Source organism: Sarcophilus harrisii, chromosome 3, assembly GCF_902635505.1.
Source record: "Sarcophilus harrisii chromosome 3, mSarHar1.11, whole genome shotgun sequence".
Classification (NCBI taxonomy): Eukaryota; Metazoa; Chordata; class Mammalia; order Dasyuromorphia; family Dasyuridae; genus Sarcophilus; species Sarcophilus harrisii.
In genome coordinates, this window is record NC_045428.1 from 362,746,662 (window position 1) to 362,818,750 (window position 72,089).

General features: G+C 35.1%; 1 long non-coding RNA gene across 2 annotated transcripts; it reads right to left on the reverse strand.

Annotated features, from left to right (window-relative positions):
- Positions 1-23,558: 23,558 nt before the first annotated feature.
- LOC116422428 lies at positions 23,559-56,787 on the reverse strand. 2 transcript variants are annotated; one of them, XR_004233057.1, is made up of 6 exons: positions 56,305-56,787; positions 54,773-54,888; positions 54,248-54,307; positions 48,974-49,062; positions 48,209-48,830; positions 23,559-27,154 (listed from the first exon to the last, which is right to left on the reverse strand). It is a non-coding gene; the product is annotated as an uncharacterized LOC116422428 (long non-coding RNA). The 2 variants fall into 2 exon arrangements; XR_004233056.1 differs by having other exon boundaries at positions 54,248-54,888.
- Between the last annotated feature and the right edge of the window lie 15,302 nt (positions 56,788-72,089).

The window sequence follows — 72,089 nt, forward strand, 5'->3', positions numbered from 1 at the left end:
TCACCTTAAAGTTAATTATTACTATTTCTTAGGTTTGCTAAGACATGAAGAGAATCAGATAGGCTAAGCAGAGGGGAGATTGGGGAAGGTGGGAGAGTTGCATTTGACACTATTTAATACATTCTCCTCTTGCATCCTCTCTGGGTTTTAGTGAGCCTGGTCATTTTTGGTTCCCTGATATTTCTCAGCTCCTTTGCTATGTCATCATCCATGGCATGCAGCAAGGTCCTGATCTGGTTCCTTTTCTCTTTTCTTTCTACATTCTATCTCTGGATAAACTTATTGGTTCACGGGAGTTTGGTTTTTTAATTGACTTTTTTTTAATGAACAAGAATTTATTTTCTCTCCCTCCTAGTTCTCTCTACTTTCAAAATAAACAAAAAGAATGACAGAAGTTGAAACAATATGCTTTAGTTAAGCAAAAAAAATTCCCATATTGGTTATGTCCAAAAATGAATGTCTCATTCTGAATATTTAATTCCTCATCTCTCTGTCAAAAGGTTAGCTTTTTTTTTTGTCATCAGTATGCTAAAATCACGAGTGTTTATTACATGGATAAGAATTACATTTTTCAAAGTTGTTTCTCTCTGACAATATTGTTGTTATAGTATGAATAGTTCTCCCGGTTCTGTTTACTTCACTTTGTATCAGCTTAAACAAGTTTTCCCAGATTTATTTAAAGTAATTATATGCAATGGGGATAAGTTAGAGAGTTTTTCTATAAGATCTGGGATAAGGCAAGGATGCAAGTTGTTTCCACTCTTTGATATAGTGTTAGAAAAGCTAGCGCTAGAATTAATAAAAGAAAAAAAAAAAGAAAAGGAATTAACTTAGGCAAAGAGGAAACAAAATTATTATTTGGGCAAATAATATGAATGTTTACTTAGAAAATCCTAAGGATTCAAATAAAATTGAATGAAAGTATAACTTCAGAAAACTATCAGGCTATAAAATAAATCCACGGAAATCAACACTATTTCTGCATATTACAAATAAAAATCAACAGGAAGGAAAAAGAGAAAAAACATATAAACGTATCTATAGGCTATATAAAATACTTGAGAGTCTACAAGAAATATTTAAGAATTATATGAATAAACTAAGACACTTAACAAATAGAAAGATGGACTTAAACAATTAGAAAGATACTATTTGCTTAGGAGTAGGTTGAATCAATATCATAGATTGACAATGCTACCTAAAATAATTTACTTGTTTAGTGCCATAGCAATCAAACTAACAAATGATTAATCAATAGAGCAAGAAAAAATGATAACAAAATTAATCTGGAGGAACAAAAGGTCACGAATATCAAAAGAAATAATAATAATAAGGTAGGAAGGAAGTGGGTCTAGCATTCCCAAGCTTTTTTTTTTTTTTTGTAGTAAGTTTATTTACTTTTAATATTTATTTCTTTTTTTTACATATATACATACATATGTATATATACATATTAAGACATATATAAAATTTTATTTCTTTATGAATCATGTTGGGAGAGAAAAATCAGAGCAAAAGGAAAAACCATGGGACTGATTAAAAATAAAACCAGAAAAAGAAGTGACAAAGCATATGTTAATTTACATTCAGTCTCCTTAGATCTTTTTCTATATGCAGATGGCATTTTCTGTCCAAAGTTTATTGGGATTGCTTTGGATAACCTAACCACTGAAAAACACCAAACCTTTCATAGTTGACCATCGCACATTCTTGCTGTTATTGTGTACAATGTATTTCTGGTTATGCTTGTTTTGCTCAGCATCAGTTTATATAAATCTTTCCAGGCCTTTATAGTCAGCTTTTTCATCATTTTTTAAATAGCGAATATTCCATTACCTTCATGTACCACAGATTGTTCAGCCATTCCCCAAATGATGGACACCCATTCCTTTTCCAATTCTTTGCTATCACAAAATTAGGTGATACAAACATTTTTGTACATGTGAGTCCTTTCCCCTCCTTTATGATTTCCCTCCTTATGATTTCCAGTAATGGCACTGCTGGGTGAAAGGGTATGCAAAGTTTTATACACCTTTGAGCATAGTTACAGATTGCTCTCCAGAATGATTAGATTGTTTCATAACTCCACCAACAATGCATTAGTGTCTCATTTTCCCCACATCCCTGCCAACATTTATCGTTGTATTTTTTCCTATCATTTTAGTCAATTGGAGAAGTGTGAGGTGGTGTTCAGAGTTGTGCATTCCCAGGCTTCACACTATATCACAGTGCAGCAATCATCGAAATTATTTAATATTGGTTAAAAAAAATCAGTGGATCAGTGGATAGATTAAGGACACAATGGTCAAAAGCAAATTAACTTACTAGTTGAGTATTTAATAAACCCAAAGACCTGACTTTCTTGGATAAGAACTCATTATTCAACAAAAAGTGTTGGAAAAAACTGAAAAGTTGTCTGTCAGAAATTAGATTTAGACCAATACCTCAAATCATATCTCAAGATTCGAAGGGATAGATGAATTAAATGCAAAAGGTTATAGCAAAAACAAATTGAAGGATCAAGAGGGAAAATTACCTTTTACATTCATAGATAGGAGAAAAAAGTCATGCTGAAATGAGGAATAGATAGAATCATATAAGATAAAATTTGCTTATATAAAATTAAAAAGTTTTTGCACAAACAAAACCAATGGAGCTAAGATTAGAAGAAAGTTAACTGAAAGAAAAAAAAAGCTTTCTTTAACTTTCTCTGATCATGGACTTGTTTCTAAGATATGTAACGAACTGATTTCTTTTATAAAAATAAACACCATTCCCCAATTGATAATGTTCAAAGGATATGAATAGGCAGTTCTCAAAGGACAAAATCTAAGTTATCTATAGCCATTTTGGGAAAATCACATTGAACCATTAGTAATTAGAGAAGTGGAAATTAAAGCAACTTTGAGGCTCTATTCCATATCCAATAGATTTGTTAAACAAACCAAAAAAGAAAAATGACAAACATTAAAGAGACTGTGGGATAGCAAGTGTATTTATATATTTTTAATAGACCTGTAAACTAGTCCAGCTATTTGGAACATGATTTAGATCTATGCCTAAAATAGTTACTAAGTAAACTGTTCAAAATGTTCGATTTAGAAATCATGTTCCTAAGTCTATACCCTAAAAATATGAAAGAAAGAGATAAAAAGTATTCATATGTACAAAAATACTTGTAGCAACTTACTTGTGGTAGCAAAGACCTAAAACTAAGGAATCCCCTTCAATTGGGGAAGGGCTGAGTGGATTTTGTTACATAAATGCAACATAATGCTATTGTATCATTAAAAAAATTACATGAGTTTCATTAGCATACCTGTCTGTCATATTTTATCATTTTAGGTCTTAATACTCTGCCTTGGTATCACTTCTGAGTTCTAATCTTGTATCCCACCCTTCTTCTGAATTTTGTTTTTCTGTCATAGTTATATTTCCAATTTTGTCCTCAATTCTTTACTCCCTTTCTCATGCCACATTTACAGTCAACTGCCAAACCTTGTCATTTCTACCTCCTCAATATCTCTTATATTCATTACTTTCTTTTTAACTTATAGAACCACTGCTCCCATTTCAGGGATTCATTACTTCTTAACTAGACAACTGCAGTAGCTTCTTAATCACTCTCCCTACTTCATCTCTCCTCAGTAAAATCCATCTTTCATACAACTGCTAAAGTGATTTTTCTAAGGCACAGATCTAACCATGTCACTCCCTTAATTAAATAAACTTCAGTGCTTCTCTATTACTTTAAGAATCAAATATAATCAGCTCTTCTATTTGGCATAATCTCAACTTGCCTTTCCAAACTTATTCCACATTATTCTCTTTATGCAGCCTCTAGTCCAGCAAAACTTTTCTCAGCATTCCTCATATACTATTCCATTTATTACCTTCATGCCTTTGCATTGGCTGTCCTATCCTTAAAATGCACCTCCTCCAAGAATTCCTAGTTTTCTTCAAAGCAAGTCTTCTGGCTATTCTATGAACAAGGCACTATAGCTCTCAGTTCTAAGAGTTCTCTCTGCCCATTTCCCATGTCTGTGATGCTCTCGCTCCTTCACTTGGACTACTGACATCCCTAAATTCTTTTACATCTCAGCTAAAATAACACACCCTATAGGAAGCCTTCCCCAAACTTTCTTAATTCCAGTTCTTTCCCTCTGTTATTTATTATTTATCCAGTATATAGTTTGCTTTGCGTGTGTTTGGATGTAACTTTTTCCATTAGATTATAATCACCATGAGATCAATGACAGTCTTTTGATCTTTTTGATATCTCCAGTACTTAACACAGTGTCTGGAACATAGCAGGTATGTAATAAATGTTTATTGAATTGAATGCTCTATCTCCTAATCTCCCAAGCTGCTAATTTCTCTCTCCTTGTATGTGGTTTTATATGCCTATTTATATGTTCTTTATCAGCTATATCATAAATTGCTTCAGGGTATAAATATAACAGGATCATTTCACTTTTGTCTTTGTATTTCCAGCATCTATCCCAGTGCACTATGGGCACAAAGAAGGTACTTTAAAAAGTTATGTTGAATCACTGACTAGTTGATCAAAATATTTGATATTAATTTTCTTGATCCTGAGCCAGAGACCTCAGTGACTTGCTAGTATTGTTCTAACATTATGGTGAAATACCATAATAATATTGGTTCCAACAATATGGCGAAATACCACCATAATTCTTAAAATACCAAGAAAGCCAGGTTCTAGACCTGGCTCTGTGCACTTAGTTGAATGGCTTATTCTCTCTGTTTCACTAAACTCATTTGTTCAAATGAGAGAATTGAATTCCATTTCCAAGTTCACTTCCAGTTTAAGATCCATCATATTCTTTTCTCATCCCCACAGCTTATTATTATCTTCCTCTTCAACTTGTATTTATTTTCTATATCTATATGCAATCTATCCCCAATAAAATGAAAGTCCATTTAAGACAAGCATTGTTTCATTCTTATTTTGCATGTCCAGGAATTACCTGGCACAAAGTGAGTACTTTATAAATGCTCTTTCATTGATCAATTGATCCTATGTCAAATGTATCCTTTTCAAGAACATCTGGCTATGTTGAAGTATTTCTGAGTATCATGGCATATATTAAAACAAATGGATTAGGGTGAAATCTTACCAAAATGGGCCTGGTTTATATCACTTACCTTTCTGAAAGTTTAGTGGTTATACTTTTATAGTATTTTTTAATATAATATTTTGTTACTTCTGATGTTATTAATAACAACGAGGGAAAATCTTTGAGTTCAATTTGCAAAAGCTCTTTAACCTGACAACTCTGATATTTCCTAACTAGTTCCCAAATTTCAGGGCGTGAACTGGCTCCTGTCAAACAAAACTTCCCATATGAGAAAAAGGAAGCTTATCAAGAATCCTTCAGCATCTCAGACATTAAGCATATACTGGCAACTCAGCATTTTGATGAGAGAGGTATAAATGAATCACAAGGAAATGGATTACATTACCTTCAGGGAACTTGCAGGTTTCAACATGATTATGGGCAAGGAATTGGTAAGTGGTGGCCTCAGTTCCTCAAAACTCACCTCATCTGAGCATGTCATCCAAGAATTTCTGCGGGGCCCATCACCTCCCCAGTTTGGCATCCATAGTCTTATTTCTAAGACTGAGTAAAACCCTCTTTGGCTTATCATCACAGAGTTTTTAAGTTTGGGGAAAGTAAGTATGGATTTGGAAATGGACCTACAGGCACCTCTCCTGGCTTTAGCATATTAACCTATCATTCTTTCTCATTTCAGAAGTCAAATACCTGATGGACCAAATATTCATCTTATGGGAAGACCTCAGATGAGTTTATGTACATAAATAAGAGAAAAGAGATCATGATTTAGCCTACACTGGAATCAAAAAGAAGTTCTCTATTCAAAAAAAGGAAGAAAGAAAGAAAGAAAACTCTATAGAGTTCTATTTCATTACTTTGAGAAATAGGATCAGACCTTTAAACTTTGATATTCACTCAAATGATTTCTGATCTAATACATTATGGGAAGGCAGTTTGTCATAGTGAAAAGACTACTAGCTCAAATCTCACCTCTCTTATTTACTAGAAATTAGTTCCCTTCTCTGGGCCTCAGTTTCTTGAATTGTACAATGAGAGACTCTATGATGTCTAAGGTCTTTTCTAATACTATGATCCTATTTCTCAAATTCTTCCCATCTTATAAACAAACACCAGATTTGTAACTGTTTGGATGATAATTGCTAATATAATTGGTAATGTAAGAGGGATCATTTTTGATAGTAATAATGAAATTAATAGTAACAATAAAATAGCTCTTATGAAGTGCTTTATGACCAAAAAATACAGTAATTCGCATGCACCACTAAACTTTCACACACAACACACACACACACACACACACCAAACTGGGGAGGCAGGTGATATGGGAATTATTGTTGCCATTGTGCAGATGTCAAAACTAAGGCACAGAGAGGTGATATGACCTGTTTAAGATTACATGGTTAAAGCAACTGACATAATCCAGCTCTTGAGGTTGGATTTCCATTGATCCAAATAGGCCACTTCCTGCACAGCTGCCCATAGTGTGTTTTGTTAGAGCTCCATAAGAGCTTACTCGTCATTTTGCTGTTGACATAGAAGGAGAGAGGGAGAAGTGAAGAGAGAGAAGACACCCAGAGTCACAGAGATGGAAAAGAGATAGTGAGGAGAGAGATAGACAGAAAGAAAGGGACAGAAAGAGAAGGAGAAGGAAGAGATGCAAGATGGAGTAGAGAGAGACAGAGAGACAGAGACAGAGACAGAGAGAGAGACAGAGACAGAGAGGGAGAGTTAGAGATCATCTGCTACTGAAAACATAAATAAATGGAAGGTTTGGATTCTCAAGTCAATATTATCCATTATTGAGATGATTCATTCTTTAACTTTAGTCCAGTTCCTCTGACTTTTTGCTTCTCAATTTCCTTTTTGACAAATCAGAGTTAGTTTGAATCTTTTGCAAAGTGCTTTATGTCATTTGGATGAAAAGTATTATGTGAGTACAAGTCAAATTGAAGGATTTTGAGCTGGAGGAATCTGAGAGAGCATGGTGTTTACCATTGACTATTTATTATTATTATTATTATTTTATTTTTCCTCATTCTTTTTCAGATGAGGAAACTGAGCTCAAGAGACACAAAATGACTTTTTCAGGGTCATATAGGTACTGCATGCCAGCAATGGGATTAAATTCAGTTCCTCTAACTACAAATTTAGAGCTCTTTCAACTATACTGTATTGCTTTTTATTACTACTGCATTTCTATTGTGTATCCATACTTTTCAGCAAACATCTCTCAAAGGTGAATTATTGCAGGGATTTTTGTATGGCATCCAATTCCCAATCTACACTTTTATGATTGACCACAATCATTAGTTATCAATTGAAAATTTTACTTCTTTTCTTTTCCTTTCATTTCTCCTCCTTCCTATACCTCCTCCCTCCTCCCTTTCATTCTCTTTCTCTCCATACTTCCTTTTGTTATGTCCCCCGCCCCCCGACTTTGTCTCTGTCTCCCTTTCTCCCTCTTTCTCTCTGTCTGTCTTTGTCTTTATCTCTCTGTCTCTCTCTCTAGGTGTCTTTATCTTTATCTCTCTCTCTCTGCCTTTCTCTCTCTCTCTCTCTCTCTCTCTCTCTCTCTCTCTCTCTCTCTGTATGTGTATGTCCCTCTCTCCCCTTCTTATACTTATTTCAGTGTCATTTATCTTTTAAGTAATTTACAATCATCTAATTCAGCTTCAACAAAATCATGCACTATATGTACTATTTTCTGGTTCCCATTTTAGAGATGAGGACCCTGAAGGACAGCAAAAATCAAAAATTTGATCAAATGCTTGGAGGGAATTGTTATTAGAACCAGGATTTAAATGGGCAAGTTCTTAACAGTCATGGTGAGAGCTCATACTACAAGACCACACCTCAGTCTGCAAGTTTTCTTTCTTTCTTTTTAAATAGCTCATCTGGAAGACATTAACGACCTAAATCCAAATATTAGAACTGCAGGTTGTCCTGAGGGAATAGGGGAGGCAAACAGTTTATCCCTGTTCTTTTCCAAACTCATTTTTTCAGGGCCTCAACATATCTAACGGAGGTGAGAGGAAGAAAGCAAAAAACTTGCAAAGGGACTGATAACTTCAGCCATGGGACTAGGGGCCTTCCTTTTCTTCCCTGCCTCTATAGGACTTAAATGTGATTCAGAACAAGTAGCAGCATGATAGGAGGCAGGGAAAACAGTTCTTTTTTATGCCAGAGAGCTCAAGCTTCAGTACCTGCCCAGGGTCAGAGAAGAGACATGCAGCAGCAGGAACACGGGCCATATAAAGAATGGCCAGCACCCTGAAAATCCTGGGATGGATTAGATGCCTCCATTTTGCCATCTCCTCCCTACATCCCATATCAGGAATGTGTAATCTAATGGTAAGAGCACTGAACTTGAATTTAGAAGACCAGACGTGGATTCAAAGTCTGTATTTGGTGCTGATTGTCAGTGTGACCAAATCACTACCATCTCTGGGCTTCAGTTTCCTCATTTATAATGGAAGTCTCATAATATTTGGCTTATACCTTCCAAGGTGAGCAAAATGCCCCTAAAACTGAAAACTCTCTGTAAATATACTATTATCTTCTCCAACTCTTTTTGTATTCAACGTTCTTTCATTGGCTTCTTTATGTTTACTCAGTTTTCATTTGATTCTGGATCATTTCTTCCCTTTTTCCTCTTCCTCTTCCCCTTCTCCCTTTTCCTCCCTCTGTTCTTTTTCCTCCTCTTTTTTCTCCTTGTCCTCCTCCTGCTGCTGCTTCTTCCATGTCTCACATAATCCTCAAACCAATTTTCCAAGGGGAAGAAAAGCAATCTCCTCCTTCCAATCTCTTCTCCATTCTCCATCTTTTCCCAAGAGCAAAATGTGTTAAAGTTTTTTCTGAAATATAATGTTCATGTTTGCGTTTTTTCTATTACATTTGACATGAATGCATATTGCATACTACTCTATTTCTACACCACGGCGAATTGGTTCAAATACATAAAATAGTTATATTCACTACTACTCATTTTAACATCTAGGAAACCTAGCCAAGCCCCAGGTCTCTTGGTACAACTAAGCTGATATATAGACCAAATATATTACACTAGGTCAGCTCTGTTTATAATCTCTCTTCAGTTCATCCATTCACTGATTCAATCAGCAAACATTTACTAATTATTTCATGTAAATACAACACTGTAACAGGGAGTTATGAGGCTACAAAGGGGGTAAGAAGTATTCACAAATTTTAAACACTAATTGGGAAAGAAAAGATGGAGGCACCTGGTAATATAGTCCAAACTAGATAACAAATCCTGAGAAATGATAAGTTAAGGAGTGATCAAACTAAAGTGGGTTAGTCCTAAAAACTCCCTGTAATAGGCACAGATTGGTGAGAAGGCTGTTTGTGGTTCATGGTGGATAGAGACAACTCATGTATCTGGTTACTTAAACTTATGTGATCATGTCCTGTGTCTCTTTATGTCTATGCATGTGTCTAAGAATGTGTGCTCTATGAGAACAAGGAAATAGCTTCCTTGAATTAGCCTCTCAAGTCAAGCATCTGGGCCACTCTCACACATACAGTGGATATCATAAAAGTCTGATAGCATAAGCTATATTGTTTAACATGGTACATAACACAGGAGGAAATAAAATAGTTCACAGTACAAAACCACTGATTAAAAACATGTTTTTGCCTTTAATTGGAGGGAAGTAGGGAGATGGAGACTACAGTTATGTTCATAATATTCCTATGACCACTTGAAGGTTGGCTAGTCTTAAATAATCTTTTTAGATCCTTCCAGTTACAGGCAGTGCTCTTTCTTCTCTGCCATCAGATCAGCTGGTTCTTTTTATTAGGATACCATAGTGGCACAAATATTTGGAATAGATATCTAAAAACCTATCATCAGCCCAAGACACCAATATTTATTTATAATAATAAAACAGTTGATTCATTTTACCAACATAATAAAGAAATATCAAAACAAAAAAGTAAACAAAATTACATACAACATATTTATTGGGTTTTTCCCCTATTTCTCTGGTCATGTTTTTACTTTAACCCACTTAGATTCAGCAGATTTTAAGCCAAGGCCCATTCATCATTTTTTGGTGAATGTTACTTTTCTACTTAGCACTAAGAACTCCCAGTTGAAGAATGCCCCTTATCTGCCTCTTCCTTAGTTTAAAAATGAAAAGCCTCATGGAACAACCCACTTTCTATTCCTGTTCTTCCTTCAAAAGCAGGCACACCTATCCTTTGAAGCTTCTCCACATTTCTGAAATTAGTCTCCTGCTTTTCTTCTAAGCTAGAACGCAACTTTCCTAAGCTGCCCTCTAAATACTAAATGCCTATAGAGATGTCACTTAGCCTCAGATGATTTCAATTAAATTCTTTAAGTTGCTGCTGGGAGAATGGGTGAATCTTAGAAAGTTGGCTTTTGAAGGAACCAAAAGGGTTTTTTAAAAAGAAAAGAAATTATTGGTTAAAATTTCTATAGGTTTTTTGAGGGATTGTGAAAATTTTTTTTAAAGCATAACCCTATGAGATAGAAAATACATGTGTTTTAATACCTATTCATACCCAGGGAAAGTAAGGTCTATTGAGAGAGATTTTTTCTTTAGGAACACAAGATTTAGAGCTAGAAGAAACTTTGGAAATATTTAATCCAACAGTCTCATTTTATAACCAAGAAAACCAAGAACCAGAGAAATAATGACTTGTCTAAGGTCACTCAAAACTAGTAAGTTACAAGTCAAGATATGAACACTCCTTATGAATCCAAATTCATTGGCATTTTTGCAATGCTAACTGTCTATTAAAAGCAAGCACTGTCTTACAATGAAATAAAACCAATTTATTTATAATGTCTATATGGTGTCAAAATATAACTCAATTTAGTGGAGGGGGACTGGATAAATTATCACCATCCTAAATGAATTATCATGTTGAGAATGAAATAAGCCAAAAGTCCTGCTATATTTCATCCTAGTCCAAAAGCATCTGAAGTCACTTGCTTGGTTCTGGGCAAGATATTTCAGAATGCATATTGATTTAAGAGTCAAAACTGGTGTTTTAATACTAATGCATAAAAACCTAAGGGAGGGAATAGGAAACTATGAGCCACCTGCAATTGTAATATCCTCCACATACTGCTCCCCATACCTCTACAGGTCCCTACTTGTTTTTCTCCCCTCTGTGAAAGAATTCCTAATGACTATGAGGACTGACAAAGATTTCTGGAGTATATCCAGAGAAAGGTGACCAGGATGGTGAGAGGCCTGAAAACCATGTCCTATTAGGATCTACTACAGGAACTAGGAATATTTATCTATTTGGGAAAAAAAGAGGACTTGGGTAAAGATGAAAGATGTCTTCAGCTATTTGAAAGACTATCATATATGGTGTTATACATAAGAAGGATTTACCTTGTTTTACCTGATATCAGGTAGATATCTGAGAGAAGACTTGGGAGCAATAGGGAAGGTGGTCAAGGGACAGATACAGACTTGGTACAACCCCAAAGGCCTATTATTAAAACTGTTCAAAACTGAAATGGTATTTCTTAAAAGCAGTGAATTTCCCATCACCACAGGTTACCCTGCAATCAGTCAGAGTTTGATTGATCTAGTTTGCCATAGATAGATTTTATAGAAAAGATTATTTTTCATGGATGGGATTGACTACATGACTTCTGATAATCTGGTGATTTGGAGAGATTTTATGGCATAAGTTAAAGGGTAAATGAATCTGAAACTAGGACTTGGGTTTGGATTCTAGTCAGCTCTGATACTTATTACTTGCATGAAACATCAGAAGAAGACTTTACTGTAGTGTGTATGGATATGTGTGTGTCCAGATGTTAATGACCTAATCCAAGTAAAGAGGAAAGAACACACAGTACATACTATAGCCTTCACAGGAAAAAGGTCTGCACGTAATTTCCACCAAAGGAAGGGTCAAATACCAAAATGTGTATGATTTTTCCAGGAATATGCTGTTCACTTAGAAGTACTGTCTTAAACAGACATAAAAGCACCCTGATCAACTCTGACTTTGTCCTAATCTCAGGTGAAAGAGAAAGTCGACTAACAAGAAAGCCATTTAAATCCCTTGAGTACAATTTGGGTTTATGTATTTTTTAGCTGAAAATCATAGAAATTGATTGTCGTTTGCTTCACTCACAGCCTTCTAGTGCCAGCAATAATAAACTCCATGACTGAGGCAGTATGTTGTACTTCTAGTCTCCAAATCATGGGACTCCTTACCAGATAACATGCCTGGCTCCCATAATCTTTCAAAATGATTTACAGACTATCTGATTAACAGATGCATCTGATGAAAAATTTACCCCAACCTGTCTAATCTATCCCTAAAGATAGCAACCCTTGGATGCTAAGTGATGTATAGTTAATCAAGATGGGGGCTGGGGGGATTAGCTGCATTCTTTGGGTCCTTGTAAGGCTGTGATTAGTTCTACCCAGCAATAAAGCAGATTCTTAAGTATTAAAACTGTGTTTCTGTGTCTTTAGTCAGAAAAGAAGATTCCCTCAAGAAAGGAATCATTTTCACATATATAAGGATGTTTTTATGCCAAAGACTTCAGAAGAACTATTGGGGTAACTTTTATCCAAGTAGTTGCCACTCTGATGGTTAGGATTACAAATGTTGTTGGCCAGTGTGTGAGTAGGTTGGGTGATAACTGTAACTGTTGTTTCTGTTTTTTTGTTTTGTTTTGTTTTGTTTCTGAGGCAATTGGAGTTAAGTGACTTGCCCAGGATCACATAGCTAGGAAGTGTTAAGTGTTCAAGACCAGATTTGAGCTCAGGTCCTCCTGACTTCAGGGCTGGGGCTCTATCCACTGCACCATCTAGCTGCCCCTGTTTCTGTTTCTTTAGCTAGAAAAGGAGATTCCCTCAAGAAAGTAATCTATTTTCATATATGTGAAGATGTTTTTATGAACAAAGGCCAATATGTAACTAATGAAGATTATGCCATCTGTATTGATTATTTACACAGTGACAAAGTTTTTCCAAAATAATTTTCTCCCTGGTTGACTTCATCATCATAACCACGAAATTTACTTATAGCCCTGGTTCAAAGAAAATCAGGGGAATAGTACATGGCATCTGAGGGCTTATAATATATATTACTTATTAGTAGAAAATGTGATGGTTTTGAAGTCAAAGGACCTGAGTTTGAACCCCATCTCTACCACTTACTCACCTATTTGGCGTTCAGTAAATCTTCTAACTTCTCTGAGGCTTAGTGTTCTTATTTATAAAAGAAAGGGTTTGGACTCCATAACTTTCAAAACCGATTCTTGATATTTCAAAATTCCCAGGTAAAATATTAACCAAACGCTATCCAAATTACATTTGCTATTTGTTGCCTACAAATTAACAAATGAATTTTTACTCTCTGAGCAACAGAATCATATGATTTAGATATAAAAGTACCCTTTGATTTCATTTAGTCCAACACTTCATATAATGATGATTAATTGAGGATCTGAGAAGTTACATAATTTATACAAGGTCAATAACTGATAGAGGCAAGTTTCAGGAATTCATGCAGCAAAACAAAATTTATTTCAATCATGCTATCTGTTTAGAATAATGAACAATGTACTTTCCAAATCAGCCTTATGAATCACATAGAAAATTTATTTTGTTTTTCTGGTCCATTAAAGTACTTTAGGGTCTTAACAAATAGATTTGGTTATAATTGACTCTAAACAGCTTTCACACCCAACTAGATTCTCTTCTACCAGAGATGACTGGCACAAAGAAGGAAGCAAGGTATTCCAGGGCCATTGAAGTAAAAACCAAAGTCGAGAGGAAGAAGGAAAAGACAAAAAGGAAGTCATGTATACAACCTGACTGGTTGTTTACAGACAAGCTTCTGATCATTCCAACTCTGACTTCCTCATCCGCTGCTGATGCCTTTATTATACTCTGGACAAGTACCTTGTTCTTGACCCAAAATCTGTTGATTATTTGATCCTAGATCCAGGAGGCAATCTGAAGCCTCCGATATCCTCTCTTCCTTTGCCAGCTCAAAGGTGATCACCCTAATATCTGGCTATTCAATTCAATGTAAAAAACATTTATTACCATGCCTACTATGTCAGGCACTGAGAAAAAGAAAAAGTTCCTGTTTTCAAGGAGCTTAAATTCTAGTGAAGGAAGACAATCCACAAAACAAAAATGAAAAGTGAGGGGAGAGGCAACTGAAGGAATTGAGAGGGTGTATCAACATCTAAATTAATCAGCATTATGATGAGATTTCATGTGAACACTTCTTCCCCAGCATGTGAACATGCTGGTTCAGAATTAAAACCAAGAGGAATTGCTGATGGGAAATGGAGAGTTATCTGAAACTCTACCTTAACCAACTAGGTTAAGATACCTAAAACATTTATCTAGCATTTGCTATATGCAGTGGAGTTTGTTATCTACTGGGGATATAAAATAAAATAATACTCAAGCTTTGCCTTCAAAGAGCTTATGATCTGGTATGGAAGATGACCATGGCTTTATATAAATAAGTAATCACAGTTCAAATTATAATATAAATACTTGAAAAGGGATGTATAACTGTTTTGGCCTGAGCTAGACTTGGGTTAGTTACCTAGAAGTTTAGATTCGATATTAGAATGAAAAATGAGATATTTGTAGGTCATTCAACAGTTAACAAAAGGAAAAAAATACTTTAAGGGGAGGACATTCATCAAAAATCTAAACATCTAAACATCAAACATCTAAAATGTTTATGATCATCAATAAGTCAAACATCAGAGAAAAAAGAGTTTCTGTAGATGTTTTGTATTAAGGTTGTCAGAAATGATATCTAGTGTTCTTATTCATTTTTTGTTTGTCATAGACCCTGTTTTCTTATAGTTAAGTGTGTGGACCTTATTCAAAATAATATTTTAAAATACATAAAATAAAATGTTACAAAGGAAAGGAAAAGTTATTGATTAGAAAGTTGTATTTTTTCCTGCCCAAATTCATAAACCTTCTGAAATCTATGTACAGTTTCCAGGGGCCAATGAGCCCTATGTTGAGAGCCTCTGGTTTAGTTCTTTGAGCCTACAGCATGGTTTCAATACCTTTTATGAAAAAGATAAAACATAATTTACATGGGTGCAAAGGGGTTGAGTGGGTCAGGATAGTGCTCTCACCACACAAAGGGATATAAGAGAGTCAGGGGAAAAGAGAATTGTTCTCTTGTAGGGATCAGGGGAGGCTTAATGAAGGAAATGACTTCTGAGCTGGCTCTTAAAGGATGAGAAGTACTTCAACAGTTGGAGATGCAGCACGAATTCGTCATAGGCATGGGAGAGAGCTGAACAAAGGAATAGAGATAGGAGATGGCAGGATGAACTAAGGGTACTCCAGTTTGGCAGAAACATGGAATGCATGAAAAATAGTGGTGTAAATCTTAACTATAAAAGAAAATGTTTAAAAGTCACAGTGGTAAATCCCAATCCACCATGGAAAAAATGTTCAAAGGATATGAACTGACATTTTTCAAAAATGAAAACTTCGATTTTGAATAATTATATGAAAAATGCCATCCTGCTAAGAACCAAGAGAAAAAGAACCATGGCTATTATTTCTCTGATATAGAAAACTCGCAGATGAGGAAATTCCCTCTTCTACTGTAGTTTGGTACCTTCTCTGAAACTTAATCTTAAAGAACCATGTAGAGTAAATTGAGAGATTAAGTGGCTTTCCCAGATCACATAATCAATATGTATCAGGATTTGAAACTAGATCTTTCTGGCTCTTGGATTCTCTATCTACTAAACTATGCTAACTTTCAATAATTAAAATGAAAGAAATTAAAATAGTCTTGAAGTACCACCCCACCTCAAATAAACAGATAAAAATAATGAAAAGCAATGATTGATTTTTGAATAGAAGCAGACACATTCATGTATTACTGGTGGATTTGCAAATGTTGATTCACTTTGGAGAGAAATCTAGTAATATACAGTAAAATTTGAAAAATAATCCTATCATAGAACTTATTACCAAAATTGTGGGGGGAAAGAGTTTAATCCTTCAAAAATAATAGCATTTGAACTGCCTGGGCTTTATAAAGCTCTATAAAACCAAGTGGTAAAGAAAGTTTCAAACAGCAATGAAAGAAGAAGTTTTCTATACCAGAGAAATCACAATTATAGTATCTTGTTGTCAGGCAGCTCTGGAGCATTATTGAGAACAGGAACTTTTACCTTCTTTGTAACCCCAGCAATTAACAATTGCCTGAGCCCTTTTTGTACTGGCAAGAAACTAGAAACTGAATGGATAGCCATTAGCTGGAGAATGGCTAAATAAGTTATAGTATGTGAATGTTATGGAATCGTATTGCTCTATAAGAAACGATCAGCAGGATGATTTCAGAGAGACTTGGAGAGGCTTACATGAACTTGTCCTAAGTGAAATGAGCAGGACCAGGTGATCATTGTACATGGCAACAAGAAGATTATAGAATGATCAATTCGTGGCTCTCTTCAACAATGAGATAGATGATTCAGACCAATTCCAATGATCTTGTGATGAAGAGAGCCATCTACACCCAGAGAGAGAATGTGGGAATGGAGTGTGGTTCATAACATAGCATTTTCACTCTTTTTGCTGTTGTTGGCTTGCATTTTATTTTTTTTCTCATTTTTTCTGTTTGATTTTACTTTTCTTGTGCAGCAGAATAATTGTATAAATAGGTTTGCATATATTGGATTTACATACATTTCTACCATGTTTAACATATAATGAATTACTTGCCATCTAGGGGAGAGATGGGGGGAAGGGAGAGAAATTGGAACACAAGGTTTTGCAAGGGTTAATGTTGAAAAATTATCCATATATATGTTTTGAAAATAAAAAACTTTAATTAAAAAAAATCAACCACCATACATTACATTATTATAGCACTTTATTCTTGCAGAATACCATGTATACATGATTTCCTAACATCTTTCAAACTCTAACAATCCATGTTTTACTCTTTTAAGATCTTGTGCAATTTGAAAATAATTGTATGATTGTAATTTTTAAAAATCTTATTTATTAAATATCTATTGTTTGTTAAAAAATTAACATAGTGCCTGGCACATAGCAGATGGTTAATAAATGTTTATTGAATAATTCACAATAATTAAATTTAAATAGGTTGACATAATGCATTTTTTTTGTGATTTCATGAGTGTAGGTAGAAATTTTTCTGTTAATACGCAATAGCTAATCTGCAATAGAATATATAACAAACATTCTATGATATATGTACTAAATCATATATTCTATTATATAATATATAGAAATATATAATGTGATTAAAACCAGCAAATGTGAAGGATACAAAGAAGTATTAAAAGATCCGTGGTTCTCTGTCTACCTGTCTTACCTTTCCTTTTTTTGGTAGATCTTCATCCATGTCAAGTTCACTAATGTTGGTGATCCTCAAAGCACTCTCTTGGTCTTTCTTCTCTTTCTTCTCTGTATTTTCCCACTTGATGATCTCATCAACTTTCAATTATTATTTCTATGCAGATTATTAAAAGTTATAGATATCCAATCATTCTCCTGAAATATACTCCTGCATTTTGAAACAGATATCCTATAGGCATCTTGACCTCAACATATTCAAAATGGAATTCATTATCTTTTTTCAATTTCTCTCTCTTGCTTACTCCACATATCCAATAAGTTGCCAAATCATGTCATTTCCTTCTCTACTACCTCTCTTATATATACCCTTTTCTCCAATCACACATCCATTACTTTAGTTCAAGCCTTCATTATCTGGACTATTGCAAATAATCTCCTAATTGGTATCCATTGACTGAAATCTCTCCCTTTTCCAATGTATCTTTCACATAGCTACTAAAGTGATTTTTCCTAAAGACTGAGTTTGCCTCCCTCCATTTCAACTCAATAAACTCTAGTGGCTTCTCCCTGTCACATTCAGGATCAAATACAAATCCCTATATTTGGAATTTTAACACTCTGTATAACCTAGTGCATTCTTACCTTTCCAATTATTACATTTTATTCTCTTCTATTCCCTAGCTGAATTTCATAATGGAAGAAGGGAATAATTCCCAATAAGCTTGGAAAGGCATGTTGGGAGCAGATTGTAAAGAATCTTAACTTTTAAACAGATGAGTTTATAATTTATCTTAGAGGCAATAAGAAAGTGTCACTCATTTTTGTTAAGTAGGGAATGATATAATTGAATTTGATTTGAAAGAAAATTACTTTGGTAACAGTATGTAGGATGAACTATGGTAATAAGGAAGTTGAAGCAGAGAGACCAGTCAAGAAGCTGTTGCAATGATCTAGGAGAGGTAGTCAGGGCTTAAACTAGGGTGGTAGCTGTGTGAATGAAGGAAAGGTATAAAGTACAAAAGATGTGCATATAGAACAATAAGACTTGACAACTTATCGGATGATGTGTGATGAAAAGAGAGTGAGAATTCAAGGATGATATTGAGGTTTTAAATCTGGGAATCTAGAAGAATAGTACCTTTAACAGGGAAGTTTGGAAAATGAGGATTTGGGAAGAAAGATGAGTTCAGTATTAGACTGAGTTTAAGGTATTGCAGGGACATCCAGTTTGAGAAGCTGGAAGTGGGAACTCTGAGGCTGGATATATTGACCTGGGAGTTATCTGTACAGAAGCTGGTGAAATTACCGAGAGAGATTATAGAGGGCAAAGAAGAAAAAGGCTCAGAACAGAATCTGAGCATCAACACAAGGAATTCTGAGATAACAGAAAAATGTTGTTGAGGTAGAACCAAATGACTTATAACTGATTAGATATGAAAGAAAGGGGAGTGAGAAAGAAAGAAGAATAAAAGATGATGTTGAGATATTAGAATTGAGGTAATTTGGAGAAGAATGATTCTATTGAGAAAAATGAGGAAGTTAGGAGCAGGGGCAATTTAGAAGCAAATTATGATACATACATTCAAAACTTCAGATTCTTAGAGTTGGAAGGCAATCTCAGAAACTGTCTAGTCTAATCTATTCCTAAATAAGAATTCTTTCTATAACATGTCTAACAAGTGCCCAACTAGTTTTTGCATGAAGATTTCTAATGAAGAATCACTACCTACCTGAGTCAGTCTATTGCATTTGCATCTATTCTAAAATAGATGGACATTGAGGTCAAAGCTAATTAAAGCCTAAGACTTTTGAATAATGAATCATTTACTGTTAATTTGATCCAATCTTGGAATATGCCTTAACCTTTAGAAGTTAGGTATTGCTCTTCCATCTTCCATTACCTCCCTTTTTCTAAAAAATTATTTAACCAATGACTTACATCCTAATTGAGTTAATTTATCAAATAATTTTCTTCTATGTGAGCAAACATCACATTCTGAAAGGAAAAGGCTTGAAGAGAACAATAGAGATCATCTAATTCAACATCCTTCTTTTACATATAAGGACACTGAGGCCCATATATATAGTGACTTGCCTAAGGCCACATTCATAGTTGCAGAGCTGGGACTAGAACTAAGGCAGTGAACTCTCAATTATCCAAGGGCAAGATTTCCTTTTAATAGATTATTCATGCTCCTTGTTTTCTTTCATCTAACTTGCTGCTTGCAATGTGGCATTTGATTAATCATTTGGTCCTCTATAGGGGAGCTAGTAGGGAAAAGGAAATGGAAGAAAAGAAGGTAGTTTGGAATTTTTTCCAACCTGGTGGCAACTCCCTTTTCAAAAGCAGACATCATCATGATTGGGTTTGTACTCAGTGAACAGAAGAATAAAGTAATGGATGTACTTTAACTTCAGTTTGGGAGAGTACCAGTAAACTACATAATGTGTCATTGAATAATTCAGGCTTATCACTTTTCACATTCTTTACACAAGTACAAAGTCCAACACCATGTCTACATTGACCCCATTTATCCGAAATCACTGTGACGAAAATTATACAATATGGCTATAATGCAATAAGACTGATTTTCAGATGGGGGAACAGAGTCATCCTAATTGCTGACTAAATGTAATGAATCTCAGTCATAATAACAGAAGATGAAAAGATCAAAGAATCTTAAGATTGGTATTAGCTTTTATAGATGATCTATTTCCCTTTCTTCTAATAGACATACCATCAAGAGCTATTGAACCTTATTAACTAGAGGAAAAAAAGGAATAAGGATTGTAAAGGCAGGGATTCACCTGAGCTCTCCCCAAAGCCCTTCAAATGCCTTTAAATAATGGCTCTAAACAAATTTTAGTGTCATAACCCACAAAAACATGGAGAGAAATAATTTTCAAGCCAAAAACAACTTAAAAGGTCACCTGGAAAAGTCTGTTGCATTAGGATGAGAATGAGTTCAGTCTGGGTGCAGGTCATGCCAGCACAGTCATGGCCCCAGCAAACCAGGAGCAGGCCTTAAGGCCTCTGCATTAGTAGTGACACTAGTGGTTTCCAAAACTCTCAGCCCATAGACACCAAAGGCAACTTGGAAGATGAGCAGGAAAGGTTGGTTTTACTAGGATGAAAGCACTTTGGTAAACCAGTGAACAAGAATCAGGCTTTGGGAGCCACTAAATTGATAATGCAACAATGGCGGCAGCAGCAGTGGGGGCAGCTTCTGGAAGTCTCAGTTCACAAATGGTTATGGGGTCAAGTAGGTAGTATACAAAAAGCCAATGAAAATAAAAATGCCTTAAGAAGCAAAGTTGGCCAAATGGAAAAGAAGGTTCAAAATCTCACTGAGAAAAATAATTCCCTAAAACTTAGATTTGAGCAAATGAAAGGTAATGGCTTTTTGAGAAATCAAGACACAAAAAAAATGAAACCAAAAATATTAAAAAATAGAAAAGTGGGAATATCTCATTGGAAAAACAACTGACCTGGAAAATAGATCCAGGAGAGATAATCTGAAAATTATCTGAAAGCCATGATGCAAAAAGAGCTTACATATGGCATATTTCATGAAATTATCAAGGCAAATTCTCCTGATTTTCTAGAACTAGAGGATGAAATAGAAATTGAAAAGATCCACTGATCAAATCCTGAAAGAAATTCCAACATGAAAACTCCCAGGAAACAATTCCAGAATTCCCAGATCAAGGAAAAAATATTGCAAACATCCAAAAAGAAACAACTCAAATATAGTGGAGCCATAGTCAGGATAATACAAGACTTATCATTTTTTACTTTAAAGGATTGGAGAGCTTTGAATATGATCATTCTGGAAAGTGAGGAAGTTGAGATTATGACCAAGAATAACCTACCCAGCAAAACGTCAGGTGAAAAGGTGGACATTTAGTGAAAGGGAGGAATTTCAAATATTCGTGATGAAAAGACTAGAGCTCAATAGAAAATCTGACTTTCAAATATAGGTCTCAGGAGAAGCATAGGGGGATAATCAGGAAATGAAAACCACAAGGACCTAATAAAGTTAATCTGTTTTTATTTTTATATGGGAAGATGATGCTTGTAACTCTCAAGAACTTTCTTCTTATTGGCACAGTTGGAGGGACTGATAAAGAGCACAGGTGTGAGTTAAATATGAAGGAATAATATCTAAAAAAGTAAAACTAAGAGGTGAGAGAGCACCCGAGTAAAACAGAAAGGGAGAGGTGAAATGGCATAAATTATCTGCCATAAAAGGGGGGGGGAAGCTTTTACAATGAAAGAGAAAAGGAATAAGAGAGAGTAACAAGTGAATGTTATTTTCATAAAATTGCTTCAGAGAGGAAATACCATACACACTTAATTTGAATATAGAAATCTATTTTACCCTGCAAGAAAGTGGGAGGGGAATGGGCAAGAGAACAGGGGAAGGTGATAAAAGGGAGGAAGTATTGGAGGAGGGAGGGTCAGAAGCAAAATACTTTTGAGGAGAGACAGGATGAAAAGAGAGAGAGAATAGAATAAACGGGGAAATACTGTTAGCAATAGTGATTATGAAAATAATTTTGAAACAAATTTCTCTGATGAAGATCTCATTTCTCAAAGGTATAGGAAATTGAATAAAATTTATAAAAATAAAAGCCATTCCCTAATTGATAAATGATCAAAGGTAGGAACAGTTCTCAGATGAACTAATCACGCTATTTATAGCCATATGGGAAAAATGCTCTAAGTCACTAGTGATTAGAGAAATGCAAATTTTAAAAATTCTATGATACTACCTCATACCTATTGCATTGGTTAATGGGACAGAGACAAATGACAAATATTGAAGGGAATGTGGGGGAAATGAGACATTAATGCATTGTTGGTAGAATTATGAACTGATTTAACTGTTCAGTAGAGCACTTTGGAACTATGCCCAAAGGGCAATAGTTATGACTCCCTTTGACCTAACAATACCACATGTATCCCAAAAGAGATTTTTTTTAAAGTAAAAAGACATAGGTATGCATAAATATTTATGGAAGTTGTTTTCTCAGAGCAGAGTTGGAAATTGAGGTGATGCCCATCAATTGAGGAATGGTTGAACAAATTGGGGTATGTGATTATAATAGAATATTACTGTTCTCAGGGAAATGATGAACAAGATACTCTCTGAAAACCCTGGAAAGTCCTTCATGAGCTCATGCACAGTAAAATATATTGTGTACATATTAATAATAATTCTGTGGGATGATCAGATTTGGATGACTTTGCTATTCTCAGCAATACAGTGATCCAAGACTACTTTGAAGGAGTTAGGATAAAAAATGTTATCCATATCCCAAGAAAGGATGGATTGTGTTTGAATATAGATTGAACCATACTTTATTAAAAACACTTTCTTTTTTTTGAGGGGGAGGGAAATCTATGTTTTCTTTTGCAATATGCCTTTTATGGAAATGTTTTGCATAACTTCACATATATGTCTTCTCACTGGGGAGATGGGAGGGAGGAAGTGAGAGAATCTGGAACTCAAAGTTTTAAAAACAATTGTTAAAAATTGTTTTACATGTAACTGGGAAAAATAAAATATCAAATAAATGTGGGGGAAGAAAGAGGAATAAATCATCTTCTCCCTCAAAATGAGATGATATCCTATATGAAAGACCTATAAAGACAGAGATTCTCAATCTATTTGGTTGCCAGCATTAATATTTAAGGATAACCTCTTTAGGAAATCCTTGCTAATTTTTCTCAGATCTCTCATTGTGTTTTTTAACTTCATCCTAGCAATCTTGGCCCCTAATCTTCAGAATGTACAAGTATCAAATTGTGAGCTATTTTAAGAAATAGAACCTTCTATGGTAGAATTAATTTGCAAATGTTTTCAGGTTTTCCTTCATCTGTGTTGAAGTAGCAAATATTGAAAGAGCAAGCTGGACTTTCACCTGTTCTAAACTGATCCATTCTATTGAAGCCATTGAAAGACAACTTGTCAACAAGTCTGAAGAAGTGTTTTGACCCCCATATCCCGCTTTCTATTTACAAATGCAAGTGAGAATACATATGTTTCCCCTAATCATTTGCTATTAGGAATCTTGAACACTTGAGGGGACCACATTCCCTGAAAATGCTTATGTCTAGACATAATATATGTGTATTTTTCATAAATAACAAAGGAAAGGAAGTGTGCTGCGGTTTTAACAAAAAATGAATTGCCTTTTTTTTCTTCTAAGGGAAACATTCCAATTATGTGAAGACAATTTCTATGTAACCAGACATTTGCTAGGGTAACAAATCTGCCCCATCCTGGAATCTCAAATAAAAAAATCCATTGTAATACCATTATATAGCTCATTTTATGTTTACTAGCAGCTGTCTTCAAATCCTCACTATTGCAGAGTAAACCATTATACCGGTATTAAAACAAACAAACAACCTCCCCCAACAACAACAACAAAAAATACAAAGTCCTTGGTTTACAAGAGGTGTTTTATTGGGTAAATACTAAAGGATGTATTCAATAAAAGTTCTTTATGCCTTCGGCTCAGCAAAACCTCGTGGAAGCACCCCTACCTCTCCAGATTCATTACTGAGCTGTTGTGTCACCTCGCAATGGATGGCCACGAGTTGTTTCAGGCCGAGGTTTCATGAATTCTGGTCCTTATAAAGCACATCTCTAATTTGTACTGTCTTTTGAAATGAAGAATGACTTGAAAAATAGACTCCCTGCCAACAGGGCTTGGAAAGTGGCTTTTGTGAGCTCATGCCAAACGATAGCACAATGACATTTAAAATGGCGACTGATAGTCACCATGGTGTCTCATTTTCATGCTTTTCCTTTGGTATTTTGTGCCCAGTTTCTCATGGAATTGAGTAAGAGAATAATTTCTAATTTAACAAAGGAGAACCAAAACTAAGAAGGCCAACTTCTTGCCATGTGAAATGTTACGGTAACTGCTAACAAAGAGGTTTTTTCCTTCTTAAAAAGGCTGACAGCATACTTGTTGGGGGTAGAGTTGATTCTTTCTTTGATAATTTTTAATAAAAATTATCAAGATACATTACTATTCCACCTTTTGACTATTTATATGCCTATGTATGAAAAGAGAAAAAGCTACTTAGGAACAAAATTAAATCTATTCCTTATGCATAACATGCCAATTAGATTTTAGATGCTTCAGTCCTTAAACTGACTTGATCCTTTCTTAATTATATTCATGACCACAATCAAGAGTATATAAACAGTCCATATTCCAATTTTCATAAAGACATATGTGAGCATTTAACAGGATTTGGGAAACATTTGCAATTAAGAATATTTAGTTGGATTTTATTCTGAGATATTACCCAGTAAAACAAAATACAGAGAAAATATTTTCAATGTCTATATTTTGTTTGTTTGTTTTTTAGGTAGAGCAGGGGTGATAAATGTCTCTTCCCTTTAAGTAAGGTGGTGGTGGTGGGGTTAAATGAAGTGGTTGGGGGCAATGCATTTGGTATGGATAAAGGTATAAATAAGGAAGTATTGAGAGGTGAAAGACAAATAATAATAAGCCTAACTATGACATTGCAGGAAGATAAAAACCAAAACAGAATTCCTTCGTACACTTCTATTTCTGTGAAAGTGCAGTGGTGTTGGTTTTCACTGTATCTGCTCACTTAATTGTTTCTGCCTGTTCATTTCATTCTTCACTGAAACCATTAGCCTAAGGGAGATTTGAAAATCAAAAGGTAGAATTGGAGTTGAACAGGAAATGAACAGTGGTGTTGCGGCAATATTAAAGCAAAAGTTGAGCAATGAGGGGAAGTGGCAAGAGTTCTAAACATAACACTTCTGCTTTATTTTATCCTTTTCTTTTCTTTTTCTTTCTTTCTTTTTTTCCCTCTCTCTCCCAAATGTCAAGAATAAGAGAAAACAATCTTAGGTTTCCCAATTTGCTTGGCAAGGATGCGGGTAGATATTTTGAGCTTCTGCTCTCTGATTGGAATATAAATATGTGTGGATATAGCCAGAGTTCAGAAATGATAAAGAAGCATATACAGTTCTTGAAGGCAGACATTTTTTGTTATTTTGTTTTGGGTTTTGTCTTTATATTTTCAATAACTAGCAGTTACTTGTATAGAATAGGCATTTTATAAATGTTTATTGAATTGAATTAAAGGTTCATGCAGGTTCCTCCTCTCTACCCCAGGTCACTACTGCTATAATCATTTGGGTAATGTGGGTAACATCCACTGATCATCACTATCATCACATGAATGTCTTTGACCCAGTTATCCAGGAATCTGAGGCTATAGGACAGGGTTTAGATCCTGAACTGATTCACTGCCCACAATCACTAGGAAATTGTTGAACATCCTCTTTCTCTGCAGCAGCTGCATTCATGTGCTCTCATTGTCCCAAAGCTTCAGTTGAAAGGTTGTCTTTAGAGTGAAGAGAACTTGATCTTCACAAGTTCCTTACACCTCAATCCTTGATGTTCAATCAAGCTCCATGTAGATGGCCCTTTAAAACAAGTACCAGTCACATTAAAATCTGGTATCTAAGCAATTCAGGTACATCTGTGCTAGCTACTATTTCCCTGTGATCTCCAGGACAAAAGATTAGACAGATTTAAAAACTAAGCTAAGAGGACCTCAATTTAAAATCCCACCCAGCCCATAAAGTCTCTTTTACTATATAGTCTCCCTTTTAACAAGGAAATCAGCTGGTACCAGGCAGCTCTGTAGAGCACAGACTTTTACAATGATCCAACCAGATACAGATAGTTTAACAACTCAACAATTAACTGGGAAATAATCCCAAATTCTTAATAATAAGAAAGGAAGGGAGGGGGTGTAAAAGAATAAAACAAGGTGTTTAAACCTACAAATGTATTCATTTACAAAAGGTATTAGCCCACATATTTTCAGAATTAATTTGGGTTAATTCAGATGGCAAAGATGAGGAATGGCCAAATAACAAGTAATTACCTTTTCCTGCCTTTGAAGAATGAGTTTGGTTGGGATCCAACTTTGTAAAGAGCAATTACTGGTTTTATATTCTACCCTCTCCTGGAAAGACCTCCATTTTTTGGGGGGGGGATTGCAGAAACCCTCCTTTTTTGATATTTTAGTCCACAGGCATTGCACACTTGGAGGATCCACTCTGGTCAAAGGTTATGCTCAATTTTTTTTGGCCATAGTGCACTAATTATCTTTCTAAACGAGGACATCAGAAGCTGATGACTACAGGGCACAATTAAGGGGGGTCGGGTTGGCTTGCTTTTTGAGGCACCTGGACAATGGTCACTCTCTTTGGAGAATGTGACCATTTAGCTGTTCCTCTCACTAAGGTGGAAGTAGGGGGTGATTGAAAATGGGGAAGCAAGACAAACAAGCAAATTGCAAATTAAACACTTCGGAGGAAGGGGGTGTTTTTTTTTTTTTTTAAACAGGTATCAATTATTGCCGTTACAAGTAATAAATAATGTTCAATAAAACATGTAACGAAACGGGCATTAAAGACCTTTTACATACTCAGAAGAAAAGAAAACCAGCACCACTACCGCCACCATTCCCCCCCCCCCCCTTTTGCTGCAGACTGCAGGCATTCTCCTCTCTCTCTGTCAAGTGCAATTCTTTCTTGATGAATGACAAGGCGGGATAATAGGCTGTGGTCACCATGGCAACCAGACAGCAGCGCTGTGTGCCCAGCATTTTTTCATCTGAAAATGAAACCAGAAGGAAAGAAAAGCTGAAAATGTAACCAACAGATTAACTCATACAAAAAAAAAAAAAGAAAGAAAGAAAGAAAAGAAAGGAAGAAAAAGGAACAAAAAGGGAAGTTAGATTACAAGCAATTAAAATTACAGTACCTCCTCTCTCCTGTCTCCCTTTTCTTGTCTCTCTCACACACATACACCCCCAGAAACTGCATATTTTCAAATTCTATTTGATAAACATGAAATAATCATGTTTTATCTTTATTTCTCCAAATGACTCATTTGTTTCTGAAATTTATGAAAAAGTTTTATTCTTGTTTTCAGATAAAAAGAGACATTTAAGTCCTCCCAGTGCTCTTTTCCTCAGTGCTGTGTTCACACTAGAATTTCTAAACACCTTTCCTCTTGCACCTATCCTCTAAGCAACCTATTCAGGAATCAGGAGTTTTATCCTAACAAGGCAAATGACCAGTGGCCTTGAGCAAGACAGAAGGACAGTCTTGGAACCAGCATTTCATATCTCTAATACTGCTCACTGAATCTAAGTGGCCATTGTTGTTTTTTAGATAACAAGAACAAACCATTTTTTGCTATATTCTCTAAATACCTACTCTCCCAATTCATTCTTCCCACTTTTCACCCTCATCTCAGTTCCAAAGCATTTAATTGGTTCTTGAATGTCCTCTCAGAATACTTAGAATTCTGTTAATGTTGAACTTCAATTCTACCTGTCTCTTACCTAACTGCATGGCCTTGGCCACATCATTCAACTTCCAGTTTCCCCTTCTGTATAGTGGGGAGAATACTTTTTGTTCTGCCATCATGGCAGGATTGTTAGGAAAATCAAATGAGATAATGTATGCAAAGTAATTTTTAATCATACTGAGCTATATAAATATATGATCATTCCTATCACCAAGTATAATAAGAATAACAATGCAAAGATTTTAAAGCTGATTTTTTTCAACTATTTCCCTCCTATCTATCTTGCTGAACACAAAAGGAAATAGAGTAAAGAGATGGAAAGAACATGGACCTAAACATCAGGGACAGCCCAAGGTCTTGCCACTAATTAATTGTATCACCTTTGATTTAAGTCACTTCACCTATAATATGAAGGGATTCTACTAGATATGCTTAATGCCTATTTTATAATGCTGACTGTATTTGCCAAAAGGATGGATATAGATGATAGACACAAAGAAGACTATTCTGATGATAACTGATTTTGGTAATACAATATAGTAGAATGAATATCAGACCAGGGTTTTGGAGACCTGAATGCTCTCAGGACTTTTAGTTCTGTCATCAGCTAGTCATCTAACCTAGCTGTTTCTATTTTTTAACAAATAGCAAAGATAATAGCTGTCTAGCTCATATGTGCAATTATGTGGTACAAAAGATAGAGTGCTGAGCTTGGAGTCAGAAAGACCTGAGTTCAAAATAACCTCAAACACATACAACTGGTATATGTGATCCTGAACAAGTCATTTAACCTCTGGCCACTTCAGTTTCCTCATCTGCATAAATGTGGTTAAAAATAGCACTTACCTCCCAGAATTGAAAAGATTAAATGAGATATTTGTAAATTGTTTTGTAGACTTGAAAGTGTTTTATAAATGATAGCTTTTATTGTTACTATTATTATTATTCTAGGATTGTTGTAAAGATCAAATGAGTTAAAATAGAAAAAGCAATAAAAAAATGAACACTGGAAATTTGAAGTATCATTATTATTTTTACCTATCATGAAGCATCTTTTCCTGGAGTTTCTAAAACATGAGTTCCATCTACCTATGATAATTTACTTAAAGTTTTGCCTTATACGAGAGGAATTGACTGATTAGTTGACCTCCACTAGTGGCTAACCCTATATATGCTAATTCTTCTTTATACACGATTGAAACACAGAAGGTGGCTTAGAAAGCTAGCCAAAGTAATTCAGCAAGAGAGCAGAGAAGTAGAGGGCTCTGGCACTTATCTAATACGTGTCAATGAAGATCACGCCCAATTATCTTTGAACATGCCCACTGGTTTGACTGACCACCCACAGGAATGACTAATAAATCCTCCCTTTGTCCTGATTTCCCTCAACACACACAAATGCAAAGTAAACAGTTGGATCAAAGCTTTTAATGTGCTTTGTACTGTTTTATTTGAAAAGATCAGGTCTGATATTTGAGAGGGAGAGTCCATCTGGCCTGGCTGAGCTCAAGATGCCTCAGACAATTGTAAACACCCACATGGCGCAGACCCCTCTCACTTGGTGCAACCTGCTGCCTGCCATCCACTTGCCAATACAGGGATCGACAGTAGGCATGTTAGTCAGGCCACTGTCTTCAGTCCAAAACAGCAGTTTGGGAACTTAGAAGGGGTTGCACAAAGGAATCAGATGGCCATTAACACATAAAGGAAGAAGTCTTTATTTTGGTGAGTTTTAACTTGTATAAGGACCAAGGCTTAAAATCAAACTCTCTGCAAAAGTATGGCTACGGGATCAACAAAGAGAGAAGAGTTTGGGGCAAAGGATACCACTGAATCTAAAGTCTCCAGAGGATAGTAGATACAACCTGGTTAATTGCCAGCTAGTGGCTAGATTCTTGGGTTTTCTGGCCATGGCAGGGAGAGGAAATGAGTTCAGTAAACGTCCTAGTCATGGGATACTTTTAAACTATATCCAGTTCCTTAAAAACTCTCCATCACCCTTCCTAGCTGGTATCTGGATTCCAGTCAGTTTACACAGGGTCATTCACTGAGGCAATCAAGGTCATGAGATGGAGGAGAGAGGTGGCAGTAGGCGAGGTAAGTTCCTGATAACACCATCTGTCATTTGCCATTTCATGTGCCATAGGCAGAAAGAGCTACTATTAGTTGGCATGCCTGAGTCAAAAAGGAAAAGTGATTACAAGGAAAGTGATTTACCCAAAATCATAAAACTAACTATTAAGTGTCAAAGTTGAGACTCAAACCTAATTCTGTTTTCATTAAACCATTTGATTTTTCAAAGATACAAAGTGTTGAGGAGAACCATAGGTTAGCATAGTTGTACTTAAAAACATGAATGTGAATTCTAGTTGAATACTGGCTTGGGGATTGTAAATATGGCTGGAAATGGCAGATATGAGTGTAAGTGGTTATATTGTCTCTCTGACTGCTTTAATCTGAGCCGACAGTTAAGTATCTTTCCTATCTTTTGCTTTTAGTCTGAGATGTAAGGCTGTTACCTTTTCCAGACTCTTGTCCTCATGAATTAATTGGCCTGGAGTTAATGGCCCTAGCATTGCTGCTATGTTAGTCTATCAGCCTAGGGATCATGACTTTAGCTTCTCCAGCCTTCCCTAGTAATGTCTGGCCCTCAGGACAGACTATAGCACATTCTCCTTTCTAGTAATGACTAAAGGATTATTTTTCAACTTTTACCGTATATTGTTAGTTTTCTCTCCAAAAGGAATCAACATTTGCAATACCACCTTGACTTGACCAGTTGGGACTTTCTCCTCCATCTTGCTGTTCAGAACCTTTTATACATTGCATTATCCAAAAAGAATAAGGTGACAATATGAACTGATGAAGACAATGTCTCCAGAGAAATGCTAAAGGAAACAAAAGAGAACTTGGAAGATGGTCTACTTCAGTATAGAAAACTGATTGGTTGTATGTAAGTGGTCATAACATTCCAAAAAGCTTCACTGGGACCCATCAAACTCAGTTGGAGCAAGTGATCTCTGCTTCAGTCATTCTTTCTTTCCTCCTTTTTTTTTCTGAAAACTTCTCTAACTTTTATGAAAAAAAATTTAATGTTTAATTTGTGGAATAAAATAAGCATTTCCATGACATAGTATAATAAAAAAGATGGTTAGACCTGAAAGTGCAGATTTACTATGGACAATTTGCTCTTCCTTTCAAATATTCAACAAAATTTGATGTAATTTTTTTCTTTTTCTATCTTCCTCCCTCCCTTCCCTGCCCTAGAAATGACTATCAATAGACACAAGAAAGGCAAATAATAATCACTATGAATGGACATAAAGTTTTAAAAAAAATTTCAATAGTATTTTATTTTTTCAATTGTATGTAAAGATAGTTTTCAACATTCATTTTTGTAAAATTTTGAGTTTTAAATTTTTTTCTCCCTCCAACCGTTAACTTCCCTCTCCCCAAGACAGTGAGCAATATGATATATTTTTCATATTTACAATAATTTAAAATATTTCTATAGTGATCATGCTGTAAAAGAAAAATTAGAACAAAAGGGAAAAAAGACAAACAAAAAAGCAAACAACAGTAACAACTTTAATCCACATTCAGTCTCCATAATTCTCTCTCTTTGGATTTCGATTTTCTTATTCCAAGTGTTTTGGAATTGTCTTAGATCTCTGTATTATTGAGAAGAGCTAAGTCTATCATAGTTGAGCATCTCATAATCTTGCTATTATTATGTATAATGTTCTGCCAGTTCTGCTCACTTCACTTAGCATCAGTTTATCTAAGTTTTTCTAGGCTTTTCTGAAATAAGCCTGCTCATCATTTCTTATAGAACAATAATATTCCATTATATTTAATATACCATAACTCATTCAGTTATTCCCCAACTGATGGGCTTCACTCATTTTCCAGTTCCTTACTACCACAAAAAGAACTGCTACAAACATTTTTGCATATGTGGGTCCTTTCCCCTCTTTTATGATCTCTTTGGGATACAGACCTAGTAGGAATCAAAGGGTACATACAATTTTATAATCCTTTGGGTAAATTGCTCTCCACAATGGCTGGGTCAGTTCGGAATCCCAACAATGCATTAGTATGAACTATTCTTAAAAACAAGTAATCAATTTTTTTTTTGCTTCTTTAAAAAATTTGAATCACTATGAGATTACTGTAATATTAGAATTATTGGTAGATCAGGAGAATGTCATAGACATAGAATGTCAAAGTTTAAATAAGGCTTTTGGTCAAGTCTTTTATAATATCCTTGTGAGATATAGATGGTGAGATAGAGTCATAAATGGTGAAATGAAGAGATCCAAAGATAAGTAATTATTGGAGTGATGTTAACTTGAAAAGAGATCTTTAATAGAGTGCCCTATGGTTCTGTATCCCTGGCTGTGTGCTATTTAACACTTATTTTTAATGAATACATAGACAATGTGCTTATTAAATTTATATGTAATGCAACAATGTGATAAATATCTCACATATTAGATTATAGAGGAAGTATCTAAAATATTTCATCCAGATAAAATGATGATCAGAATCCACAAAGTTTAAATTTAGTAATGATGAATTTAAAGCTGTACACCTGAGATAAAAGAAAATCAATTTCATAAATGCAAAATATGGGACATTTGTTTAAACAAATAGCTCAGATGAAAAAGATCTCAGGTGACCAAATGTGATACACTGTGTGATTCAGCAGTAAAATCTATCAGCCACAAACTCTGGTATCATCTTGGATTCCACTAATAAAGTCATAATATCTATAATGAGGGAGGTTATAGTTCTGCTATCCTCTGTGTATTCTGTGACTATGCAATTCTCAGTTCTGAGTGCCACATCTTAGAAAAAAAAGTTGGCAAACTGGAATGTGTTTGAAGTATGGCTATCAGGATGGTGAGGATACTTGAAATCTGGTTGTTATTACTGTTCATCCTTTTTTTTTTTTTTTTTAAATCAAACCAGTGACATCATAGGTGTCTTGACTTGCATGTGAATTGGATTTAAGTGAGGCAGAGTTGCTCTATTTTTCAGTCATCAAAGTCCAGTGACAAGACAAAATTCAAGACGACTACTGACGACCTGGGGTGCAATGAAGGACACAGGCATCTTCAATGTCCCACCAAGCTCTAAGCACTCCATAGTATCTGCTTCAATGGCTTTATTGCTTTTGGAATAAATTGTTCTCATTCGCCAATTCTGCTGGGGGAGGTCTTCCCATGTATGGGGTAGACATCTCTCTAACCAATAGATTTGAGAGATGTAATTTACCTTCAACCTGGTTTAGGTGACTTTATCAGAGTGTGACTGGTGAACCTGAAACTGTGTAACATGGAGTTCAATCAAAGAAATTGGAAATGAGCTAAGCAATGAAGAGATAAGAGTACATGATAGTTGTTTTCAATTATTTGAAAGTTTGTCAAGTGGAAGGAAGAATTAGACGTGTTTTGTTTTGCTCAGTGTAGACCTTGAAGCAATGTGTGAAATTTGCAGAATGGCAGATTTCTGATTAACATATAGGATCTACAGAATGATTTTAAAAGAACATATTGTTTATATATATAATTTAACTTTTTTAAAATTTGAGTTCCAAATTATTTTTCTCCAACATCACAGGCCTTCTGCAAAATTATTTACATAATTAGGTAATGATAAGCTAAAAGCTAGGTACAACAACCTCCCACTGCTTAAGTTCTATATGTTGATAATTTTATATGGCCTGCAAATGATATTACAAATATCCAAATGGCCTTTGGCAGAAGAAAAGGGTTTCCCACCTCTGTTCTAGTTCTTTCCCTACCCATTAAAAAAGCAAGCAATATGATATCAATTATACATGTGAAATCATGTAAAATATATTTATATATTAACCATGTCACAAAATAGTAAGAAAAACAAGGAAAGTGAAAAAAGCATACTTTAATTTGTTCTCAGAGTTCATTACTTGTCTCTCTGGAGGTTGACAATAAGTAGAAAGAGGAAGAGAATGACTGGTAGACCATGGGAAGCAAAAAGAATCAGTACAATATATAAAGGGGACAAGAAGAATTCGCAAAAGAAAAAAATGATGTTATATAGCCAATATTTTTCATCATGCGTTCTTCAGAAATGTCTTGGATCATTGTATTGATCAAATAGCTAAGTCTTTCACAGTTGATCATTATTTAATATTGCTTTTACTATGTACTATGTACTATTACTATTTACTATGTACTAAGAACCTTCTGGTTCTCCTACCTTCACTGCATTATATACATCATATGATGTAGATCTTCCTGGGTCTTTCTGAGACCATTCCCCTCATTGTTTCTTAAAGTATAATAGTATTCCATCATAGCCAAATTCCATAACTTGTTTAGCCATCCCTTTTTGATGGGCATCCTCTCAATTTCCAATTTTTTTTGCCACAACAACAAAGCTGCTATATATTTGCATGCATAGATTCTTTTCCTTTTCCTTTGATCTCTTTGGGATATAGACATAGTAGTGACATTGCTGGGTCAAAGAAAAGGCACAGTTTTATAGCCCTGTGGGCATAGTTCTAAATTGTCCTCCAGAATGGATAGCCCAGTTTACAATTCCACTAACATTAGTGCATGAGTGTCCCTTTTTTCCCACACCTTCTCTAGAATATGCCATTTTCCTTTTCTGCCATCTTAGTCAATATTATAGGTGTGATTTGGTATCTGAAAGTATGATTCTATGATTAAAAAATGATGATAATGAAGAGGAGATAATTTATGATGAAGACTGTGATGCTAATGATGTTAATGACAATAAGTAGAAAGAGGAAGAGAATGACTGGTAGACCATGGGAAGCAAAAAGAATCAGTACAATATACAAAGGGGAAAAGAAGAATTCGCAAAAGAAAAAAATGATGTTATATAGCCAATTATTTTGCTACTAAATACCTCACAGGAAAATTTGTAGAAGATGAATTCACAAGTGTTTTAAGTTTGGTAACAGTCACAGCACAGATTTGGAGAATAGCACCTTCCTACTACTTGGTTACATTGCTTCCATCTTTAAATATGCTTGCTTAATAATATAAACAGATTTTTATTTCTACCAGGTCAACTCAGAGAGGACAGTAAAGCTTAAGCTGAATCCTGTTCCTTCTCATGCATTCTCCAAGCTGCCTCCTGTTTCCCTCATGGAGTAACCCATCTGAGGACAGCTGAAAAAGTCAGAATGAACTCAACAAGAGCTATCTCCTAAGTGGGTTAGTATTTATCTTGCTACATGTGCAGAAAATCAGACTCGACAATCCTAAGCAAGTCTCAAATTTTCCTGGATCAATCTGTAAAACTATATTTAATTTCACTGTCTTTTAAGAGAAGGATTCAGAGGTATTGTCAAAAAGGAAACTGAATATGGCCTTTCATGAAATGAGAAATGTCCATGACTAAAAACAGTTTTATGGGACAGAAACCCATTGCTCATCAAATGGTCTGGGAAAATTAATCTCCCCTTTGGATTAGTTGCTGTTGCAGAGGCAAAAATAAGCAGACTTAGATGGTATTAAAAAAAATAAAAATCAACAAACTAGTCTTTGCTTCTGAACCTGACCTAGAGATTCTTTTCTAAACATTCTTATAATTAAAGTCCTGAAAGTTAAACATGAAAAAGAAGGTTGTTAGATTCAAGATCATCTCTAAAAGGCTAAGATTTGCAGAAGTGGAACAAAGAAGGTGACTATAGTATTTGCATGAATTAGTTCAGAGTCATTCTCTACTTCCTGTGCCTATTCTCTGCCCATCCCAGAGGTTTTGCCTAATGGGAACAATGACCTGTTTAGCTATAGCAGGTAACCTATGAATGAAGCCAAGACAATATCCATTTTACAGAAAATTGGAATCAGTCATACCTAGTAACTAGAGGTAGGGTTTGAACCCAGGTCCTCTGAATCAATCATCCCTATTCTTTTTTAAAAAATCAATTTAGTTTTTGAAATAGTAATTTTTCTTAATTACACATAAAGACAATTTTTAACATTCACTTTTTAAAAATTCTGAGTCCCAAATTTTCTCCTTTCCTCTTTTACTTCCCCCTCTCCAAGATAGTAAATAAATTTGATATAGATTATAAATGTGCAACACATTTCTATATTAGTCATGTTGTTAAAGAAGAAACAGACTAAAAGGAAAAAAAACCCAAAAAATAATGAAAGTAAAAATAGTATGCTTTGATCTGCTTTAAGACTGTGTTAGTTCTTTCTCTGTATGTGGATAGCATTTTCCATCATGAGTCCTTTGTAATTGTCTTGGATCTTTGTATTACTGAGAATAGTTAAGTCATTCACGGTTTATCATCATGTAATACTACTATTATAGTATACAATGTTCTCTTGGTTCTATTTTCTTCATTCAACATCAGTTTGTGTAAATATTTTCAGAATTTTCTGAAATCTATATGCTTATTATTGTTTATAGAACAATAGTATTTCATTATAACAGACTACACTTGTTTAACCTTTCACCAAATAATGAGCATCCCCTCACTTTCCATTTATTTGACACCACAAACATAACTCATTGTCAGTACTCTTTCCATTGTACCACAGTGCCCCTGATTTTCTCTCCCACATTTCACTCTCAAAAGATTTCCCCTAATTAACTTTTCAATTCCTGAAAAATTCAGTGATTATTTTCTTTGAGTAAAGTTGAATTGGGACAAAAACTTATATAAGAACTTGAGAAAGTAATTAAAAATCTTACCAACCATGAGCATCTCTTTTCTTTTTTTAATAGTATTTTCCCCCAATTACATCTCAAGACAATTTTTAGTATTCATTTTAGAAGATTTTGAGTTCCAAATTTTTCTTCCTTCCTCTCTCCCTCTTCTGAAAACAGAAGACAATTTGATGTAGGCTATACATATGCTATCATGTAAAATCTATTTCTATATTAGTCATAGTTGTGAAAGAAGAAACAGAGCAAAAGGGGAAAAACACAAAACAGAATAAAGGAAGTTAAAAAGTATACTTCGACTTGCATTCAGAATCCATCAGTTCTTTATATATGGATAACATTTTTCTTTGTGAATCCTTTGTACATTTCTTTGGATCATTATGTTACGGAGAAGAGATGAGACATTCACAGTTGGTGATCATAAAATATTGTTGGTATTTCATACAATGTTTTCCTGTTTCTGTTCATCTCATTTTGTATCAGTTTTGTAGAAATCTTTCCAGGATTTTCTGGAATCTACCTATTTATCATTTCTTATTGTACAACAGTGTTCCATTAAATTTATATACCACATTTTGTTCAGCCATTCCTCAATTGATGGGCATCCCCTCAATTTCCAATATTTTGTCACCATAAAAAAGAATACTGTAAATATTTTTGCACATGATCTCCTTGGGATACAGATCTGAATGTCTCTTTTCTATTACTCTCCTAATAGTAGATTTGTTTAGGAAGGTGAGAGGGAAAGAATATTGATGTTACTAGTGCCTTGATTAGGTGGGTGCTACCAAGATACATAGGGATGCAAATGGGAGCTGGATTTCATTCCTTGTCCTGTGAAAGACATTAAGGTAATACAGTTGGAAATTGCGGACCATGACTGACCTTCAAGAAGACCTGACTAGGCAAGACATATGTGGTGCCAAGGATATATGATTTGAGAATTAGGAAGATTAATTCACCAAACTCTTATTAGGTGTCTACTTTGTGTAAGGCACAATGCTAGACACTATGATTAAATGCCAATTTGAACAGTCCTTGCCCTCAAAGAGTTAATAATCTACTGGACAAAAGATTCTAATTAAAAAGGGGAAGAATAACCCTGAAGCTTGAGAATTTTGTCTTTGGTCCCACTTTTCTTTTAAGGTTCTTCTCACTCCCTTCCAGGAATACATCTTTTATGGATGATTTATGGGAAGACAAAGACAAAAAAATGTATGGAATGAGATAATATAGAGAATACCCACATCTATCAGATTCTAGATCTATTTTATATTTGAAGTGTCTGTCTATCTGTCTGTATGTATATGTATTATATACCTACATACATATGTCCATGTGTTTGTATCATCTCCATTACTACATTATAGCCTACATGGTACAGTGAATAGACTGCCAGAGATGCAATTGGGAAATTTGGAATTCAAATTTTTACCACAGACACTTACTCTAGCTGTATGACTCTGAACTAATAATTTAAATTCTCTTTGCTTTGGTTTCTTCATCTGTAAACTGGGCATAACAATAGTACATAATTCCCAGAGTGTTGTAAGAATCAAATGAGACAATATTTATAAAGTGCTTACTTAGCATGGTGCCTAGCACATAGTAGGTTCTATATAAGAGCTTATTCTCTTCCCTTTTCCCTTCCTCTAAATGATGGCTATTAGTTGGTTGGTAGATTGAGAGCTGTACCTGGAGATATGAAAATTCGAATCCAAATTTATCCTTAGACACTAACTATGTGACTCTGGGCAAGTCATTTAACCTTAGCCCCAGGCTCCACTCTGTAAAATCTGATAACAATGGCATTTATCTCACAAGAGTTGACAGGCTTGAGGGAAGCAATATTTCTAAAGGGCTTTAATACTTGAAAGTGCCATTAAATGCTATTATGATGTCCGTACCCATAAGGATGGAGAGTAGGCTATACTACAATCTATTGAAAGAATGAGGAATGTTTAAAATGAAGATAAAAAGACTTAAGGGCACATGATAACTGCTTTCAAGACTAGCTTTACTGTCATGATACTAGAATCCTATGACCCTGTTTGCAGCATTACCATGTGGAAGAAGGATTGAGTTTGCTTTGTTTATAGTCCCCAAGGAAAGAGCTGTAAACAGTGGGTGGAAATTGCAGAAGGAAGATTTAGGACCCATATAAAGAATAACTTCCTAATAATTAGTGCTATCCCCAAAATAGAATGGGCATCCTTGGGAGGAATCATCAATGAAGGTTTTCAAAGGAAAGCTGCATGGTAACTTACCAGGGACTCTCTAGAGAAGACTGTTCCCAACCAGGAATGGGCCATACTTGATCCAGCTGTTAGGTTCTATGACCCATATGATATTTCTGCTTTTAAGTGTGGCCCAGTACTTCACACATACCAAGTGCTTAATAAATGTTTATTAAATAGAGTATATCACCAAAAGTTTGGGAAATTGAACTCGAAATATGGTCTTTTTAATTACCATTCAACATATTAATTGTACCTTACAGGGGAACTATTGAAAAAACTGAAAACAAGATAAATGGTTTTCCTTTTCCTTGTTATCCAGCCCTGGAATTTAGCTGGTTAGTTGCTGAGAAGTCATCCAGACATAACATTTTAGAGTAGGAAGCAACATTAATGATGTCAAGAAATCCAAGGTTTGGGCAAGTTACAATTTCCTTGGGACATAATTTCCTCATCTACAAAATGAGTAGGTTGGATTGGGTAATCTCTGAGGTCCCTTTCAGATCTAGATATGGGATCTTATTATTCCTGCCATCTTTGTCTCTGTCTCTGTCTCTCTGTCTCTCTGTCTCTCTCTCTTTCTCTCTCTCTCTCTCTCTGTCTCTCTCTCTTTCTCTCTCTCTCTCTGTCTCTCTCTCTCTCTCTCCCTCCTCTCCCCCCTCTCTCTCTCTCTGTCTTTCTCTCTCTCTCTGCCTCTCTCTCTCTCTCTCTCTCTCTCTCTCTGTCTCTGTCTCTGTCTCTCTTTGTCTCTCTGTCTCTCTGTCTCTGTCTCTCTGTCTCTCTCTCTCTCTCTCTCTCTCTCTCTCTCTCTCTCTCTCTCTCTCTCCTTCCCCCTCTCTCTCTCTCTCTCTCTCTCTCTCTCTCTCTCTCTCTCTCTCTCTCTCTCTTTCTTGTCTCTCTCTCTGTGTGTCTCTCTCTGTGTCTCTCCTCTCTCTGTCTCTGTCTCTGTCTCTCTGTCTCTTTCTCTGTCTCTCTCTCTTTCTCTCTCTCTCTCTCTCTCTCTCTCTCTCTCTCTCTTTCTCTCTCTCTCTCTCTGTCTATATCTTTGTCTGTGTGTGTGTGTGTATGTGTGTGTGTATGTATGTGTTTTCCCTCTTTTAGGGACTAGGTCATCCTATTTCCCTCAAGCTAAAAGTATAGTTGCCAATCAGTTTTGAACTCATTCCCACTGCTGATTTACTTGAAGCTTAACCTGTTTAAGCTGGGTTGGTTCACACCTCCTTAGGCAGCCTAATGGCCCTCCAGTTCAGGAAGCTCATCCTATTTGCATCAGATTTAGTGTAGGTATCTAATTGACTTTAGCTATCCTGTAGCTCAGAACTATAGCCTCAGCTTCCCATGGTAACTAGGAAATAGAGGTAGGTGTATGTACACCTTGCTCTTAATTAAACAAGGTCAAGAGAAGTTACTGCTTAAGTTCAAAGAAGAGGAGTGGCAAGACATTGAGAGCTCCTGAGTCTATGGTCAAAATTAATTGGTACCAAAAGGAGTTTTCTTAGGAAAGATAACCACTTATAGGAGGAGAAGCCCAAGTCCTGACCTTACTTTCCAGAAGACATAGTATTTGGAACTGTTAAGAAAGTGCAGAGCTAAGGTGAAGGTGATATGGTTGGATAGCATTTCTACAAAATGTTTTATGTTTGCTATTTCTAGTATCAACCTCCCAGGAGACTATATTTATGGATTATTTGTTTAACATTCTAGGTTACTGGTAATATGTGTGTTTTAGACATTTCCTTTGTGTGAAAGAAAAAAATAGCTATATTATACTCTACATTATACAATGAATACCTTTATAATCCCTTTTGGGGAGATTGTAGACATGAGTCATACCAAAGCTTTTCATAATTTCCCCCAGGGCTTCATGGTGGAAGTATAAAGAACGAGATACAGTGAGAAAGAGACTCCCTCAGCACTAAACCCTAGTCCTAGGCATGTGTACCCAAAATTCAGGTTCTCTAGGAGGAAAAGAGGTACTTACATCTGGACCTGTGCCAATCTATACAAGAAATGCTTAGTCTCTTGGGCAGTTCTGGAGAAATATTTGTTTTGATATAGGGACAGTCGAGAGAATGCTAGATCTGGAGTCATCAAAACTTGGGTTCAAATCCAGCTTCAGATACTTATTAGTTATATGACTGTGGACAAGTCAGTTTTCTCATCTGCAAAATGGAGATGATAATAGCACCTAACAGTATTGCAAGGATAAAAAAGGATATTATTTGTGAAGTACTTCACAAACCTTAATGCACTATATAAGTATTACCATCATTGTTGTGATGTTGATATTATTATTATTATTATTGATGATTATGTCAGTATTTGAAAAACATGCAAACATTTTCATACCATATATTTTTATAACATCCTGTCAGATAGTTAATACCTAAGTAAAATTATAATGATGCAGGGCTATATGAATGTTGTATACCAATGGAGACCAATAGAAAGAGTTACGAGGTACATAAAATATATACTAATTCAAAATATTTTATAATGTGTCATCTGCCACCAACTTGGAATTTAATAATGAGAAGGAATCATTTCTTCTCCCTTTGTCTATAAATATCATTGGCTAGCAGAGATGGAAGTTAGTCTAGCCAACAGTGGCTTCAATAAACTATTTTACTGTCTCTGGCTCCCTGGATGCTGATTGACCTCTCTACTATCCAGTGGCGGGATTTAAGAGTGCTAGAAGATAGATATTTAAGGTATTTAGCTCCTTCCCTTTCTATATGATGGTTTAATATGAGAAGATTCTTGTAGCAATTTGAATGTTATTTGCGATTAAAAACACAGAGGATAATACCAAGACATTAGATTCCACTTGTGTCTTTCTTGCTATTTAAGTGACTAACTGATTGAACTTAGGGAGCAGGGGAAGAGAAATGAGCAAATAGATCTCCATCTGGGGTATGGAAATGCCCAGCTGGGACAGAATCCCTAAATTTTCCATTAATTATTGTATCCCCTACAGTAAAGTGAGTGTAAATTTAACTAGAGTCAGTAGAAGATATGAAACTATAATCTCAGATATTTTTCACACACAGTGTCTCTTAATTAATTTTCTTTAAATCTCTTATTTTTTCCCTAAACCTAAATCACACAAGATCTTATATTCTTAAGTTTTCTCTGGAGTTAATACTATCTGGGGTACAGAAAGTGGACAAGTCATATATTCTTTAATCACACCATCTTTTTTTTGTTTCATATTAAAGTATTAACTTTTCATTGACTAAGATAGCCAAACTTTATTTAATAAAAATTACGTTCTTTGATATTTCCTTTCAAATAAATCTAAAAAATGTACCAGTTTAATAAAATATTTTGCTCATCACCTGTATGAAATAAATTATTTAATGTTAGCCTGTGATAAAACATTCTTTACTCTAAGCAAGGCAATAGTTTTTCTAGGCTGATTTATATATAATAGTACATAATAATATAGTCTAATGTGTGGATTGATGTGGGTAGTCTAATGTGAGTGAATGGCAACCATTCTATTGGTTTTATTTATTCATTTACTTATTTGTTGGTAATAAATGAGATTCCTCCCAATGTGACCACCACGACCATGGCAATTTGTGGGTCAATTGAACAGCTGGAGACTTTCACTTTTGCAACAATGGTTTGGGAACAAACAATAGGACTCTGAAAAAAAATCTACCTAATCCCCCTTTATGGTTTTCCACAATCATAAGTTGTCAGAGTCTCTGATTTCTTTGCCAGTGGGAGGGAGACACAGAAAGGGAGTCAGACTGAGAGAGACACAGAAAGAGAGGAGAGGGAAGGCAGTGGGGTGGAGAAGAGAAAGGACCATGATTTGAAAGAAGGCCTGTGGAGTTTCTCGTAATCCTACTGATAAAATGGATCTGTTGGAAAAACCTCCTCTTTTTTTTGAAGGGAACTGTAATGCTGATACTTCAACGTTTCAGGGATTCATGATATTAGCTGTGCAGGTGCTCCATCTTCTAATGCATAAAAAAACCCTTTCCACCCCTTGATAGGCAGTTTCATGAGTTTCTATGGCTAAAAAAAGCACCCCCCTGATGGTCAGTCCTCTAATGATGAGATTGTATTGATATGAAAACTGGAATCAAGAGAAATGTGGACTCCAAAATACTGTACTCTGAATATTATCAGCAAATTTGGGGGAAAGAAGCTTAAAGTGTCACAAACTATTGCCAATTTGGGGGATATCAGGAATAAATTTGGCCTCATGACAGCAAGTAATCCTTCAAGGATGCATTCTACCTCCTTCAATAAGGTACTGCTAAGATAAACTGGAAAAATCACACAAGAGGACAGCTGAGAGGTGGACATAGTCATCAAAATGGAAGTTTTAAGCATTGCAAACATTAATGATTGTCAGATTCCATGTTTCTTCAGCAGAATTCTCCAAAGTAGGCTCATTCTAGATCTCTATAGCAAATGTTTACTAAAGAAACAAAGCAATTCTTTGGATAATACAAATGAAAAACAATAGCAAAAGAAAACTCATATGGCCTTGGAGTTCACAGTATAAATGGTAAAGAATGAGAGTGTTTATTTTTCTGTTCTCTGGGAGTTAATCCTCTAGGCTGAATAGGTCAAGTCTTGGACTTTGTATCAGGTTATGTTGGTTCTGATCCTGGCTCTGACTTTCTGTGTAATCTTGGACAAGTCACTCTGGCTTCTACCCCTAAAGTGTCTCCTTTTCTTTAAAAAAAACTGAAACAGCAATCTCTGACCTTCTCTACCTCACCCTGACATCAGATAGATAAATTAGATTACAAATGAGAGTATTCTGAGTCCTTTGGGAGGAAGGAGCTGTAGAAATGCAAGAGATTGTTATTTTTATTACATCAGCATTGGCCAGAAGCCTGTATCCATTTGTAAGCTCTCTAACTAACGATGGATTTGGAGATGGTTCAGTAAGTCACAGAAATGATCAAAAGATCCAGAAGTAGAAATTAGTAAAATAGATTAAGGGATTTAGGATTATTTTATCTATAGAAGGGAAAGTTGTGGGATTATGCAACAATGATTCTACAGAATTAAAAAGAATGATAATAATAATAATGATAATATTGATAGATTCTTCTTCTCTTCCAATGAGGACTGGCCAAGAAGAAATGAGTTTACAATGAATGGACCTACAAGGATTTAGAATAGATTATAGACATTCACTCATTCTGATGTCTCAGATGTTAGTGTCCTGGATGTCTCCTGTTAGTGAGGAGGCAAAAGCTATCTGACTTTAGGAGAGTAGATTATAATGGACACTCCCAAACTAAAAAGACCAGCTCCAGGACTGGTGACTAACTGTTGTCTAAGAACTAGCCTTGCTAAATTCGAATGGGAAGATCCACCAGAAGATGGTCAATAACCAGGTGATAAATTTTTTCAGCCTCAAAAAATTATGAAACCATCTAATGAGGCACACAGATGTGTTATTGCAGAAAGTATTCCAGTGGATCAAATGATACTTCTTTTGAATTACTAAAACATATGCCAGGATCTGCTAATAGTGGGAGTTTTGTGACTTTGTAAATACTTGCTTGAGGATGGTGATGAATGCTTTAAATGGTAAATGTACCACTCAGCCCTGGGTACCAGATAGCATCAGAAGACAATCAGGAGACAATTCATTCAGTATACAGAATGAAATATATTCCACTGGAAGTTTGTGAGTGGAGTGGTCATGTGTTTAAATGACTTTAAAAAAGATTGTTTTTAGCAGATACATGGAGGATGAATTGAAGAAGGGAGTTATTCTAGGGGACAGAAATGACTCGGCTGAGGATTAAAGGCTTGAGTATCTAACTCACATCTCCAGAAACTTATCATCAGAATGGAACCAACTCTGAAAATCATTCCTCCTCAGTATCCATGGCCTCTGGGGTACCTTCTTTCCTCTGAGTGAAAAAAATTTAATTTGAGGAGGATACCCTGGGTATTCATCCCAATTTCCTACCTAGATGGTCTCTTGGATTTTATGATCTTCAGGAGCTCACCATCCTACAGGAGACATTAGCATATCCTCAGATAATTAACCAACCCAGCTATAGGACTTCATCATGTCCCTGAACTTTATCATGCCTCCTTAAGGGCAGGAACTGTCTTATGCCTTTCTTTGTATTCCCTAGAGCCAAGCACAATGCTTGAAATATAGTAGGTGCCAAATAAATGGGGTTTTTTTTTTGACAGACTCATTCATTAGATTCTCCTGACTCCTGACTTGATCATCAGGCAGGACCAGGTACTTATTATGTGTTCTGCTATCATATACATACTATCTTATCACCTTCACACCTTGTAGTCAAAGGCTGACAACCAAATCAACTTGGTACCTAATCATTGCTACTCTAAAGGCATGTGGACCCAATCAGAAGCCTTTTTGGGCCCGAGCTCCTATTCCTTGATCTCATACGTCTTCATGTCATCCTATCCCTTCTTGTATCCCTATCCCACTCAATCTTAACTTCCTATTGTGCCCTCTGGCACCCCAGTAATAATAATAATAATAACAGCAGCAACAGCATTTATGTACATAATGTGTATATATATGTATGTGTAAATATATGTATATATGTGTATGTGTATACTCACATATGTATATAAACATTAAGGTTTGCAAAGGACTTTACACTATAACATCTTTAATTATTACAAGAACATTCGATATAGATACTATTATTACCCTCATTTTACAAATGATCAGATAGTATTGAAGTGATTTGTCCATGGGCACATGGCTAAATGCCTGAGGCAGTATTTCAATTTAGCTCTACCTGACTTCAAATTCAATACTCTACTTTATCATCATTTTATTGCTTTGATATTAAATTTGTGTCTTCCCCCTGGAAATTGTTTTGTGCATATACATTTTAAATGTCCATAGATATGTTGTTTCCCATTTTATAGAATGTTTTTGTGTCTTTGCAGAAAAGCTGTTTTATCCTTTTTACGCTCAGCATGTAATGGATCTGGCATATAGAAGCACGCTGCACGCAAAATACCTGTTAAATTCGATTGACTTGGTGAGTTTCTTATCCTCATTTCCATCGAAGGCCCAGACTTTATTTCCAAAGGCAGACACATTCTTCTCTAAGATGATTGTAATAAGCAATTAAAGAAATTGAGAAATCATTCAATTAAAAAGTTTTTGTACAAATGAAACAAATGCAGCCAAGATTAGAAGGGAAGCAGAAGACTGGGAAAATTTTTTATATTGAGTCTTTCTTATAAAAGGCCTCATTTTGAGAATATATAGAGAATTGACTCAAATTTATAAGAATACAAGCCATTCCCCATTTGACAAATGGTCAACGGACATGAATAGACAAGTTTCAGATAAAGAAATAAAAGGACTTTCTAGTCATATGAAAAAATGTTCTAAATCACTATTTATTGGAGAAATGCAAATTAAGACAACTCTGAGGTATGACTTCATGTCTCTCAGATTGGCTAAGATGACAGGAAAAGATAATAATTAGGTATTAGAGATGATGTAGAAAAACTGGGGAACTAATATATTGTTGGTGGAGTTGTGAAATAATTCAACCATTCTGGAGAGCAATTTGGAACTATGCCCAAAGGGCTATAAAACTGTGCATACCCTTTGATCTAGCAGTGCCATTATTGGGTCTGTATCCCAAAAAGACCATAAAAGAGGAAAAGACCAACATGTAAAAAAAAATCTGTGGCAGTCCTTTTTGTAGGGCAAGGAATTAAAAATTGAATTATGCCCATCAGTTGGGGAATGGCTAAGAAAGTTATAGTATATAAATGTAATGTAATAACTATTGTTCTATAAGAAATGATGACCAGGCTGGTTTCAGAAAAACCTGAGAAGACTTACATGAATTGATGCTAAGTAAAATGAGTAGAACCAAGAGAACATTGTACACAGCAATAACAAAATTATGTTATGATCAACTGTGATAGACTTGGTTCTTTTCAACAATGAGGTATTTCAAAGTAATTCCAATAGATTTGGGAAAGTGCCATCCACATCCAGAGAAAGAAATATGGAAATTAAATGTGGATCAAAGTATAGTATTTTCATCTTTTATTGTTATAATTTGCTTTTTTTCTCTCATATTTTTTCTTCTTTTTTCCCCTTTGATCTGACTTTTTGCGTGCAGCATGACAAATATGGATATATTTTTAAAAGAACTGCACATATTTAACCTATGTTAGATTGCTTGCTGAGTAAGGGAGAACTCTGGAAGGGGGGAAAGAAAGAAATTTGGAACACGAGATTTTCTACAGATGAAAACCGAAAGCTATCTTTGTATATATTTGTAAAAAGAAAAAGCTATTATAAAAAAATAAAATAAGAATAGATTTCAAAAAGAATAAGAAACTGAGAAATGCAAAGGAGAGTAATCAAGATGGTGGGAGGACCAGAGACCGTGACATATTAGGCATTGGTAGAGAAATTAGGGATATTTGGTCAGGAGAAGACCTGGGGAGGAGATTGGGGAAGAGATGAAAGCCCTTTACCACCTGATAGTTTATCATATGAAGAAGACAGGACTTATTCTGCCTGGTCGCAGAGAGAAGAAGGAAGAGTAATTGGGACACAATCACAGAACCTCAGTTGAATGGGTCCTGAAATCAGTAAATGGCCAATCCAGACTTTTTTTTAAGTTTAAAAAAACAGAGTCCAGTGATTACTTTTGTTTTTTAGGCAATTGGGTTTAAGTGGTTTGCCTGGAGTCACACAGCTATTTGCTGTAGCTGTGGCTAGGTAAAGTCCAGAAGAATGATTACTTCCTTATTTCTGGAGGTTACTTATATCCTTAAGAGTCTCCAAGGTTTTAATAACATTACCTAGCCAATAACTGTTTGTTGAATTTAACTGAAGTCCTTTCATTCTTTCTAGGCCTAGATCAGGCATTACTTGCCACTATGAAGTCTCATTGGGTCTATTTAACTAGAGGTGAACTCTCCTTGAATACTTCATGCTATTTTATTTATCCTTTCCTTTGCATAGGTGAAAAGTTTAACTTATAACTATTTGTACTCATATTTTATCTTCTCCTAGATCATAAGGTCCTTGAGGGCAGAGGCTATTTAATTTTTAATCTTTATATCCCAATGAATAGCATAGTTATATGAACATATATAATACATATAATGAATTTATTATTCCATATATCTTTCTATATGTGAGCATGTACATATATGCATACACACACACACACACACATATATATATATATATATATACATGCATATATACATATGTGTGTGTGGCTAAATAAAAGCTTGATGAATTTCAAAGAAAGTAAAGCTTTTTTTTTTTTTTTATCTCAGTCCTAGGTAGCTGCTTCATATTCATCAACCCTAATAATAAAAACACTTCCCCTATCTCTTCATGACTTGTTCAGCATATAGCCTTCCTTTCAAAGTTAATGAGGCTTACCAGCTCTTGAGGTCTTGCTTTGTTTCACATCCAGATTTCTTCTTGAGAAGAATCATAGCCAAACAGCTGCCCTTCTTCACCCCTTGAATTTGAGAAATGGTTTTAATAAAGAAGTCTTGATCCAGCTGTAAAGGAGGACTAAGGTTATGAGTTCTTTAGTTTCCCAGGGCCACCTTCTTTTTCTTGATTGCTTGATACAATTACATTAGAGCTAGTTTAAGGAGAATAACTGACATTCCATAGGCGGGTTTTGAATACACACTCATAATAGTTTCAAGGTCACCTCACATTCAAAGGATTCCAAGTTCCTTGTACAAAAAGCTAGTCCATATGAAGCAAATATCTCTTATGTACCAAAACAAGAAACAATTTTAATGACATCCAAAGAGAAGGGGGCTATGCATAGAGATTATGTGTTTGAAAAGTGTACTTGCCTCAAAGTTCAATTTTTCTTGGCAAGAATTCTATGTAGAATCTAAGAATTCTATCACTCTCAATAGCACTGAAGAAGGCCTAGAGATAATCAATCCTTTTTCTATGATGGTTTCTTCTAGAAGATGTTTTCCACAATACTCAGTCCATTCATACAATTAGACTTAATTGCTGTAAATGTTAGGGTAATCTGGAAGAAATAAATAATGTTACAGGAGTCCTCAGGAATATAGTATATATTTAAAGCTGAGTCAGAACATTTAATCCCTTAACGTTTGAAAATGTTCTCATTATTATATTTTATCTCCCTTTTATTGGGTCATTTTTTCTCACCTTTATTAGTAGTGTAGAGTTTTCCATTTTTCATAACACCATTCTTGCCAATCAATCAAGGATTCTAAGGATCTACTATGTAGAAGGCACTGTGTTAGACATTAGGTATCAAAGACAAAATAGGACATTTTCCTTCAGAAAGATTGTAGCCCATTAAGGGATAAAGCATGTATAAATATATATGTATAGCATATATAATGCATTTTTATACATATATATCTATACAGACATATGTCATATACACAATGCATTTATACAATTCAAGATAATTTTCAAAGAATGATAGAAATACAGAATTTGGGAGCTAAAAGAGATCTCAGTGATCATCGAGTCCAACTCATACACAAGAGGAGTCTTCACTATATGGTATTAGCCTCTACTCAAAGACATCCAAGGAGAACAAATCTCATTACTTCATGAGAAAACCTATTGCTGTATTGGGATGAGGTACAAGCATATGGAGGTAAAAAGAAAGACTTCAAATGAAGATAATATTTGGTTGAGAGTTGAAAGAACAAGGGGTTGTAAGAGGCATGAAGGAGGTAAGAGTTCACATCAGGCACAGACACAAGAAATTGAATGTCATGTGTGAGGAACAGCAAGAAGAGTAGTCTGTCTGGATCATCAAGTGTGGGAAGGTGAATCATGTGTAGCCACATCAGCAATATAGGTTGAGACCAAATTATGAAAGGCTTTAAAAGTCCTTTAAAAGGACTATATATTTGATTCCAAAAGCAATAGAAAACTATCAGTTCTTTTTTTTACTAAAGGAATAAAATACTTAGACTTGAACTTTGGGGAAATCTTTTAAGCAGTTGTACAGAAAGTGAGATAGATGGGTAGAGACTTGAGGCAGAGTAGCCAAGTAGGAGGCAATTCAAGAGACCATGTGAGAGGTGAAGAAAAACTAAACCAGGGTGATGTCTGGACAAGTCAAAGAATGGAACAGATACTGTGGAGAGAGAAATGCCAAGATTTGATGACTAATTGAATATGTGTAATGAATAGGAGTGACAAGTTGAGGAGGAAACCAAAGTTACAAGTCTACATGACTAGGTAGATGGTGATGGCTTCAACAGATATGGGGCAGTTCATAATAGGGATATTTCTTAAGGGGGGTGGGGACAATGAGTTCTATTTTAGATTTGTTGAATTTGAGGTGTCTGTGAGACCTTCAGTTAGAAATGTCCAATACACAAATTGAGGTGCATAACTGGAGCTCAGTAGCGAGACTAAGCTATTTGAGCGTGAGAATCATCTGCATAAAGATGATAACTAAACCATGGGAGATGTTTAGGTCATTAATTGAGAAAGGACAAAGAAGAGGAGATGGTTAAGGAGAGAGCCTAAGCATATACCCACAGTAAATAAAAGTGATATAGATTGAATCCTCCAAAGTATCTAAGAAAGAACTGATACTCAGGAAGAGAAAACCATCAGGAAAATACAAATCTCAGGTAGATACAGGAAGAGAGGGGGGTAAACAGTTTTAAATAGTATAGAGAGGTCAAGAATGAGGATTAAGTGAAAGACCATAAGATCTGGCAATTAAGAAGTTATCAGTAACAGGAGAAAGTTTCACTTGAGTGATGTTTGAGAATTATATTGAACAACATTGTGAGAAGACACGAAGTAAATGCATATAGCTTTTTCAAGGAGGTTAGCGGTGAAAGAAAAGATTTAAAATGAGAGCTTAGGGTGATAATAGAGTTTAGGGAACATTTCTTTTAAAGATTTGAGAGATTTAAATTTGGGTAGGTAATAGGTAAGGAACCAATGGATAAAGATTAAATATTAGAGAGAGACAAGACAATTAAAAGGGAATCTAGAGATGTTGGAAGGGAAGGGAAGGAAATATATATAAAGGGCTGTGAGGGAAAAGGCCACCTCTTTATTATAGATTGATGGAAAGGAGAAGAGAATAGGGGATAACATCAAAGGATTTTAAGATGTAAGAGAAGGGAAGAAGAGGCTAGTAACCTGTATATTCTCAGTCAAGTAAGAAGCAAGATATTTGGCTGAGACAAAGTAAGGGGGAAGTAATATGGGAGACTTGAGTACAGATTAGGTTTGGAACAGCCCCTGTGGGAAGTGAGATAGACACTCTACTAGGCCAAATAAAAATGGATCAGTTGACGATCAACATTTATAAAGAGCTTTCTATGTATCAAGTATTATGCTAAAATTTAGGGATACAATGGAAGCCAAAAAGGCAAAAACAAGGAGATTACATTCTAATAAGGGAGACAATGTGCAAGTTACTATGTACATATGAGATATATACAAGCTATACAGGAACACAGATGTAAAAGGTAATTCCAAAGCAAAGACCCTACTGGGAAGATCAAAGGTAGAACCACAACAAGACTCCTGCTGAGTGTGAGATTTGAGCTGAATTTTAAAAGCAAAGCAGGAAAACTCACAATTGGAGATGTGGAGGGAGAGCATTCCAGACAAGTTAGGCAACCAGTTCAAAGGGAGAGAATATAGGGAAGAAATAGCCAGAAGGTGGAAAGTTATTAAGGCATAAGGTACAACAAATAGTCCAGTGTAGCTGGAGCATAGAGTTTGTGGAGAAGAGTAAAATATAAGACTAAAAAGGGAGGAAGGGGGCAGAGTATAAAAGACTTTGAATATCAAGCAGAAGATTTGACATATGATCTTGGAGGTAACAGGAAACCATTAAAGTTTTCTGGGGCAGAAATGGAGGGATGTAGTCAGGGAAATATTGTTTTAAGAAAATCATTTTGGCAGCTAAGTGGAGTTCATATTAGTGAAGGGAAAAGTCTTGATTTAGGGAGACCAATTCATTCAAAGGCTATTTCAAAGTCCACCTAAGAATTGATGAGCATTTATACTACACATAATTGAATTTATAGTACATAAAATTGTGATTGACGATCCTGTGAGTTTGTTGTATGACTTCTTCAATCCATTCAGAAGCACATGAGTAAGAACAAAAATAAAAGGTGGTAGTGTTTCCAGGTTGAAGTTTGACAAAGCAGGAGCATCAATAGGACAAGGAAGCAAGGGATTAGAGAATAGAGGGGAAGATCACTAAAAGTGACAGCTATCCCTACAACTATTCCTAGAAAGATACAAACAGAGTACCAGACAGAAGAGTGATCAGGAAAAACACAAGTCATTTCTTATCAAGATAATGAATTTGACTCACAAGCAACTGACCAGGGATAGGAAACTATTTAACAGGTGTGGTTCTGAAATTCTATCACACTGACCCCAGAATGGAATCTTGGATTTAATCCCCATGTAGGCACAGACCACTAATGTGCCGGCAATTCTGGCACTCTGATTCTGGAGTAGGATATCAGATTTAATCCCTGGGTAAAGAAGGGAGCTAAGCGTGCAGTGCTCTGACCCTGGAGCCATTTCTAGGATTGGCCTGTGAATGAGTGATGAGGGCAGAGGCTATGAAGTCAGGGGTTAGTCTGTATCTTGGTTGCTCTGAACCTAAAAAACTTTCCATCTTACTGACAGAGGCTGAGGATAGCAATGTCTATTGAAGCTTCATCAAGGGATCCAGTCTTCATTTGTGTTCCTTAAATCCAAACATTGTCTAGAAACTAGAAAGTTCAATCCAGGAGTATAGCAATAAGATCACTTAAAAGTAGGTAGTACCTAGCCTGAGCTGCCACTGTGATCCTTAAACTACACAGAACTTAATGCCGGAATAAAAGATAATTGTAATAACAGACTACAACTATACAAGTACAAATTCCTAAGGAAATGTGTGAATCCTGAACTTAACTTAGAGTCTTAATACAGAAAACAAACCGGGAAGGACAAAAAAAACCCTTCCATATTAAAGACCTATTTTGACACCAGAAATGCCTAGAACCACAAAGCTAATAGAGGAAAAATAATGCTAAAATACCTAAAAACAAAGATTCAAAGAACAATAAAAAAACACAGCTTGGCTAAGAAGTCAACTAGAATACTCAGAAGAAATTTAGCAAAAAATTTTAATATATTCAAGAGTTTGAGATATTATAAATGAAATGAGAGTCCTAGAGGAAAGAATTAGAAAAGAACTGAGAGTTTTGAAGGAAAGATTTTGAAGGAAAATTAACAGCTTAGTAAAAGATACAAACCATAATGAAATGAGACATCTTGAAATTTAGAATGGATCCCACAGAAGGTGATCTATGAGATAACAAGAAATATTAAACCAAAGTCAGAGGACTGAAAAATATAAGAAAATGGAAGATATGATATTAAAAATAATTGACCTGGAAAACAGATCATAGAGAGATCATTTAAAAATTATGAGACAAACTAAGAGCCATAAGAAGAATAATGGATGATATAGGAATAGAGTATTTATATTTTAAAAGAGAGAAATGATGTGTTCTCTTAGAATTTTAATGTCATCAGGAGTCATGGAAGAAGTTAAATAAGCCCAAGGGCCTATAAATGGTTTTATTGTGTTTTGATTACTCAAAAGAGTAAGGAAAGGAGATGGAAAAAAGGAATATCCTAGGGAAAAATGTGGGGGAAATTTGGGAAAGCTTTCTATCTTACATGATCAGGATGGCCAAATAGAAAACTATATAAATAAAGCAGAAGAGATCAGGAAACTTGGTGTCATCTAAACCTTATTTTCATCTGAAACAAAGGAGATAGAACAAAGCAATCCAAATAGTTGGTATTGAAATACATTAAACTCAAATGGAAAACAGGAGGTAACACAGAAAGGAAATAAGGAAGAAGTTCATTTCAGGGAGGGATTAGTTATAAGAAAGTAGACAGTGTAAAACTGAACTAAGCTGAGAGTAAAATGATGTGGGAAAGTGAAGTTAGAGCAGAGTTCAGGGCCTGGGAGCATACTGAGGGACAGCAGTATTCAATTTCTCATTCAATTACCAGAATAGTTTTAGAAAGAGCAAATAAAAGTGAAAGATGATCTGACAAAAGAATTTTGAAATTTTTAGTAGTGAAAATAGTTAGTAGAATGATTATGTGAGCATCCCTATAACTCCTTCACCTTTTTGTCTTCAATTTAATTCAATTCAGCATATTTAAAGTATCTACTCTGTACAAGAAACTGGGCATGCAAAAACAAATCTGAAACTGTCTCTGGCCTAAGTGAAGCTGATTCAGAACTGTTGAATGATGAAACCCCCAAAGCAGAGAAAGAAATGAGTAATGTCCACTTAGAGAAGTCCATTACAGGTAGTTATCAAGATATCTAAAATAATAACTTGGATCTATTAAGATGACATTTAATAAGGATAAATAACATTCTTCACTTACATTCAAAGAGTCCACTATACAAATAGAGGATGGGGTAAGTACAGCTAGAAAACAGTTCACCTGAAAAAGATATTAAAAGTCATAGGGAACTACAAACTCAATATGAATAAATTATGGCATGGTCTTCAGAAATTTAATGTAATTGTGGACTGCTTTAATAGAAGTGTGATTTGCACAATAAGGGATGTAATAGTATATCTTTGTACTTCATCTTGGTCCACCTCTGGGTTATTGCGTTTGGTTCTGAGCTTTCCATTTTAGCAAGGACATTAACCAACTTGAGCAAATCCAGTGGTCAAAATACTATAAGAAATGAAACAATAATAAATTTAAGGAATTAAGGATTTTTGACCTGGGGAAAAGACTTAGGGAGAGCAATGAAAATTATTTTCAAAAGATAGTCTTTATAATGAAAGGATTATTGGTTGTGGGGTCAAAGGATTTGCATTTGAATCTCAGCTCTGTCACTCAAAACCTATGAGACCCTGGGAATCAGTTAACATTTCTACATCTCATTTTTCTTACCTGGAAAGTAAAGGGGTTGGCCTAGATGACATCGTGTCATTTGCAGCTTTATCAATCTATGATTGTAAAGTTTTATAAAGCTGTTATGTGAGAGAGATGATCTTTTCTGCTTGGTCCTAGATGGAAGAAGTGGAAATGGATGGACATTGATTTTTACAAGATATTAAGAAAATTTCCTAACAGCAGACTTTTCCAAATGTAGAATGTGCTGATCTTGGGATGCAGTTAGTTTTTAATTATTAATGATCTTCAAGCAGAAGCTATATACTACTTGCCAAGGAATTCCTGTTCATGTGCCTGTTGGATTACATGAGTAGAGGAGAGAGGTTTCTCTCAGCTCTGAGATTTTGTTATTCTGACATTATCTTATTTAATTCTTTCCTTTTATAAATTAGGATACTGAGATTCAGAAAAGAAAAAATTACTTGCCCAAGGTCACACAGCTAGGAAGTGGGAAAAGCTGGCACTGAATTCAGGTTCCAGATTCTCTGTACAATGCTCTACTTGTTTGTCCTGCTTTCTTGAAGAAGACCATGACATCAGAGAGAGGATGTTGTGACATTTCATTGGATATAAGTGAAGAAGGGCTGTGCAAACTCACCAGCCTCACTTTCTCCCTTGAAGTTTTCTGGGTCCAGTGGCAAGATATAGATCAAGACAAGTGGAGATAGCCCAGATGCACTAGGAAACTGGCCTTTTTAATCTAAGGTCTTTACCAGGTCTCAGTTTGACTAAGGTAATTTAATCCAATCAGTGATTAAGGCTAGGTAAAAAAATAGGGTAGAGAATGAACTGTTTTACCTAGTCACAAAAAAAGATATATCTGTGAAGGGAAGACGATTAGGGTCTCTGGCCAAAACAGAAACCGTTGCTATTTATATTTACCCTGAGCCAATCAGGACCCAAATAGTGATTAATTGGAGCTTGGCCTGCCTGGGATTTATGTTGACCAGTTGAAAGCCAGGGTGATTTGGATTTAAGGTATAATAAACCCTGAGATATCTGGAGAGGTTTCAGCAACCAAATTCTACATTCCTTTGGTCAGAGCACCTACTAAGCAAGGCTTTGTGTAGATCGTGAATCTATGTCTCATTGTGAAATAAGCTGAGGGTTCTTTGGGGTAGAGGTAAGGAAGGAGTTTATTCTAGACATGTGGTGTCTACTTGTGGAAGTTAATTCTTCCCAAGATTCCTTTCTTTTTTAGAATCAGTTTTTATCATACAACATGTTAGCTCCCCCTCCTAGCTTTGACTAGCATGTCATATAAACATTTATACAAAAACTGATTTTTAAAAAGCTAAAAGAATAGCACAAGACCAAGCATGAATCACTAACTTCCTAGTTGTAATTAAAATTAAGCCTTTAATTAATATTTTTCCAACTATTTTCAAATACAGATAACTATCATTGTCTGCTAAAATAAAAAATAAAAATAAATTCTCTAGTAAATTCAGTGCTCTGTCTTCAATCTCTACCCATTCCCCACTCCCACCCCCATGCAGATTTGGGTCTCACTACTTTTCTATATATACCTTGTGTTCCAACCAAACGAGACTAATTTCTGTTCCAAATACACTCTGTGCTTTGTTCAAACTGTTCTTTCCATCTGGGTTGTCTTCCCTCCTCACACTGCCATGTTTTGCTAAAACCCTACCTATCATTCAAGTGTACCTCCTTCCTGAAGTCTTCTTTAGAACTTCTCTACTGGAACCAAGAGAACATTGTACACAGGAACAAGAAGATCATGTGACGATCAAATGTGACGGACTTGGTTCTTTTAAACAATGAGGTGATTCAAGGCAATTCTAATAGACTTGTGATGGAGAGAGCTATCTGCATTCAGAGAGAAAACTATGGAGACTGAATATGGATCAATATCTTTTTGTTGTTGTTTGCTTATTTTTTTCTTCCTGGTGTTTTTTGCCCTTTTGACCTGATATTTCTTGCCCAGTCTGACAGATATGGGACTATGTTTAGAAGAATTGCACATGTTTAACCTATATTGGATTGCTTGTTTTCTAGGGGAAGGGGAAAGTATGGAGGGAGTGAGAAGGGAGAAAAATTTGGAACACAGAAATTTGAAAAGATGAATGTTGAAAACTATTTTACATGTATTTGGAAAAATAAAAAGCTATTATAAAATATTTTTTAAAGAACTTCTCATCCTCTTCTAAAATTCTAAAGTCTTTCAGTTATACCCAAAATCCTTCATTTGTACCCCTTTTATGCATGTAGGATATTTTGCTTTTCATTTTAGTCATTTGTGTACTGACTCCACCATGCCAGCCTTACCCCTCAACCAAATCAAGTCATTAAGCTTCCTGAAAAACAAAAAATTTTCCTCATTCATCTGCGTGTCCCTATCTATATAGCTCAGTATCTTGGACAAAGTAGGTGATCCATAAGTATTTGCTGAATTGGATTTAATTCTTCCATCTATTTCTCTTAATAAACAAAGTAATAAAATAGGAGAACCATTTAAACTCAAGGGATCACTAACCAAATGGGCTTCAAGTAGGAATTTTATCCAATGTTTGCCCCATCTCTCTAAGAGGATCCCTTTTCAACATCAGAACTCCCAAAAGACAGAAACCAAATTTGGAAGCTTTGGAGCAATTTTACGTCATGGTATACCCACTGCATCTGGTAATTGCCTGTTATTAGCTGCACTTGGTATGACTTGATAGAGCATCAGGCATCCTGGGATTTATTAAAATGTAAATGACAAAGTACAGAAGAATGTTCAGACAATTGGATTATTCCATTGACTGAATGTTCCAATACTGCTTCTATTTTTAGCAAAGCAATGGTGACTCCTGCTGTGGAATGCTGAATGGAATATTCCACTCCTCCTAGATAGGGAGATTTGGGATAAGAAAAAAATAAAACTAATTATTTGGGGTTTTTAAAAAATGTACCTTGTAAAATAACCACTTAAAAATAGTTTGTTAATATGACATTCATCTAATAATATTATCTCTGATACATAGTCATTATATATTCTTATTACTGTTGATTCAGTGACAGTTGGGTCTGTCATTTCATTCATGAATAGAAGAGTAAATTTGCCTTTGTGCTCTTGGCCTTGATTTTGTTTTAGGCACAGACATCATATGATGCACTTGACGGGGTGTGTCTGACATGTAGTAGAGAGCACATAATATCTGAATTTTTTTTCATGAAAATGTCATTATTTAGCCTAAAGAGGAAAGAGGTAAGAGATGTCTTCAAGGACGTGAAGAGACTTATTATAACACAGAAAAAAACCATCTGTTTCCCATCTTCATAAGGAGCAAAAGGAAATGGGATTACTGCAACATGAGGGATTTAGGCTAGACATAAGAAAGAATTTCCAAAGAGTGAAGGATGTCAGAGACTGGGATAGGTTTCACCTAAAAAACATTCCCAGAAAGACTTTTATCTGTCTGGAATAGGTTAGGTGTGGCTTGTCTGGAGGAAAAGTGGTAGACATGATGACCTAAAGTTCTATCATCCCCATGAATTCCGTGATTCAAAGAATTATGTCTACATAGAAAGAATTCATGGAAGAAAGTTTATTTCTCAAAGTTGTTTCGCTCTCTAAAGCAGTTCTTAAGACAATATTTGAGCAAATTGTCAAAGTCATGGAAGCAGAGAATCTTTGAGCTGGGTAAAACCTCAGGGGCCATCTGTTCCAACTTCTACTTGAGGTATGAATCTATCCTATATAACGTCCCTATAACCTGTTATCTGCTCTCTGAATATCTCCATTTCAGGAGTCCACTGCCTCACAAAACAGTCCATTTTGTTTTCCAATACTTCAAAAATGCCAGAATCTTCTTCCTTAAAATCGGATGAAATTATTTTCCTGAGACTTCTACCTATAGGCCCCAATTCTACCTTTGGAGTCAAATAGATTAAGTCTACATGCCTCCACATATTCCCTACACATATTATTTTTACCTCTGATATGAAAAGTTGAGTCAAATTAAGTATATTAAAGTAGGAGTACTTACTTTATTATATTCTTTACCACTTCTTTCCTGCTACTTCCAACCCCCTCATGGATAATACAAATTTAATTGCTGAATATCCTTGTAACTGTGTGTGGCTTAAGGGGGGAAAGGTGGGTGGGGAATGCATTGACTTTTGAATAATTGAAATGCTATTATAACACTGGGTAGGTAAGGTACTTCCTTATGAGTCAATTTAATTTTCTCTAACTTTTAAGAAGGTTCATTTTACCAGTAACAAAGAAAATCTCAAACCTTAGGAAGATCAGATTTAACTAAAAGAATTAGCAGAAATAATTGGAGTGCAAACTGACTTCAAATTGACCCACAACTCCTGAAACAAATTAAACTGTGACAACAGAGTGTTGCATTTTCCTTGCTTTGAAGATATTATTCATTTCCGTCCCCATGCACAATATTCTCTTCTCTTTAACGGACTATGAGGCTATAGCCCCACAGGTGCCAGAGACTCAAGTGCAGCAGTGGAGAAGAAAAGTAATTATCCTGCTAATTCTGACCCAAAGCTCTGAAAAAGAGAGTTTGAGGAATAAAAAATCATGGAGAGATTGAGTTCTGATAACTCTCTACTTTCATTTACTTGTATGGATACAGGCTAAACATGGATCTTTTGTAAGGATCCAGAGAAATACTTGCTAATTTTGAGCATTTTCCCTCTGAAAAGGACATTTGGGAGTCTTAGTCTCTGTATTCCACATTACTTCAATTATCTGGATGAAGATTCACATTTAAAATCAGTTATCAAAGTATCTGAATTCAGCATTATGGAGATAATGTGTCAGTGTTTGTGGTGTCCCTTTTTCAACTTCATATGGTACTATCAAGAAAACATAGTGAGTTGATCTCTTATTCAGCTTGATTTCCACCTGAGTTTTGAGAACTCTCCAGAATATTTTTACTCTTAGCTGGTTCTGGTTTTGTTTTTAGAATTAAATAAAGATTTAAGGAATCAATACAAGTAGTTACACAGTTGGTACACATATTTTTATTGTGGAAACAGGAGGTACATGTGCTTTTCTTAAAGTCTTCTCAGGTACATTTGTTTCTCTGCATGGCTGATCATCCAAAAAAAAAAATACAAGAGTTGCATCCAACTACAAATTAATTCTTCTACGTACCTGTGAGATACACAACACAATCAACATTTTGAAAACAAAACAGCCAAAGAATATATGAGGGCTATGTCTACACAAGAACTGATATGAATGGAAATGGGAGGGAAAAGTTAAAGATATGAGGGCTATGTATATGTAAGAATTGATATACATGAAATGGAAAAAAAATTAAAATCCAGATATTTGCAAACATCCAGAAGTTTGATAGTTTGTAGATATGATCTAAGAGATTTTTTTGAGGCAAGATTTCCAGTGTGGACCTTTGCATTTATCTATTTTTTATCTATCTAACCATTTTGTGAATTGCCATTGTTGACTCTTTCTAACATTAAAGTGCCTTGGTGCTCCTGTGCTAGATGACATTTTCTCAGCACTATTTTTTCCACAGCTGAAGTGTTCTTGAGTTACTTGCATAGAAAAGTGAGGATTATAACTGCAAATAACTATTGATATTTGCAAAAACGTAAGTACTATTGAAATAGTCATCTATAAATATGCAGAGGTACTTGTTAATACATACAGTAAGTACATAAAGCTGGTTAAGAAGGTCTTCATTAGAGGAGTTAATTTGATTATATGTAGCAAGAGTTCTGATTTAGCTGAGCATATCACTGAAGTCACTGTACCTATGAAAGGGCCATTACATGGCCTCCAGGGATGCACCTGTATAAACATTTGGATACAAATATGCTTATTCACAGCTTGCCATCTCGCTTACTTAGATTTTGTCCACATAAACTAACAAAATTGAAGAGTTGAAGCAACAATCTAGATAATTTAAACCAAATAATACCTGATCTAAGGTCAGAATTATATGGACTAGCCACCTCATCTGATCAAATTCAAGTTTTTATTTCACTTTATAACAGAGCAAAAGAAATGGAAAGACCATTAGATAGAGGGTTACAACACATGGGTGTTCTGCCTTATTCTTTTACTAACTAACATTCCATAGATCTTGGGTACCTTTAAGTATTTCATGTCTCTGCACCGCAATTTCTTTAGTTCTATGATGAGGAATAGGAGATAAAAAATCTAGACTCTAATGCTCTCTCCATCTTTCAAATTCTCAATTAAGATTACTATCGTTTGTCTTTGTGGGAAATTTCCTCAAGAAATGGTCTTAATGCCTCTCTGATTTTATGAGCTATGCATATGAAAAAACTCCAGGTGACAAAAGAATGACCCATCTGTTTGGTTATAGAAAACTTCCAAGAATTGGGAGAAAAGGTACTACTGATAACCGTATGTCAGACTTAGTTTAATTTTAAAATATATAAAATACTAGAGCCACTATATGACTGCTTTATGACCAGAATAAGAAAAGGTAATAAACATAACCACAACTACTTTCTACTTCCTACTTCCACCAAGTGCCTTTATAAACCTCACTGGCAAAGAAATCACATCATAAATTATAGGTTCTTCCCATGTAAACGTTTTCATGGTATAAGATATATTATCCAACATGTGTTCTGTTCTAGTCCACCATATTCATTCCATTGCTTTCATTGTTTGGTTGTTTAGAAAACATTTCTTTTAAACTAAATCCTACCTCTACTTCAAGACCCAGATCAAGTTTCATACTCCATGAAGCCAATCAATAATTATCCCTTTCCTCTGAATTTCAATACCACTTATCTGGAACTTATCATTTATGTTAATTATATATTTACATGCATATGATCTGACTCTCCAACTACACTGTAAGCTTCTTAAAGGCAGGGGTCAAATGTGAATAATACCTTGTACCACCTACATGGCCTTGCTTCAAGAAATGCTATTGAATTGAATAATATCATTTCTTTTTTTATGTTAGAGATATAGTTAAAATTATCTGATACCTTTGACAACATAATTTACCTTTTAAAATACTTCTTTCTCCACAAGGATTTTGGTGGGTTTTTTTTAGGTGCCTCGGAATTATATTCAGAAGCTCAAATTAACCTACACTGTACAAAGTGCTAAATGTCAACAATTTGAGGTCCTAAAAATGTATGAATCAACAAGGATTTTTGCATTATCCAATGCATATTTTAAAAAAAAGATGAGAAAGGGAAATTCACATTTTATTTGAAACATAGAGGGGTACAGAGAAGGGATGGATGATGGTTATAGACAAGGTAGATGTTGCTACTAATAAATCTTAGAAGTCCTGACTTAGAGAAAGACTTTCATTTTCCTCTGTTTCCTGAGATGATTCCAACTTATTCCAAGATTTCTACAGGCTGGAAGTACAACTTCTGGATGTCACTTATCAGGAGGGATGTTTCCAGTTGATCACGTTCTTTGTTTCAACATCTTAGTAGCTTTAGCATCCAGTAATGTAGCAATCTCTGCAATTTGAGTCCTTTGATGGGGAAAGGATGTCTGGGGAGGGGCTATTAGATCAGTTGAAAGGAGCATAAATAAATAAATACTCAAGAAACAAAAGAACTTATCACAGGAAGGATATCACATTTGATATTATCTTGTTGACTGGCTTATTTTCTATAAATGTGAGATGGTATATCATCAGTACAATGATATTTATATTTCAAGGTAATATGCCAAAGGGTCTATCAGTCAGTCAACAATATTAACTGAGGATCTCCCATGTGCAAAAACTCTATATTAAGCACCATGAAAAGATTAAAGAGGGCAGTCCTTTTCCACATTTATAAAAGGTTTACAGGAGAGATCACAATCACCATTGCAAATCACTAGTTTTGTATAATGAACTGTTGGCACAATGTTGGAAATAAACATAGTCAGAGAGTCAGAGAAAACTCCACACAAAATGATCTTTGAGCAGAATTTGAAGTAAGCGAGGGATACAATTTGGGTAATAGAAGGAAAGGGAATTCCAAGCAAGGGGATAGCATATGCAGACTTGGAACTCAAGAGTAAGCAAGCCAAATTCAAGCAAGTTTACTTTATTTGAGCAGAACATCTAATGCAATAAAAAGCTATGGAGTCAAATGTGGAATATGCATGGAGAAGAAAAGGGTGTACTTTCGAAGAGAGGGAAAATTGGTGAAAACTGCTTTGAAGCATGTGCTGAAGAGTACAAATTTAATTGGTGATGCGTATGTTTGTGGGTAATTGGGAACCAATGTAGACTTTTGAACAGAGGAATAACATAATACAAATAAAGAAGATAGAAATGCATGAACTTCAGGTCTCAATGTATACAAATTAGATAAACCATCCAGAAAAAAATTAAAGGGCAACTTCCATCACAAAATGTGGAACTAAAGTGGGAAAAACAGGAAATATGAATTCAAATCCCAGTCTGTCTTTTATTAACTGTTTTACCTTAGCAAGGCAAAGATCTCTGAGACTCAGTTTCTTAATTTATAAATGAGGGAGTTGGACTAGGCAGTCTTTATGATACTTTCCAGTTCTAAATATGACCCCACATTCTCATATGCTTCTTACAAGTATTCCAAGAGCTATAAGAGATGGCTTCTAGGGAAAGGGAAGAGAAGGGGTGTATTGGGAAATATAAGTGATACAAAAAAGATATCCATAAAAATAAAAAGCAAAAATTTAATAATAACCATAATAAAAGTATCCTGGTATGCTGGGAGGAACATTCAATTTATAGTTAAAGGACCTTATTTTAATTACAAGCTCTGCTACTAATTTGACCTTGTGCAAGCTTATTGACTTCTCTGGGTATCAGTTTCCATGTCTGTAAATGACATTTATGGTCCTTTCCAGCTCCAAAGCCATGATCCTCTCATCTTTTGTTCCCAAATCAATAAATGTTAAAAGGCAAAGGGTTAAGATTTAAACCTTAGAGAAAAAAATGTCCTCAACCCACCTATTCTTTGGTTATGCTTGTTTCTGTTACTTTTTCTGAATGAACTTTACTCTTTACTGATTCCAGAATGAAGCCAAAATAATTTGGGAAGATGCGAGTGAAATAAAATATTACTTCGGAATGACAACTATTGGCACAGATACAGTCCTAATTCTTGTATCCCTGAGTTCTTCATGGAATTCTGCCATTGGATTCCTAGTCTCGGAGCTAGAAGGTACTTAAAAATGTCATTTAGTCCAAAACTCTTCTTTTATGGATGAGAAAATTTTGAGAAAGTTGTTCTTCAATCTTAAATTGGCATTATACAAATATATGGAGAAAATTAGTCAATTTGGAATCTAGGAACAAGATCTTAATACCACCCCAATCAAGGGTCCATGTATGCAAAGAGCAAAGAAAAATTGAGAACTGAATAGAATATCTTGTGGATGAAGTCAAGGAACCAGAACACTGTTCCTCCAATGCCCAAAGTTGATTTTTCCTTTTGGTTTTGAATTGTCCTTATCATTCATCTTCAGTCTTATTGCAATACAATTGATTAGTTTTCTGTATGATTTTGATTATATAGAACTAATTTAATATTGTATGGCCATCTATATGGCCATGATCAAGAACATTAATTGGAATAAATAGAAGGAACACTAAACTTTTTCCATGAGCAAAGTAGATTGGTGATTGTTTATCTTTATAAGAGCATGAGCATTTCTTTTTTTTTTCTTCTGAAAGTTATCTATACCCATATATAAAATATCATAGGACTTGGAGACTGACCACTAATGCCACCATAACTTTACTTTATGTAAGAGATATGTTTGTGAAAATTTGCATGAAAAAATTGTGTGTTGTATATTTGTGTGTTAAGGTGAAACATCTTGTGTTTGTCTATATGTACATAATATCAGAAATGGATATTTTAAAAGATTCTAAAATGAATCCTTTTGTGAAGTAAAAAGTCCATTGGCAAAGTGAAAAAAAAAAAGACTTCATTTACTTTAAAAATGTTTTATATCGGATTTACTTAAAGCAAAGTATGTTTGTAATTCTACCTTTCATTCTTTGTCATATATACATATTTATTTACACATAGACATATTTCTATATATATTACACATATTTACATAAATGACCACGTATGTGCACAAATGCATATATACACGTACATGAATGAACACATACACATATGAGCACACAGATCCTCTTAGGACTCCTTTTATCATATGGTATGAGTCAGGGAGTAAGCTCAGAGCGGTGCTACATACACATTTAATTAAAATGTAAGCTTCTTGAAAGTAGGACCTATCCTTGCCCCCCCCTTCTTTTTTTTTTAATCCCTCACAGGACCTGACACATAGTTATTACTTAATAAATGTTGATTGACTGATAATTGTGTGTGTGTGTGCGTGTGTGTGTATGTGTATATATATATATATATATATATATACACACACACACACACATATATATAAACACATTTGTATTTACATATATTTGCTTCACTCTACTTCAGATATGGTACTTCTGTAGGTAGTAAGTATATCTTTTCATACTATAACTATTTGTAATTTGAGAATTATTGAGTTCAGATTTTTAAAGATCTAGTTGCCCAATCTTGTCTAGCATTGATGTTAGACATGTAGTAAAGAATATAAATCTTACGGATTTTAAAACCTTTGTATCTAATTAGGCAAGAAAAATTGGTTTAAAATAACTGTAAGCTATAAATGCTAAGTGTTTGGAGTTAAGTCCATGACTGTTTTAACTTGCTTACAAATGGAATAATTTTAAATATGTCAAGGGATGTGTATATCAAAAATGGAGAATCTTTTGGCCATTTGATATCACAAAATCTTTACATCAATATATCTGGGTGAAAAGTAAATCAGTTGATTACTGTGGTATCCTATACATAGCTTAAGAACCCGGAGGCAAGTAAAGTTAGCATAAAGAACACTAGACCAGGAGTCAAGAACTCTTGACATTAATTCTGTGCAATTATGGGCAGCTTCTTTGAGCCTAAGTTTACTCATTTCTAAAATGAATATAATACCTCACAGGAATTCTTTTGAAGAAAGCACACTCTGAACTTTAAAACTCTATAAAATAGTAGCTATTATTCTTCCAGTGTTTCATTTACAAATTCTTGATGTTCTACTCTGTTCTGGAGTCCATTAAAAAAAAAAAGATTCTCAATCTGATTAAGGGTAGGCTGAATAAGTATAAGTGAAATATATCACTGGACTTCAATCTTCTATTATGTGGCAGCTAGGTGGAGCAGTGCATAAAGTACTAACCTTGGAATCAATAAGAACTGAGTTCAAATTTGAACTGAGCCACTTTATTTTCTGTGTGAACCTGAACAAATCCCTAAATTTTTATTTGACTCATATTCTTCATCTGTAAAATGAGGAAAATAGTATCACCTGCCTTCTAGGAATATTACGACAATCAAATGAGATAATATTTATAGTGTCTGGCACATAGTAGGTGCTTAATCAATGCTTGTTTCCTTTCTTTTCTCCCTCCTTTACTATAAATTGAGTCATTACCAAACTAATAGTTGCTATTTTCCCTTGGGTTTTAGGTTTACTTATTTGGACCGAATAGTATCATCTACCATTCCCAAACTGGCCTTAAAGTTCTTTTCCTCCCCAGAGTCTTAGGTGGTAATGAAATCTAGATCTTGATACCTAAATTTTTCCTCATTCAACATTTCTCTATTATTTGAAGTCAAACAATCTTTTAATTCAGCAACAAGAACCAGGGTACTCTGAGTCCTTCACTTCCTCAGCAACCCAGGGTATGTTCCAGGATCATCAGATCATTTTATTCCATCTGGATTTTTTTTTAATGTAGAAGACATTTTCAGGGACATTCTCTGGATGAGGTCAGCAATGGGATATAAGGAGTTCTTTGGTATCATGTTCAAACACAAAAAGAGGATATGGTCTTAGAAAATGACGTGTAGAAAAGTTTCAGCTACTTCCTATGTGTCATATAAGAGAAAGAAGATAGGTGGAGAAAGTATATTATTTGTTATCATTCATGTCCTTGTCACATTAAAATCATTGTCCTTGTCCAGGGTCAATTTCTTGGCATATCACATCATTTCAACAATAGAGATTCATTTTTCTTTGATAGCAGTTTATATCCTACTATTATCTAGTGTGTTCTTTGTCTAAAAGCAGGAAAAAGACTTGACCAAAAAGAACTGGGAAAACTTTTGCAAGCAAATCAAATACTCACAATTATAACCATTAATTTGACAATTATCTAACATCTGGTCCACAACTACTCACTTAAGGATGATTACCACTACTTTTCATCTCTCACAGTATATAAGCAAGTGTCTGGGGAACCCAAACTTCTTCATATCTTTGCCTTATAATGTATACTGAGATTATATTTTGGTCAAAAGAGACTGACTTTTAAAATATCCCCGGGCTTTACCTACTCATGAGTCATTTCAAATGACGAGGAATACATCAGAAAAAATGCTCAAGTAGGCAATCCATAAAGGAAGCAACACACAACTATGTGCACATTAGTATAATTACAGATTGCAAATTATATCGGATGTCTCTAATAACTAATTTTTTGAAAGCTGATTCCACTTGAGATTTCAATAGCAACTAACATTTTGCAGGTGGCTCCTTCTGTACAGTATCCAAAGAGAGTCACTCCCCTAATGATATGCTTATAGCCTGCAATGCAAAGCCATAGTTCTGGCTTAAAGACCAATGAAATACAGGTTATACCTTGATCAGACAAGGGTATCCTTATAGGATACTCCTTAGAGGTAAAATCTGGTACAGCCATTTTTTGTTGTGCCTTTGATATTGCTTTTAACCGATAGTATTTCAGAAAAGATAAACAAGAAACAAATTTCATCATGAAATCACGTTAAGAGATATGGAAAAAGCTACAGAGGCTGTAAGCTATAAAAACCAAAAGGCATCAATACTCAGAGTGATTTGTGAGAGAAGTGCATCATGGAACTGTTGATCATAATCTTTGAAAACTGAACCCTATATTAAATTTGCCTCACACAGACATTTGATTAATTTCTTCTTCAAAATAAGAAGATATTTCAAACTCCCCCATTTTAAATTGGTGGGGTTTTGTTACCTTCTTTTTATAGACTGAATCACCAAATAAAATATATACATTTGTGACCTCAGTAAGACAAGGCTTATTATCCAAGTTGATAGAATCCATTTTCTCAATTTCTTCTTAAAGATCTTTCTGCTAATTAGTTAAGAATACTAGTGAATTATTTAATTATCTTTACTTTTATGCAATAAAATATGTTGTCATATCACATGCTTTATCACGCTGTTGCTGCTCACACTTAATGATGCCTCTATAGTTAGCAGTTTCCTTTGTTCTGCTCAGTAAGTGGTTTTCGAAGGGGGTGGGCTAAGAAAGGGAAGAGTCTTGGGGTTTGTAAAATCAAATCATACATGCCTAGTGCACATGCAAAACTTTATGCATTTACATGAATTTTTCTTTAGAAATTAAGTTGCAATTCCTTTTGGAATAAGTTAGGGGGTTCATGTCAGTGACTATAGATGCAACCATAATGACATTACTGTACCTTGGACATCTCTCCAGTGCATTTCCATCGCAGTGAAATGATAAAACGACAGATTTAATTTTTTTTAAATCAGCAAGGAATGTCTTTAACAAGGAAAAGGTAAATTATGATAATTACTTTGAATGGTTGGATCCTTGAGCATTACTAATTAGCATTTATTGCCTGGATTATAGAACAATGCGTGTGAAACCGAACTGAGACTGCTCTTTTATATCAACGACTGCAAAAAGGCAATGGAGTAGGAATGCAGCAAAACCAATGTAGCATCCATACTCATTCTACTACCTCCCTTCATAAACCAGGGTTCCCGGTACTGCAGCAATATAAATACATGGTGAAGGTGAGACTTTTAATATTCATGACTCACTCATTGAATAGCTGGATCACAGATTTGTAAGTAAAGTCATGAATGTGGTTTGGATAATTAGGATGACTGAATAAAAAAATTTATTTTCTCAAAAAAAAATTTTAGGGTGGTAGTGAGTAATCCCGAAAGTTAAAAAATGAAAAGTGTTGGAATCTGCTTGATACAGATATTATTCAGTTGTTCTGGGAGTGCTTTGGTTGCACGGTAAAACAAAGAACTTAGCTCTAATAAATGGTTGCATTAAACCTGAATAATATTTGAAAATCACACCTCAAACCAGATAGGCTTTTCTCTCTGATGGGCTACAAATGAAAATCATTTAAGAAACTAGTTTCCAGGACAAGTTCCTCTTTTCATTTAAGAGTTTACAATTGAACAGACTCTGGAATTAGAAATCAATTAGGAATTAATCAGCAGACCAACACCAGCCACTTAATTATATGTCACTCATATAATTTGGCAATTGGATACATGAATCCTAAATAACTTGGCAGGTATCACATAGAGGATGGGAGGAAAAATAATAATAAACTATTCTTAATGTATTCTATATCCTTAACCACGGACTATAAGTAAAGAAAAATAAAGCATCATAGATTTTAGAGCTAGAACCCACTACAACCACTCTTCTTCCGGCTTCCATCCTTTCCTTACCCTTGGTTCCTTTTAGTTTGAAAGAATAAGTTCGAACAAATCTATGAAGAGCTTAAACAGGCTGGTGAAAAAAATTAATTCTGCTGAATGAGCAAATGCATTTGGAATGCTGAGATGCAAATAAGATAATACTTTTCTTGCCTTTCTACATACTAGACGGATTAGCTTAGAATGTTAAATTTGATTTTATTAGAATATATTAGCAATGTTTTAATTAATACTAATCAAATATTCTCTTTCCCCAGGGCTTGGTGTGCTCCCAACACTAAATCATCTGTCTTTTAGGGAGAAGGAACAAAAAATAAAAACCAAAAACCAAAAGAATAATGTAATAACGAAGGACTTTTATAATATTCCTCATAATTATTCTGCATGCAAAGGAAAACCATGACCTTTTTATTCAATATAGCTGCATGCATATAGTTCTCATGTGTTCTAGATTTAAATATACTGTTATGTTCATCAGTTCTCAATAAAAGTAAAATTACTGCCTTGAGAAATGAAAATATTCTTTCATTTTCTTTTGGGGGAAGAAAACCTCATGTTGTAGGAAAGGTTGCTGGCTAGTTGGCATTATTTTTAATCTCTCTGGAGCTTTGCAGGAAAATTATATTTGCAATTGTACTGGTTCTGAGATGGTATCTCTTTGGTTACAGAGACCCCCCCCCCAAAAAAAGACTTGAGTTAAAACATGGTGAATTGGTGTCCCCTGTGAACAAAATTGTTAAGTGTGTGCTTCAAGGAGGTGGTGCATTGCATTTCTCTTATTATTCCCTCCTTTTCTCTCAAGCTTCCTGTTCTTCTACATCCAAAAGCTCCAGTTTAGTTCTTTCTCTGTACACCCCCCCCCATTCCCCGCCTTTTTTTTTTTTTAATCTGCCAAGCTGGATTTGCACTTTTAAAGATCAGTATCAATAAGGCCCTGCTTGTTTCGGTTGCACTCTCCCTTTAAAAGACAGCCCCCTCTAATTGATGCGTCTGGGCTAGTCTAGACTGGTAGTGATTGAACCAACTACCAATTATGTTATTCATTTCACTGAACTTCACTGATGGGCTCCGTGAAGGAGAAGGGGTGTCGAGAAACCTGCCCCTGCGGTGAGGCAGTTCCCTGCTGCTGAAATAGAAAATCCTATGCGTCGCTATGCACTGCCAAATGCCTATATGATCAATTGTACAAGAGCAGCCTCAGTATACTAGCCATCTAGTTGAAAATGTATTTCCAGGGGGAGGGAGGAAGAAAGAGTTTTAATGCAACCAATCCCATTAGATTATTTTTTCCTACAAACATCTTATATTCCATCAGGATTATATTGCATAGGCATCTTTTATATTCACATATTTTCATAGAATCAGGTAATTCATATAGCACCTGAAAAAAAAAGAGCACTGTGTATTTTCTACATACATATATATGTATATATCATGTGCCAACATATGCCCATAATTTGAATAGACTGCCTTTATATCAGAGACCTGTGCCTAAAAAATTAGATAAAATAAAAAATTAATCGCAGTCCATTGTTGTTTAAACCAAAGAAGATCCTTTAAAAATTAGACATCGCTGTCCTTTTAGACTCATTTAAGACCATCAAAGACTGGAAAGCATTATTTAAAATCACGCTACTTTCACAGCAGGTTTCAACAAAAGATATTCTCCAATTATAGCCCAGTAAATCTTTCCAGTTCAGTGTTCTGATACAAAATGGTCTCTCGACTACCATTTGATTCGATGACAAAAAAAAAAAAGCAATAAACATATATTTTACAGGAAAAGAACAGTCTCCTTACCCTTTGATCATAGATATAAAATAACCACACAACTGATAGAAAGGATTCAGAAGGAGAAAGCTTTTGCAGGCAAAGGTTGGTTCGGATTTAAATCTTTCCTTTTCCGTAAACAGGAGGCAAATACTCTCGCAGGGTCACTTAAATTGCTTTAATTAAATTGTATATCATTAGGCGGTCAAAAAGAAAGGTAAGTTACTGTTCTTATTCTTGGGCTGTGAGATTTAGCTAAATCACTGAAAATGCCCTGTAAGGAAAAAAAAAGTTACCTTTTCAGAATACTAAGAACTAGGTAGTGTTATTAAAAAAAAAAAAAAAAAAAAAAAACTGTCCAGGATAAATATGAAGGGTTTTTTTGGATCATAAATTATATTTTGTGAAATTTATCTTGAGCGAGGGCAGTTTTCCTCCCATTTTAAAGAATACTCGTGGAAAAATATAGTAGCTTTGTTTTTAGACTTTCAATCTGGACACATTTGGAAAATACAATTCCAACCTTCACTAGTTTTAATCCCATTAGGCTTTGTCAATTTTTTTTAAAAAATCACTAAAGTACATTAGTGGGTTTTTCCCTTTTTTTTTTTTTTTTCCATTTTAGCTCTGGTCCCACCTCCCCACCCCTTAAAATTTTTTTCATGGTGGCCCACAAATCAGGTCTATTAACAATCCCAACTCATATCTTTCCAGCCGAACAGTAAGAAGAGTATTTTCAACCCAATCAATCTGTCATTCTGGATTGCAAACAGCCCAAGAATTGGTTTTGACATCGATGTATGGATGCATGTGTGTACGTGCATCTATATGTATCACATATATATCCATGCATACATTTTAATTGGGCATAAATCTAAGATTAATTGTTCAGTTTCAAACTTAGAGGCATGGGGCATGCTGGGACTTCAGCTGAGATGTTCTGAGGTCAAGCACCAGGGTACTGAGCTGTTCTTGTTACGCTCTGATAGTACTGTGTGTTGCTCTCAAGGA